Source organism: Bombina bombina, chromosome 1 (assembly GCF_027579735.1).
Source record: "Bombina bombina isolate aBomBom1 chromosome 1, aBomBom1.pri, whole genome shotgun sequence".
Lineage (NCBI taxonomy): Eukaryota > Metazoa > Chordata > Amphibia > Anura > Bombinatoridae > Bombina > Bombina bombina.
The window spans coordinates 1,564,365,515-1,564,437,603 of NC_069499.1; the positions used below are offsets into that span (position 1 = coordinate 1,564,365,515).

At 38.1% G+C, this 72,089-nt stretch overlaps 1 long non-coding RNA gene across 1 annotated transcript; it reads right to left on the bottom strand.

Moving 5' to 3' along the window:
- Window positions 1–39,528: 39,528 nt before the first annotated feature.
- LOC128644053 (uncharacterized) lies at window positions 39,529–49,417 on the bottom strand. Its single transcript, XR_008399916.1, has 3 exons — window positions 49,346–49,417; window positions 41,060–41,175; window positions 39,529–40,338 (listed from the first exon to the last, which is right to left on the bottom strand). It is a non-coding gene; the product is annotated as an uncharacterized LOC128644053 (long non-coding RNA).
- Between the last annotated feature and the right edge of the window lie 22,672 nt (window positions 49,418–72,089).

Here is a 72,089-nt window from a genome sequence, read left to right on the forward strand (position 1 = left end):
TTCTAAAAGCTGAAAAAAAAGAGTTAACTCTTTATGAAATGATACTGGTTACGGTTTTCTTGGAGCCCTTCTTAGGCGCTGGCTTGCTGGTTCAGGCATTGCTGCTGGGAAATAAGCTCTTCACAACAAAATAACTAATGCTTCTGTAACATTAATTATCAAAATGTGCTAATTTTATATGTACACATTCTGAGGCACTTAAATGCTTTTTGTGATTGACTGAGGATTGTCACATGATACAGACAGGGGAGAGGGCTACTACTTATTTGAAATACAAAGTAAGTGGCTTTGTATTTTTTATATTATGTATTTGTTGTTTATATAATTATACTGACCTAAACACACACACCTTTTTATAGCTCCTTTTGGTTATTCAATAGTGTGAGAAATATTTTATTTCCTTCATTTGATTAATATCTTGAGAACGCAATAGATAATATCAGATCTATTTGGTTTTGCTGATATGGTATTCTATAGCAAAACAACAAAAATGTCCTGCAATTACAACATCCCTTTACTGTTCCACTGTGTACGTGTCAAAGCTTCTCCCTCATTTAACTTCTCATAGCAAACTAATTCCCCCACTCACCATGGTGGCCATTTGGTCTGATCTTAGTCAACAGTTGTCAGGTTTCCACCTTTCCATGTCTCCTCCCTCTTCCTCTATAAATCCTGTCAATCAACATCAGACAGGTGCTTAGTATTTTGTTTCAGACGCTGGTTTGTTTTCCTGCTGTGAGGTTCTGACAGGCTGCTCTCTATCAGAAGTCACTCACAGTAATCCTACCTACTGGTGCCTATATACTCAGCTATACTTAATATTCCCAAAGACTCCTGGACTTTCTACAACTATACTTGTATACTAACAGACTGGAGATCTCCTTAAAGGAAAACGGACTAATACTTTCTCATCCGGATTCCATCTCACTAACTCCTTGTGAATCTCCTCTAAGTTTTGGGTCATTTCCACAAACCAGGCCCCTGCTCTCCCCAACTCCGGGACTTACTTTAACGGCTGTGTTTGCCACACGCTGTATCGGAAGCAATCCTTTTCCACGCCGTGAATCGGCATTAGGCCACGCCCCCTGTGATGTAACAGGCTCCGGGCTGTTCGGCTGCATTCGCTCCGCTCCTCTGAACTGTCTTCACACACAGAGCCTGCTGCACACTGCGGTAGGAACATTACCCAATTTAAACGAATGACTCAGTCTGCACAGAGTCAGAGATAACTGTGAAGCTTGAACCTGTCCTGTGAAGTAACAGGAGATTCAGTTCTAACTAGAGGGGAATTAAATTAGACAGCCTCCTGCTGTATGACAGCTTCAGTTAAGTTTGTAGAACAGTATTCTATATAATTGAAATTTGCTTTCCTCCTGTTATAATTATTGCTTACTTTTCAGCAATAATTATTATAATAACTCACTCATTTACCACTGCTGGTACTTTTCACTTTGTGGCAGCAAGGTACATTTGTGATACACACCTCCTATTTTCCCAAGTTCTGCTGCTGAGAATCCTGATAAAATACTATATCTTTGTGATTCCAAGCCAGACATCACATAATACTAAGCCGGAGAAATGCTCCTTCCATACTACAGAACTCTCCTATCTTGGATATTACATCAGTCCAAAAGGAATAAAAATGGAGGACACGAAAGTTCAAACTGTCAGGGATTGGGTCAGACCCAAGTCGAGAAAAGATTTACAACGTTTCCATAGGCTTTGCGAACTATTATAGGAAGTTCATTAAGAATTTCTCCCGTATTGCAAAGCCCCTCTCACGTCTCACAGCAACCACCATTCCTTTTCAATGGAATACCGAGGCTACTGACGCATTCAACAACTTAAAGCAAAGATTCATCACTGCCCCAATCCTTCGTTTCCCAGTTCCATCTCTACCCTATATCTTGGAAGTTGATTCCTCCGATTATGCCGTTGGAGCCGTTCTTTCCCAAAGACCCTCACCCTCAGAACCCATACATCCAGTTGCATACTTTTCCAAGATCATGAGTTCAGCTGAACGCAATTACCCTATTGGTGAGAAAGAGCTCCTAGCAATCAAACGATCTCTGGAACACTGGAGACATCTTCTCGAGGGGGCTGAACACCCTATAACCATCTACACCTATCACAAAAATCTGGAATACCTACAGTCGAATAAAACCCTCTCCTCCAGGCAGATTCGGTGGTATCTATTTTTCACACGCTTCAATTTCATTATAATCTATAAACCAGCTACTAAAAACCGAAAAGCGGATGCATTATCCCGTATGGACGATATCCCCTTCTCACCACCAGTTACAGGTCAGATCATCCCCAGTGAACGTTTCATTGGGCTGACAGATACTTTCACTAAGCTTCTAAGAGATTCCTTACAGTTTGATGATCAGCTTCACCAATTCAAGCTCACCAAAAGCCAAAATGGGTTGTATTACCATAGGGAAAAGCTTTATCTTCCACCTTCTCTACGTACCTCTATAATATCACATTTCCATGACCAACCTACTGCCGGACATCAGGGTATCAACAGAACTGCTGAAAAGATATCACGAGAATTCTGGTGGCCAAATCTAACAGAAACTGTCTCAGAGTACATTAATTCCTGTGTTGTCTGTGCTACAACGAAATTGGAAAAAAAATCCCCCTATGGGTTATTGATGCCCATCCAGGTACAAGACAAACCTTGGCAACATATCGGGTTAGACTTCATTGTCGAACTTCCTCTCTCTCAAAAACATAATACCATCTTGGTCGCTATAGATCTGTTCACCAAGATGGCACATTTCATCCCGTTTCACAAACTTCCTACTTCAGCCGAAACAGCTCAACTTTTCTTACAGCACATAGTCAAGTTACATGGTGTTCCACGTATAATAACTTCTGATCGTGGTACGCAGTTTACCTCCAGATTCTGGAGACAACTCTCTACCCTCTTAAAGATTGATCACCGTTACAGTACCTCATTCCATCCGCAGACTAATGGCCAGACGGAACGCGCCAATCAGTGGCTAGAACAGTATCTACGTGCATATTGTTCCCAACATCAAGACGATTGGGTTCAATTTCTTCCTATGACAGAATTTGCTTTTAACGACTCTCTCAACTCTACCACTAAAATGACTCCGTTTTATGCCAACTATGGCTTCCACCCCACTATTCAGTTTTCACCAGGAACAATCTCCAGTTCTCCTAAAGTTGATGAATTGTCCAATTCTTTATTGGAGACTTTCCAGAACCTACGTTCCAATATTCTACAAGCTCAAGCAACACAGAAACATCACTATGACCTCAGACATCGTACTCCCCCCGACTACTCAGTCGGTGATCTCGTTTGGTTGTCTACGAAGAACCTTAAGCTGCAGATACCCAGCAAGAAACAGGGTAAGCTTTTTATCGGACCTTTCTCCGTTCTTAAAGTGATAAACCCCAACGCTGTCACATTGGACCTTCCTACCTCGATGCGGATACACCCCAGTTTCCATGTCTCCCTGTTAAAACCCGCACATGGGATGAAGAACTCGAGTGTTGTGCTACCACCTCCTTCTCAGTTACCTACTTCTGAGGAATTCGAGGTCCAAACCTTGCTTGACTCCAGGTTCCGAAGGGGACAGTTGGAATATCTAGTTAGGTGGAAGGGCTTCTCAGTTGAGGAGGATTCCTGGGAGCCCTCTTCTTACCTCAACGCTCTCGCTTTGGTCTCCCTTTTCCATCGGAGGCATCCCGATCGGCCCCGACCACAAGCTCTGGGAGCGCTTCTTTGAGGAGGGGGTGATGTCAGGTTTCCACCTTTCCATGTCTCCTCCCTCTTCCTCTATAAATCCTGTCAATCAACATCAGACAGGTGCTTAGTATTTTGTTTCAGATGCTGGTTTGTTTTCCTGCTGTGAGGTGCTGACAGGCTGCTCTCTATCAGAAGTCACTCACAGTAATCCTACCTACTGGTGCCTATATACTCAGCTATACTTAATATTCCCAAAGACTCCTGGACTTTCTACAACTATACTTGTATACTAGCAGACTGGAGATCTCCTTAAAGGAAAACGGACTAATACTTTCTCATCCGGATTCCATCTCACTAACTCCTTGTGAATCTCCTCTAAGTTTTGGGTCATTTCCACAAACCAGGCCCCTGCTCTCCCCAACTCCGGGACTTACTTTAACGGCTGTGTTTTCCACACGCTGTATCGGAAGCAATCCTTTTCCACGCAGTGAATCGGCATTAGGCCACGCCCCCTGTGACGTAACAGGCTCCGGGCTGTTCGGCTGCATTCGCTCCGCTCCTCTGAACTGTCTTCACACACAGAGCCTGCTGCACACTGCGGTAGGAACATTACCCAATTTAAACGAATGACTCAGCCTGCACAGAGTCAGAGATAACTGTGAAGCTTGAACCTGTCCTGTGAAGTAACAGGAGATTCAGTTCTAACTAGAGGGGAATTAAATTAGACAGCCTCCTGCTGTATGACAGCTTCAGTTAAGTTTGTAGAACAGTATTCTATATAATTGAAATTTGCTTTCCTCCTGTTATAATTATTGCTTACTTTTCAGCAATAATTATTATAATAACTCACTCATTTACCACTGCTGGTACTTTTCACTTTGTGGCAGCAAGGTACATTTGTGATACACACCTCCTATTTTCCCAAGTTCTGCTGCTGAGAATCCTGATAAAATACTATATCTTTGTGATTCCAAGCCAGACATCACAACAGTGTTCTATCTCACATTTTACCAACTGCCCACATCCTCTTTTTGACCACAATTTTTATCAAGCAGCTTCACTAGATGTACTGCTCCCTCACCACCAATTACACACTCCAGAAAGTCTAAATTCTCCATAATCAAAACAATGTTCATACTCTCTATGGCAACTTCTCGCCACAATCTCATATCTTTCCTGCCCTGAGTAGTCCATCTCTATTATAAACTAGGGATGTGCATTTGGCAGTTTAGTTAGCTGCCGAATCCGTAAGAATGTGGCTACTTGCGGAATTCGACTCTTTTTAGAACCAGATTTCTTCTTGTAAAAGTGCAAAACACTTAAGATCTGTGAAAATCTGCAGAACTTTGTGTCCATAGCTTTTAGAATTTTGTGTTCCATAAAAATACATCTAGGGATACATGTGCAACACCTACCATGAGTTCAAACATGGTGACAACCCATGAAAATTAATAATATGGGTAATATAATTGTTTATTTCCAAGATGGAATCATACCTTATGTACATAGATTATGTATTTTTTATCTGAGGGAACTGAACAGGAACATTTTGATTAGTTTTACTTTTTTTTTAATAGTTAAATACCATGTAACATTTGCGATTCATTATAGTAAGTCTTAGTAAGTCTCAAAGTCCCACCAGTGTCTGTGTTCCACCTTTAATAGGTTTTCCAATGTATAAAATAAAGATGGCATGGATGGATCTAAACCATTCTCATTTGTTTCCATAGTATCAATATTAATATTGGTTTTTCTTCTATTTGATCTTTCTATAGCTGATAACATGATAAACAATTATAAGGTCTGCTACCCCTAGTGGCCAATAAAGTGAATCTCAAAGGATTCCACTTGTTGTAGAGCTGAAAGAATAGTAATAGGGGGCGCCCTATTACTATTGATGGTAAGACTTACTATAAGTAAGTTTACTATGGGAGAGAGTCTGGTGTTTTATGGCCGTTATATAGATGATCTTATCTTTCTTTTCAGAGGATCATTGGAGGAAGCCTCTACCTTTACGGAGTCACTTAATCTGAACCATTTTGGCTTGGAATTCACTAGTAATATTCAGTCTACAAAGATTGAATATCTTGATTTAACACTATACTTTTCACCTACAGGGACGGTTATGTCTGAAACTTTCTTTAAGAAAGTGGATTGCAATAGTTTTCTTGACTTCAATAGCAACCACTATTATAGTTGGAAAAAGAATGTGCCCTATGGGCAGTTCAGATGCATTAGACGCTATCGCAGTAACATAGAGAGCTATGAATTGCAGTCTAACATTTTGAAGGATAGATTTCTAGAGGAAGGTTATCCTTTGGAGCTGGTAAAAGGAGGCTATCTTAGAGCCCTACAAGAGGATAGAACCACCTATTTCACACTAGATAAAGATAAAAACAAACAAGATAAACTAGGAATTGACAACAAAACCCCATTGTTTATAACTGGATTTAGTAGTCAACATTGTGAAATAAAAAGAATTATCTCTAACCACTGGCCGATCATCTGTGATGACCCATACCTCAAAAATCATATCTTATCTCAACCCAAGATAGTGTTTAGGAAGGCTCCCACGCTAAATAAAAAAAATTAGCTCCTAAATAAAATAATTTTAGACAAATCAAATACCACTAATCAAAATGAAAATAGGAGGACCTTCTTGGGTAATTTCATACCCCCAATAGGAGTTTTCAAGTGCCATAAATCAAGATGTAACATGTGCAAAGCGGTGAAGAATGGTACAAAATCTTTCAATTCAAATGGAGAACAGTTTAAAATCAATAAACGTCTCACTTGTGAATCCACTTATGTGGTTTATTGGATCGAATGCTCATGTGGGGCACAATAGGTGGGGCACACGTGGCGTAAGAGCAGAAAACGTTGGAGTGAACATACTTATAATATAAAAAGAACGTTTTTTGAAACATAGTCTTTCTAGACATTTTATTTATGCCCACAAGGGTAGTCAGAAAACTGTGTCCATTATCTCCATTGAGCAAGTAACAAGAAATAGTCACAACCCCATGCTCAACCTTCGCCACGGAGAAACCTATTGGATTTACAAACTGCATACTTTGGCACCTGATGGGTTGAATAAATGTGTAGACCTTGCAGCATTCGATCTTTGATTGACATCAATACGATTTTTGCAATTACAAACTTCCTTTTCCTGATAGTCCATTAGGCATTATGATCAGGAGTATCTTAAATATCATAAACTTATTTAAATAAACTCAAATCTGCCGCTCCCTCCACCAATTCCCCACTCCTACAGGATATTCAGTTCACATAGATATATATAGAGTTCTTTATTGTTAATTTATCATTATCCCTCAGACTCTTTCCATCACATAATTCCTGTATACCCTATACACTTTTTTCTATTAGTACAAGAGCTGTTTTGAGTGGGCTTACATCTGTCTCATTTATTGTAATCCCACTCTAACATCGCTTTTCTCTCCCTCCACTCACACTTGATCACCACCACCACGCTTATAGTGATTTTATCACTATGAATTAGACCTTTATCATCAATTGGCATAGCACCTGTCACCCATTTATATAGGGACCTGTATAACATATTTTAAGTATTTTCCCATTTCATTATCCCCTTTCCCCTCACTGCTGCATCGTATCATGTCCGTCCGCACTTTAATAAATATACCCCTTACAGTGCATTAGACAAGACAAAAATAATATGGATAAACCAAATTTTACTAAAACACTTGTGGGGATGAGAAACCATTTTTATACAGAGAGCTTAGGATAAACTATAGCTGTAAGGTCAGATGTAGATGATTAAACATGAGCTACATTATACTATGTTTCAACTAAGCATGAGGGATTTTCACGTGTTTTGTTCATTTACAAAAATCATGTGTTGGAACAAGTTTTGAAGAACTGGCAACTGGTTAATTTTAAGATGTTTCTTTTCACAAGAATGCAATCAGCACTAGGGATGGGCGAATGTTTCTAAAATGTTCATTCGAAGCAAATTTCAAACGTTTATATCACATTCTAACATTCTATTTGCTAACTTTTATTCATCTTTATTACTGTAATTATTCAGGATCATATCTATTCTGCTTATGGATATATATGTTGTCATTTGTTTTGTAATGCTGACAAACACATACGGCTAGATTACGAGTCTTCCGTTAGCCTTAACAAGCAGCGTTGAGAGGTCCCAATGCTGCTTTTTTCCTACCTGGTATTACAAGTCTTGCAGGTACAGGTGTACCACTCACTTTTTTGGTCAGACTCGAAAATACCGCAAATCCACTCACGTCAATTGGTTATCCTATATTTTCAATGGGACTTGCATAACGCCGGTATTACAAGTCTTCCAAAAAGTGAGCGGTACAGCCTCTCCTGTCAAGCCTGGTACCACATTTAAAAGTCAGTAGTTAAGAGTTTTATGGGTTAACGCCGTAGCATAAAACTCTTAACTAAAGTGCTAAAAAGTACACTAACACTCATAAACTACCTATTAACCCCTAAACCGAGGCCCCCCCATCGCAAACACTAAAAACATTTTTTAACCCCTAATCTGCCGAACTGGACATCGTCGCCACTATAATAAATATATTAACCCCTAAACTGCCGCACTCCCGCATCGCAAACACTAGTTAAACATTATTAACCCCTAATCTGCCTGCCCTAACATCGCCGACACCTACCTACATTTATTAACCCCTAATCTGCCGCCCCCAACGTCGCCGCCACTATATTAAATGTATTAGTCTAACCCTAACCCTAACCCCCCTAACTGAAATATAATTTAATGAATCTAAATAAAATTAACTAAATTATTCCTATTTAAAACTAAATACCTATAAAAATAAACCCTAAGATAGCTACAATATAACTAATAATTACATTGTAGCTAGTTTTGGGTTTATTTTTATTTTACAGGCAACTTTGTATTTATTTTAACTAGGTACAATAGTTATTAAATAGTTATTAACTATTAACCTAGTTAAAATAAAGACAAATTTACCTGTAAAATAAACCTAACCTAAGTTACAATTACACCTAACACTACACTATAATTAAATTAATTACCTAAACTAAATACACTTAAATACAATTAAATACAATTATCTAAAGTACAAAAAAACAAACACTAAATTACAGAAAATAATAAAATAATTACAAGTTTTTTAAACTAATTACACCTAATCTAATCCCCCTAATAAAATAAAAAAGCCCCAAAGTAATCAACTCTTTTACCTGTAAAAAAAAGTACAATTACCCCCCCCCAACATTAAAACCCACCACCCACACACCCAACCCTACTCTAAAACCCACCCAATACCCCCTTAATAAAACCTAACACTAACCACTTGAAGATCACCCTACCTTGAGAAGTCTTCACCCAGCTGGGTCAAAGTCCTCAACGAAGCCAGGCGAAGTGGTCCTCCAGACGGCAGAAGTCTTCATCCAAGCCAGCCAGAAGACGTCCTCCAGACGGGCAGAAGTCTTCATCCAGGCGGCATCTTCTATCTTCATCATCCACTTTGGGGCAAAGCCCCGCAAAAGGCCCTTTTAAGGGCTATTTGTAATTTAGTATAGGGTAGGGCTTTTTATTATTTTGGGGGGCTTTTTTTATTTTATTAGGGGGATTAGATTAGGTGTAATTAGTTTTAAACTAGTTTTAAAAATGTTATTGTATTATTTTCTGTAATTTAGTGTTTTTTTCCCCGTGCTTTAGATAATTGTATTTAATTGTATTTAGTTTAGGGAATTAATTTAATTATAGTGTAGTGTTAGGTGTAATTGTAACATAGGTTAGGTTTTATTTTACAGGTAAATTTGTCTCTATTTTAACTAGGTAGCTATTAAATAGTTAATAACTATTTAATAACTATTCTACCTAGTTAAAATAAATACAAAGTTGCCTGTAAAATAAAAATAAATCCTAAGATAGCTACAATGTAACTATTAGTTATATTGTAGCTATCTTAGGGTTTATTTTATAGGTAAGTATTTAGTTTTAAATAGGAATAATTTAGTTAATTGTAGTTATTTTATTTAGATTTATTTAAATTATATTTAAGTTAGGGGGGTGTTAGGGTTAGACTTAGATTTAGGGGTTAATAACTTTAATATAGTGGCGGCGACGTTGGGGGCGGCAGATTAGGGGTTAATAAGTGTAGGTAGGTTGCAGCGACATTGGGGGTGGCAGATTAGGGGTTAATAAATATAATGTAGGTGTCGGCGATGTTGGGGGCAGCAGATTAGGGGTTAATACATATAATGTAGGTGGCGGCAGTGTCCGGAGTGGCAGATTAGGGGTTAATAATATAATGTAGGTGTCGGCGATGTTGGGGGCAGCAGATTAGGGGTTAATAAGTGTAAGATTAGGGGTGTTCGACTCAGGGTTCATGTTAGGTGTAGACATAAAATGTATTTCCCCATAGGAATCAATGGGGCTGTGTTAGGAGCATTACTCTGCTTTTTTTCAGGTGTTAGTTTTTTTTCAGCCGGCTGTACCCCATTGATTCCTATGGGGAAATCGTGCACAAGCACGTTTTACCAGCTCACCGCTACCGAAAGCAACTCTGGTATTGAGGTGAGATGTGGAGCAAAATTTTGCTCTCCGCTCACTTTTCTGCGGCTAACGCCGGGTTTCTAAAGACCCGTAATACCTGCGTTGTCTGTAGGTGAGTGGTGAGGGAAAACTGCTCATTATCACCGCACAGCATTACCGACAAAACTTGTAATCTAGGCGATATTCTTTATTGCTTATAATCTAAATACAATGTTCTGCTGACAAAGATATATATATATTGTGTACTGCTGACAATGAGATATTGTATATTGCTGACAAAATGTCTTAAGTCTAAAATGATAACCACATCTGGAAAGTCCAAATTCACTTCTTTTTGTTACATTATAAGCTTTTGTGCTACAGAAAATAAACTGTTACAACTATGGATAAGCTTAGGAATCTATTTACTGTTACAAATACGCCACTAACTAAACCAAATATTTATGCTTCCTGCATCAAGGTTGAAACTAATTGTAGACATCACGGTAGCCTTAGTGGTATAATGACCTGTGAAGAACCTACACATATTGATACAATCAAAACTGAGGTGATATCAGTTAATATTTCAGTAAATAACACTCTGTGTTTTAAAGTTAGGTATAATTTAACAAAAGGAATACCACGTATAACATTTGCAAACAATAAAAGTTTTTGTGGCTTACCTTTTCCTCCATAAAGGACACACAATATTGTAAGACACCTCTAGAACTGTTAACATACTATTTGGAAATCCTTATAACAGCTCCTGACACTTGTGATCCAGAACTCTTTAATACTATCTATTTGGATATGAATCCAACTCTGTTTACACCTTTAAGTAATCATAACAGAGCAAGAGTTTGCATTTCTGATGTGTATTATAATATATCCTTACAATTGTACAATCCACAATATCGGTTACCTATGTACTTCTTAGCCCCAAAGCTTTGTTATTTAAGTATTATTTTATAATCTATACACTTGCTGCTGTGGTCTACCACTCTGTGTGAATGCTACAATTTTTATCTGTTGGCTGCTGAAGATTGCCTATTGTCTAGTCTACTGGGCGACGGTTTGGTCCCAGTCTGCTGAGATTGCACCTGTTGGTGCCTGATATTCTGTGAGTATAATCATTTGGTTACACTTTCCCTTTTCCAAACGTTATTGGGCCATGTTGGTTTGCCAACTGTTTTTTACCTTTTCACGGAAGAAAACATTTGGGTTCAGTGTCCCTTTAAATTATGATTTACACTGTGCATATGTAATACAATGTATTCCTGTGTAAGTTACATACAAATTTTACGCTTTGATAAAGTACGATTTTTGGTGAACAATTTTGTTACCATTTTTGATGTATTTTCCCTGTGTATTTTTGTGTGAATAGTACAATTAATAGTTTTGTATGATTTTGAAATAACGATATTCACTGTGCACTTTTGTAATGTCTGCATCTCCTTTCCATAATGCAGTACACGCCCCATAGCGAGTCTCCCTGTATTTTTTAGGGTAAAAGGTAGTTTTATATAATTCCATCAGGGAAATAGGATTGGCGAGCATTCTTATAGATACATTCTGTATAAAATTAATGAATGAAAGAATTTAAGTAAAAATATGCAGTAAAAAAACGGTATTGTTACATTGCAATAAAAATTGTGATAAAATTGTTCTGCAAAAATTGTATTTCATGGATTTATTAAAAATGTTTTTTTTTATTTGTTGTATCCCCTGTAAAGGCCTGCAGAAAGTGGTGTGCAAAATAATAAAAATAATAATAATAATAATAAGATTAATATTAATTTTTCAAAAAACATTATTATAAATAAATAATATTTTCTATAGCCTGTAAACATTTGCCATTAACCCTTTCGTGACAGGGTTAAAGTGCCTACATCGGAACAACTGTTCCGATGTAGACAAATTGAAACTACGCGATCGTGCATACGATCGCGAGATTTCAATTATTGGATCGCATCTGGGGGGCGTCCCTACAATCCTAGGAACGCCCTCCAGACCGCGATTAAATCCCTGAAGCACAGAAGGCTTCAGGACAGCCGTTAGTTATGACGTTCCATTCCGTCATAACGGCTTTAAAGCCCAGTCTAATTATGACGGAATGGAACGGCATAACGGCTTTAAAAGGTTAAAGAGATATGAACCCAATTTTTGTTCTTTCATGAATCAGAGCAGCAATTTTAAGCAAATTCTAATTTACTCCTATTATCAAATTTTCTTTGTTCTTTTGGTATCTTTATTTTAAAACGCAGGAATGTAAAGCTTAGGAGCCAGCCCATTTTTGGGTCAGAACCCTGGGTAGTGCTTGTTAATTGGTGGATACATTTATCAAACAATAAGCAAGTGCTACCCATGTGCTGAACCAAAAATGTGCCAGCTCCCAAGCTTGCATTCCTAATTTTCAGATAAAGATACCAAGAGAACAAAGAGAATAAAGATAAATTGATAATAGGAGTAAATTAGAAAGTTGCTTAAAATTACTGCTCTATCTGAATCATGAAAGAAAAATCGGGTTTAGTGTCCCTTTAAAATAAATAAAACAGAATAAGGTAGATTACAAGTTATGCGTGTTAGAGGGTATTTAACGAACGCAACACAAGTTGTGTTATTTCACCCATTATAGCACTGCCATTACAAGTTTTGAAACAAACGACTTGTGCGTGCGATATGGTTGCATTAAGCTCCATACCTAGGGTGACCATATTGCCGCTTTAAACAAGGACACATATGAAAAATCCATATGTCAGGGTTCTTATACAAAACATTTCTTTAAACAGCCCTGAAAACAGTCCTGACATATGTATTTTTCATGTGTCCCTTTTTAAAGCGGCAATATGGTCACCCTATCCATACCGCACAAAATCCAAGCGCTGTTTTGTCATGCTCATGCACGCTTTCCCCATAGACATCAATGGGGAGAGCGGGTTAGAAAAAAAAACTAACACCTGCGATCGCGGAATGAAAAGCTCCGTAACGCAGCCCCATTGATGTCTATGGGGGGAAAAATAGTAACGTTTAAACCTAACACCCTAACATAAACCCCCACGTCTAAACACCCCTAATCTGCTGCCCCCGACATCGCCGACACCTACATAATGTTATTAACCCCTAATCTGCTGCTCCAGATATTGCCGCCACCGAAATAAAGTTATTAACCCCTTATGCTGCTCCCGATATTGCCACCACTATACTAAAGTTATTAACCCCTATTCCCCTGCACCCCAACATTGCCTACACTATAATAAATCTATTAACCCCTATTCTGCCTCTCCCTGACATTGCCACCACTAAATTAAGTTATTAACCCCTACACCTCTAGCCTACCAAATCACTACCACTAAATAAACCTATTAACCCCTAAACCGCCAGCCACCCACATCGCAACAACCTAAATTAAACTATATTAACCCCTAAACCTAACCCTAACCAAACACCCCCTAACTTTAACATAATTAAAATAGAGCTAAATTAAAGTTACAATTATTAACTACCTATTTAAAACTAAATACAAACTTACCAGTGAAATAAAACCTAAGCTAGCTACAATATAACTAATAGTTATATTGTAGCTAGCTTATGGCGAGATTACGAGTCTTGTGTTAGCCTTAAAAAACAGTGTTGAGAGGTCCCAACGCTGCTTTTTAACGCCCGCTGGTATTACGAGACTGGCAGGTACAGGTGTACCGCTCACTTTTCTTCCGCGACTCGAGCTTACCGCAAATCCCTTTATGTAAATTGCGTATCCTATCTTTTTAATGGGACTTGCCTAATGCCGGTATTACGAGTCTTGGAAGAAGTGAGCGGTATACCCTCTCCTGTCAAGACTCCTACCACATTTAAAAGTCGGTAGTTAAGAGATTTATGGGCTAACGCCGTAACATAAAACTCTTAACTAAAGTGCTAAAAAGTACACTAACACCCATAAACTACCTATTAACCCCTAAACCGAGGCCCTCCCCCTACATCGCAAACACTTAAATACATTTTGTACTAATCTGCCGACCGGACATCGCCGCCACTTTAATAAATATATTAACCCCTAAACCGCTGCACTCCTGCCTCGCAAACACTAGTTCAATTTTATTAACCCCTAATCTGCCGTCTCTAACATCGCCGCCACCTACCTACATTTATTAACCCCTGATCTGCCGCCCCCAACGTCGCTGCTACTATATTAAATGTATTAACCCCTAAACCTAAGTCTAACCCTAACCCCCCTAACTTAAATATAATTTAAATAAAGCGAAATAAAATTACTAAAATTAAATACATTTATCCTATTTAAAACTAAATACTTACCTATAAAATACATCCTAAGATAGCTACAATATAACTAATAGTTACATTTGTAGCTATTTTAGGATTTATTTTTATTTTACAGGCAACTTTGTATTTATTTTAACTAGGTACAATAGTTATTAAATAATTAACAAATTTACCTGTAAAATAATTCCTAACCTAAATTACAATTACACCTAACATTACACTATCATTAAATTAATTACCTAAACTAAATACAATTAAATACAATTAAATTAAATAAACTAAAGTACAAAAAAACACAAACACTAAATTACAGAAAATAAAAAAATAATTACAAGAATTTTAAACTAATTACACCTAATCTAATCCCCCTAATAAAATAAAAAAGCCCCCCAAAATAATAAAATTCCCTACCCTATACTAAATTACAAATAGCCCTTAAAAGGGCCTTTTGCGGGGCATTGCCCCAAAGTAATCAGCTCTTTTACCTGTAAAAAAAAAATACAATACCCCCCCAACATTAAAACCCACCACCCACACACCCAACCCTACTCTAAAACCCACTTAATCCCCCCTTAATAAAACCTAACACAACCCCCTTGAAGATCACCCTACCTTGAGCTGTCTTCACCCAGCTGGGCGAAGTGGTCCTCCAGACGGGCAGAAGTCTTCATCCAGGCGGCATCTTCTATCTTTATCCATCCAGAGCGGAGCGGGTCCATCTTGAAGCCAGCCGACGTGGAGCATCCTCTTCTTCTGACGACTCCCAACGAATGAAGGTTCCTTTAAATGACGTCATCCAAGATGGCGTCCCTTGAATTCCGATTGGCTGATAGGATTCTATCAGCCAATCGGAATAAGGTAGGAAAAATCCTATTGACTGATTGGATCAGCCAATAGGATTGAAGTTCAATCCTATTGGCTGATCCAATCAGCCAATAGGATTGAGCTCACATTCTATTGGCTGTTCCAATCAGCCAATAGAATTCAAGCTCAATTCTATTGACTGATTGCATCAGCCAATAGGATTTTTCCTACCTTAATTCCGATTGGCTGATGGAATCCTATCAGCCAATCGGAATTCAAGAGACGCCATCTTGGATGACGTCATTTAAAGGAACCTTCATTCGTCGGGAGTCGTCGGAAGAAGAGGATGCTCCACGTCTGCTGGCTTCAAGATGGACCCGCTCCGCTCCGGTTGGATGAAGATAGAAGATGCCGTCTGGATGAAGCCTTCTGCCCATCTGGAGGTCCTCTTCCACCCGGATCGGATGAAGACTTCTGCCCCTCTGGAGGACCACTTCTGCCTGGCTGGGTGAAGACGGATCAAGGTAGAGTGATCTTCAAGGGGGTAGTGCTAGGTTTTATTAAGGGGGGATTGGTGGGTTTTAGAGTAGGGTTGGGTGTGTAGGTGGTGGGTTTTAATGTTGGGGGTTATTGTCTTTTTTTTTTACAGCTAAAAGAGCTGATTACTTTGGGGCAATGCCCCGCAAAAAGCCCTTTTAAGGGCAATTTGTAATTTAGTATAGGGTAGGGAATTTTATTATTTTTTTTTATTATTATTTTATTAGGGGGATTAGATTAGGTGTAATTAGTTTAAAATTCTTGTAATTATTTTTTTATTTTCTGTAATTTAGTGGGGGTTTTTTTGTACTTTATTTTATTTAATTTAATTGTATTTAATTGTAGTTAGTTTAGGTAATTCATTTAATGATATTGTAGTGTTAGGTGTAATTGTAATTTAGGTTAGGATTTATTTTAAAGGTATATTTGTCTTTATTTTAACTAGTTAGTTATTAATTATATATATATATATATATATTATATATTATATATTATATTAGTTAATAACTATTGTACCTAGTTAAAATAAATACAAAGTTGCCTGTAAAATAAATATAAACCCTAAAATAGATACAAATGTAACTATTAGTTATATTGTAGCTAGCTTAGGGTTTATTTTACAGGTATTTAGTTTTAAATAGGATTAATTTATTTAATTTTAGTAATTTTTTTTCCGTTTTATTTAAATTATATTTTAGTTAGGGGGGTGTTAGACTTAGGTTTAGACTTAGGTTTAGGGGTTAATAAATTTAATATAGTAGCGGCGACGATGGGGGCGGCAGATTAGGGGTTAATAATTGTAGTTAGGTGGCGGCGACATTGGGGGCAGCAGATTAGGGGTTAATAAATATAATGTAGGGTTTGGCGATGTTGGGGGCAGCAGATTAGGGGTTCATAGGGATAATATAGGTGGCGGCGGTGTCCGGAGCGGCAGATTAGGGGTTAATAATATTATGCAGGTGTCGGCGATGTGGGGGGCGGCAGATTAGGGGTAAATAAGTGTAAGATTAGGGGTGTTTAGACTCTGGGTTCATGTTAGGGTGTTAAGTGTAGACATAACTTTTGTTTCCCCATAGGAATCAATGGGGCTGCGTTACAAGCGGAACGCTGCTTTTTTGCAGGTGTTAGGTTTTTTTTCAGTCGATTCCGCCCCATTGATTCCTATGGGGAAATCGTGCACGAGCACGTTTTACCTGCTCACCGCTACCGTAAGCAACACTGGTATCGAGGTGAGATGTGGAGCTAAATTTTGCTCTATGCTCACCTTTTTTGCGGATAATGCCGGGTTTAAAAAAACCTGTAATACCAGCGTTGTCTTAAGTGAGCGGTGAAAAAAACTTCTCGTCAGCAACGCACTCCTGTTACCGCAAAACTCGTAATCTCGGGGTTAGTTTTTATTTTTATTTCACAGGTAAGTTTGTATTTATTTTAACTTGGCAGGCTAGTTAGTAAATAGTTATTATCTATTTACTAACTACCTAGTTAAAATAAATACAGGTGGCCCCTGGTTTACGCCGGTTCAATTTGCGCCATTTCAGAATAACAACCTTTTTTTTCAGTCATGTGACTGCTATTGAAAAGTATTGAAAAGCAGTGCACTAATCAAAATAGCCAGTAGGTGGAGCTGTCCGCTTATATTGCAGCAAAGTTATGCAATCTTAGCAGACTGAAATTAATCTGTGTACACAGAACAGACCTTAGCTATCGAGCAGCTTGCAAAGCAAAAAGATCTATCTGCCACTTCCCTATTATCTTCCTGTCCAGCTGCTTGAGGTGAGGGTGCCTAACTGCTTAATCAGTCCAGATTGAAATGCATAGAATAGGTGCAAACCAAATATTATCTAACATGCTAACTGTAAGAATTGCGGTTGTGGAACACAACTGCAGATTTACCTGAGACTAATGTCTCTTTAAATAACAGGTTGTATCACAATTTGAGTAGATAAATACTATATGAAGTATATATCTTATAAAAGTGATTTGGTTAATATGTTGTCTCTCTGAATAAAGAATAAGGAATGAGCAAATACAAATGTTATATCTGCAATATAAGTATGATTCCTGCAGTAAAAGATAATATAATTTTCCATAAGATGATGAGTTGGAGTTATTATGAAAGCTGTTTCTCCAGTAGCATAGGGATATATCATATCACAATATAATCTATACTCTTGTACACCATGTAATAACGTAACAGTAATGCAAGGGTATTGTATTGTGGCACAGATACGTGGTAAGTTCAGGAACAGCGTGACATAATCATATATGCTTGGAAGCGAAGTAATAACAGTCTTTAGCCTACACTGTCCTGGCAAATGGTAAGTGTGTACAGACAGGTGCAGCCCAGTGAGGGAGGATCCGAGATCCGTATTACCAATACAGTTATAAACAACGGAACAGTATGAGCGCAACAGATGATAACGGAATAAGTAAGTATTCAGTATGACAGTCTAATAAAACACAAATACCTCGGTCTCCATGCAGGATTGTTGTTCTATGAAGCTGTGACTCAAAGTAGTTTTCAGCAGCGCTCTGCACAGACGAGGTGAAGTGAAGCAATCCGAAATTAGAATGAGTAAGCAGAATAACAACTATGGATACAGCTAAAAACTGTTGGAAACTGGAGAAGGATTCCTTGTAAGAAAAATCACATTAGAAAGGTTAACAAACAATTAAGTATTTGTAACCCAAGTGGATAGGAGCTCGGGAACAGAGAAGTGGTTCAGAGAACACTAATCAATACTAAGCACCTGGAAGTAGGTGCGTGCGTGAAGCATTTAAAGGAAAAGTAGGTGGGATTAGAGTCCGAACTCAGAGAAGCAGATTTTAAAGGGGAAGTAGGAGAAATTGATGAGTCCTGACAGGACCCCCCCTTTAGGCAAGCTGTTCCACAGCTTGAGGTTGCGGACGATCAGGATTCCTTCTGAAAGTCTTGAGATTAGATATTGGTTCCCAAGTGTCCTCATCTGAAGTATATCCTTTCCATCTAACTAAATACTGCAACTGCCCTCTGTAGTATTGTGAATCAATTATAGAGTCAACTTTAAATTCCTCAGAATCAATAACCGGTGAAGGTGGTAAAAATGTTTCTTTCTGCCTCATGGGTTTATAGGGTTTGAGTAGCGATACGTGAAAAGTGGGATGGATCTTTAAACTTGGAGGTAAAGTGAGAGTGACAGCATTGTCATTGACCACTCGAAGGATAGGGAAAGGTCCTATGAAAAGTTTTTTTCGATGGTATTTGAAGTCTCAGATTCTTAATACTTAGCCAGACTTTGAGGCCCATTTATCAAGCTCCGTATGGAGCTTGTGGGCCTGTGTTTCTGGTGAGTTGCTGGTGCAATGCTGAAACAGAGAGCGTATTGTTCTCCGCATTCAGAGAGGTCTTGCGGACCTGATCCGCACTGTCGGATCAGGTCCACAAGACCTTTGATAATTCGGCCTCTTTATCTCCTTGTCTGTAAGTAGGTGGGGCTCTAATGCGGAGATCATAATAATGTGTTTGAGAGTGTTGAGCCTCTTCAATATTCCGTTGTATCATTTGGAAATTGTCTAAAAGGGAATTATTTAGTTCATCTACTAAAGCAGAAACCAAGGTTGTAGAGGGTGTAAGATTAAAGGTTGGATGATACCCGTAGTTTGCGAAGAATGGTGTCATTTTGGTGGATGAATTTACTGAATTGTTGTATGCATATTCAGCCATGGGCAGGAACTGTATCCCGTTTTCTTGATGATATGAGCAGTAGCATCTTAGATACTTCTCTAACCATTGGTTGAGTCTCTCTGCTTGCCCGTTGGTTTGTGGGTGAAATGAGGTGGAAAAACAATGATTTATTTGAGTAACATTACATAAATTAGCCCAGAAACGTGAAGTGAACTGAGTTCCTCTATCAGTGGTCAGTATTGGAGGAATACCATGCAATAGTACAATATTGTTTAGGAAGAGTGTAGCTGTTTCATCTGATGTGGGCAGTTTGTGATAAGCTATGAAGTGAGCCAGCTTTGTAAATATATCTATTACTACAAGAATAGTATTATGATTTTTAGAATTTGGTAATTCAACTATAAAATCCATGGCTACATGTTGCCATGATTTATTTGGAATAGTTAAAGGCAGTAGTAATCCATAAGGAAGTGGTGCAGATGACACATGATTGTATATAATTTTGAATGGTGGTCTTCATCTTTGGCCACCAAAATTCTCTTGAAAGTTGTTTATACGTTCGTTGAATCCCTGGATGACCTGACATTGGGGAATCATGGTAATCTTTCAAACGGAAAAGCAGATAGAGCATCTGCTTTTCCGTTTTTTGAGGCTGGTCGGTATACAATATTGAAGTTAAACCTTGCAAAATATAAGCTCCACCGGACTTGACGGGAGGATAAGGTCTTGTTGGTTTGAAGATACTGGAGATTCCTGTGATCTGTGTAAATAATTGGTAGTTCAGTTCCCTCTAAAAGATGTCTCCGATGTTCAAGAGATTTTCTTATTGCTAAGAGCTCCTTTTCCCCTATTGGGTAGTTCTTCTCAGCTCTATTTATCATAGATGAAAAGTAAGCGACAGGATGGATGGTTTCAGTCAATGAAATCCTTTGTGAAAGAACAGCTCCTATTGCGTAGTCTGATGAGTTAACTTCTAAAATATACTGAAGTTTTGGGTCAGAAAATTTTAATATAGAAGCTGTAGTAAAACGTTTTTTTTTGCTCCTCAAAAGCATGCGTGACTTGAGGGGTCCAGTGATATGGGGTTGTAGTACTGGTTAGTTGTGTGACTAACTTCATTAGAGATTCTAATGTTTTAGGTAATTCAGTTCTAGCTAATTCGTCTTTAATATTTTCTGCTAGTCCCAGTCTAAATTGGTTTCTCAAGGCAATTGGGTTCCACTGGGAGTCAGTGGCATAGTGTTTGAATTCTGTTATGTACTCTTCCGCAATTCTTTTTCCCTGTTTTAAATTTCTCATGCTGGTTTCTGCAGTCATTTGATTTTTTGTGTCTAGGTATAAATCATCCATTGCGGAAAAGAAATCCTCTAGTGAACCTAATAAGGAATCTTGTGATTCATATAAACAGTCAGCCCATACCTTGGGTTCTCCTCAGGATATGGTTGTTAGCACCTTTACCCTTTCTGTTGGATAAGTTTTTGGTCTCAAGGTATATAAAAGCTGACATGAATTTTTGAATTGTCTGTAAAGTTTTCTGTTTCCAGAGAATGTCTCTGGTAGAGATATTTGTGGTTCAGGAGTAAACTCAGGTTGAGTGGATTTTAGGGCTATATATTCCTTAATTATATTCCTGAGTGTTTGGTTTTCAACCTGTAACTCTCTTAAACTTTGTCCTAATTGATCCACCTTTTGTGATTAATTGTGAACAACCTGTTGTAAATCTGCTGTTTTCATTTTAAGGCTTAGTATTATGTAAGGATTGTGGTTGTGGAACACAACTGCAGATTTACCTGAGACTGTTTCTTTAAATAACAGGTTGTATCACAATTTGAGTAGATAAATACTATATGAAGTATATATCTTATAAAAGTGATTTGGTTTAATATGTTGTCTCTCTGAATAAAGAATAAGGAATGAGCAAATACAAATGTTATATCTGCAATATAACCGCTAGATTTAGAGTTCTGCGGCCAAAGGGGTGCGCTAGCTATGCTTGCTTTTTTCCCCCCGCACCTTTTAAATACCGCTGGTATTGAGAGTTCACAGAAGGGCTGCGTTAGGCTCCAAAAAGGGAGCGTATAGCATATTTACCGCCACTGCAACTCTCAATACCAGCGGTGCTTACAGATGCGGCCAGCTTCAAAAACGTGCTCGTGCACGATTCCCCCATAGGAAACAATGGGGCCGTTTGAGCTGAAAAAAAAACCCTAATCTGCTGCCCCTAACACCGCCGACCCCTATATTATATTTATTAACCCCTAATCTGCCGCCCCCAACGTCACCGCTACCTACCTACACTTATTAACCCCTAATCCGCCTCACTCCCGCCTCAATAACCCTATAATAAATAGTATTAACCCCTAATCTGCCCTCCCTAACATCACGACACCTAACTTCAAGTATTAACCCCTAATCTGCCGACCGGACCTCACCGCTACTCTAATAAATTTATTAACCCCTAAAGCTAAGTCTAACCCTAACCCTAACACCCCCCTAAGTTAAATATAATTTAAATCTAACGAAATAAAATAAATCTTATTAAATAAATTATTCCTATTTAAAGCTAAATACTTACCTGTAAAATAAACCCTAATATAGCTACAATATAAATAATCATTATATTGTAGCTATTTTAGGATTTATATTTATTTTACAGGCAACTTTGTATTTATTTTAACCAGGTACAATAGCTATTAAATAGTTAATAACTATTTAATAGCTACCTAGTTAAAATAATTAGCAAATTACCTGTAAAATAAATCCTAACCTAAGTTACAATTAAACCTAAAACTACACTATCAATAAATTAATTAAAAAAATACCTACAATTATCTACAATTAAACCTAACACTACACTATCATTAAATTAATTAAATAAATTACCTACAAATACCTACAAATAAATACAATTTAATAAACTAACTAAAGTACAAAAAATAAAAAAAGCTAAGTTACAAAAAATAAAAAAATAATTTACAAACATAATAAAAATATTACAACAATTTTAAGCTAATTACACCTACTCTAAGCCCCCTAATAAAATAACAAAGCCCCCCAAAATAAAAAAATGCCCTACCCTATTCTAAAATTAAAATTGAAAAGCTCTTTTACCTTACCAGTCCTTAAAAGGGCTTTTTGCGGGGCATGCCCCAAAGAATTCTGCTCTTTTGCCTGGAAAAAAAAACATACAATACCCCCCCAACATTACAACCCACCACCCACATACCCCTAATCTAACCCAAACCCCCCTTAAATAAACCTAACACTAAGCCCCTGAAGATCTTCCTACCTTGTCTTCACCACGCCGGGTATCACCGATCGGTCCTCCAGAGGGTCCCGAAGTCTTCATCCTATCCGGCAAGAAGAAGTCCAGAAGAGGCTCCAAAGTCTTCATCCTATCCGGGCAGAAGAGGAGATCCGGACCGGCAAACATCTTCATCCAAGCGCCATCTTCTATCTTCATCCATCCAACGACGAGCTTCTCCATCTTCAAGACCTCCGGCGCGGATCCATCCTCTTCTTCCGACTTCCTAGGGTGTTAGGGTTAGGGTTAGACTTTAGGGGTTAATAAATTTATTAGAGTAGCGGTGAGGTCCGGTCGGCAGATTAGGGGTTAATACTTGAAGTTAGGTGTCGGTGATGTTAGGGAGGGCAGATTAGGGGTTAATACTATTTATTATAGGGTTATTGAGGCGGGAGTGAGGCGGATTAGGGGTTAATAAGTGTAGGTAGGTAGCGGTGACGTTGGGGGCGGCAGATTAGGGGTTAATAAATATAATATAGGGGTCGGCGGTGTTAGGGGCAGCAGATTAGGGGTACATAGGGATAACGTATGTGGTGGCGGTGTACGGAGCGGCAGATTAGGGGTTAAAAAAATATGCAGGGGTCAGTGATAGCGGGGGCGGCAGATTAGGGGTTAATAAGTGTAAGGTTAGGGGTGTTTAGACTCGGGGTTCACGTTAGGGTGTTAGGTGCAGACATAGGAAGTGTTTCCCCATAGGAAACAATGGGGCTGCGTTAGGAGCTGAACGCTGCTTTTTTGCAGGTGTTAGGTTTTTTTTCAGCTCAAACGGCCCCATTGTTTCCTATGGGGGAATCGTGCATGAGCACGTTTTTGAAGCTGGCCGCATCTGTAAGCACCGCTGGTATTGAGAGTTGCAGTGGCGGTAAATATGCTATACGCTCCCTTTTTTGAGCCTAACGCAGCCCTTCTGTGAACTCTCAATACCAGCGGTATTTAAAAGGTGCGGGGGGAAAAAAGCACGCGTAGCTAACGCATCATCAGCCAATCAGATTTTTCCTACCTTAATTCTGATTGGCTGATAGAATCCTATCAGCCAATCGGAATTCGAGGGACGCCATCTTGGATGACGTCCCTTAAAGGAACCTTCATTCTTTTTTTATTTTTTGTACTTTAGTTAGTTTATTAAATTGTATTTATTTGTAGGTATTTGTAGGTAATTTATTTAATTAATTTAATGATAGTGTAGTGTTAGGTTTAATTGTAGATAATTGTAGGTATTAGGTATTATTCCTTTAAGGGACGTCATCCAAGATGGCGTTCCTCGAATTCCGATTGGCTGATAGGATTCTATCAGCCAATCGGAATTAAGGTAGGAAAAATCTGATTGGCTGATGGAATCCGCCAATCAGATTCAAGTTCAATCCGATTGGCTGTTCCAATCAGCCAATCAGATTGAGCTCACATTCTATTGGCTGATCGGAACAGCCAATAGAATGCGAGCTCAATCTGATTGGCTGATTAAATCAGCCAATCAGATTTTTCCTACCTTAATTCCGATTGGCTGATAGAATCCTATCAGCCAATCGGAATTCGAGGGACGCCATCTTGGATGACGTCCCTTAAAGGAACCTTCATTCTGTGTTAGGACGTCGGAAGAAGAGGATGGATCCGCGCCGGAGGTCTTGAAGATGGAGCCGCTCGTCGTCGGATGGATGAAGATAGAAGATGCCGCTTGGATAAAGATGTTTGCCGGTCTGGATCTCCTCTTCTGCCCGGATAGGATGAAGACTTTGGAGCCTCTTCTGGACTTCTTCTTGCCGGATAGGATGAAGACTTCGGGACCCTCTGGAGGACCGATCGGTTATACCCGGTGTGGTGAAGACAAGGTAGGAAGATCTTAAGGGGCTTAGTGTTAGGTTTATTTAAGGGGGGTTTGGGTTAGATTAGGGGTATGTGGGTGGTTGGTTGTAATGTTGGGGGGGTATTGTATGTTTTTTTTCCAGGCAAAAGAGCAGAATTCTTTGGGGCATGCCCCGCAAAAAGCCCTTTTAAGGGCTGGTAAGGTAAAAGAGCTTTTCAATTTTAATTTTAGAATAGGGTAGGGCATTTTTTTTATTTTGGGGGGCTTTGTTATTTTATTAGGGGGCTTAGAGTAGGTGTAATTAGCTTAAAATTGTTGTAATATTTTTATTATGTTTGTAAATTATTTTTTTATTTTTTGTAACTTAGCTTTTTTTATTTTTTGTACTTTAGTTAGTTTATTTAATTGTATTTATTTGTAGGTATTTGTAGGTAATTTATTTAATTAATTTAATGATAGTGTAGTGTTAGGTTTAATTGTAGATAATTGTAGGTATTTTATTTAATTAATTTATTGATAGTGTAGTGTTAGGTTTAATTGTAACTTAGCTTAAATCAATTGTTTACATGATTGTACCGATTTCCATAATAAGCCCACAATATCCATTTCATGTTCTATCGTAATTTACTTTAAACACTGACAGCTGCCATTAGCTCATGACCCTGGACACTGGCTATTTAAGCTAGCTGTTCCGGGTCATGAGTATGTCTATGAGTAAGGCTTACTGAGCCGAAACGCGTAAGACACGTTTGTCTGGGAGCTGTCAGGCTCTGTTGATTCAAGATTTTTAAAGTTTCCAAATAAAGTTTCTTTTTGATTTGAATTAAAGTGCCTCGAGTCCCACCTGGTTTACTGCTTGATTTTGATGACGATTCCTTACCAGGGTTGGGACTCGGCACTCCGGATCACTAGCAGCGTATGGGGCTGGCTGACTGAATGAGGAGGACCTATCAGCAGCTTACTTCGACTTGGACGCAAACTGGGAGTGAGGCGGCACGGACCCACGGAGGTTCGTTGTGACTCAGAGCTTGGAGTGTTGTCGAGTTACGGCAAAGCGCTGGAGACATCAACAGGTTACCGAATGAGACCCGGGTGTACATCATGGTAAGATACAACCCTTAATAAGAGGTCCGCTTGATTCTAAGCCTCTCTAGTCACACGCCACTCCAACTGTTTACAATAAATGCTCTGTACTTTAGCCTGAACTGGTTTTCTCACTTTTCTTATCATACCGTATATCTATTTAAACACGGTTATTTAACGGACTGCCCCACGCCTTGAGCCTTCATTTTGGAGATTTCCTCTGATTATTGTGGGTACACATTACTATATTTCTCCTGAGGGCTCGGCGTCTACATATATACGCTTGCAGTGTTTACCGGCATCTGTCTGTTTCTCACTTAGTGGGATTACACATATATCTTAGTGATATTACACTGCTTTATAATGGAAACGACTGACCTATTTTCACTAAGGACATTACAAGACATGGATATTGAGAGGCTTTCTTTGCAGGATACCTTCACTAAACAGATAGAGACTCTTTCAATAAGTGAGATATTTTTACAAATGGAAAAGACTTTACTTAAAGAATATAAAGCTTGGTGGGACAAACGTGCATTAGAGAAGTACCTGCTAATGGACTTAATACCTAGGGGCTTAAGGTTGAATAAATATCCAACGTTTCAAGTTGAAGACCAAGATTTTATCAAAGAATGGAATATGATTCTAAGTGACTGTTCTCAGAGACTTATGCGCCTTATTATTAAATTTAAGGAAACTTAACTGGTTAAAGTGAGGGAAGAAATGGTGAACATACAGGCCAGTTTAAATGCTTATATTGAACATCCAAAATATACAGAATTTGATAAAATCCTGCAAGCTACAGTTAAGAAGTTCAGGACAGAGCTAGACAACGATAAGCTCAGAAAGTATAACAGAGATCTCACAGATTATACCAATAATAGGGTTTATACCTGGCATAATCGCTCTAACTCTTTAGACAATAGACATAGGAGGTCTAGGTCGAGATCAAGGGTAGTAAATACTAATTCAAGTGACAAACATGACAGGAGAGTTACATTTTCAGACCCTGAAGTATCAGATGAGGAGAGACACATTTTAGTAGATAGTGATGCATGTGATAACCAATTTACAGCAGACACACAGGTTGTTATATCTACAACTCCTATAACTATCAGGCCGGAGCCAGTTGTCACCAGAAACTCCTTAAAAAATAAGGAGCATACTCAGATGTCCATTTCTAATGATCAAAGGGACGCGGAGTTTCTGGGTGGCAATGACTCAGACCTGATACCCCCTACTCTCACTACTAATTCCCAAAATAGACAAGAAATACATCAGGGTTTTCAGAGTGCCCTAAGATCAACAGAAGGGGGAGGAAACGTAGAAAGAGGTGCAAGAGGCAGGTGGGGATCAAGAGGAGGCAGAGGCAGAGGAAGGAGGAACAAATACACTCTTTAAAGATAATCAATCTTTCCTCTACAACTTTAACTGAATCAGAAACACAAGTTTTGGGTTTTGGCTTGGGTTATGTTCCAATGAGTGATTTTAATTTATTTGATACCATAGTGGACGTTAATAAAATGATAAGAGATTTAACTCTCAGAAAATTCTTTTGGAACAGATCCACACCCAATACAACCCAAGATGGTAATGATCTTGTTACTAACACTGACACAACATCTGTCAACACCCTTTTCAATCAGGAGATTACTGACCTGGTTTCTTTTCAAGAAACCTGTGATGTGGTAAATTTACAGGATCTATACATAGAACCCTCAATAGATACACAGAATCTAAAAATCTCACATGGAGGTTTCAAACCACGGTCAGTATTCTATCCTACAAAGGAGAGGGGTCCTTTTTTGGAAGCCTTCCACAAAAGGATAGAGGAAGACTTGATACACCTTTCACTAAATCATAAAAGAACCTATCCTAATCTCACTATTTCACAGAGAGAGGCTCTGAAAGATTTAGGTGCTAGACAAGACATAGTCATCAAAGACTCTGATAAGGGTGGCAGTATTGTCATCCTAGACAGAGCAGATTACGTTTCAGAGGCACACAGGCAATTGTATGATGAAAGTGTTTACCAAAAATTGAGCAGTGATCCGACTGAAGCCTACAAAAAACAGCTTTGGGACCTGCTGGATGATGGACTGGAGGAGGGTACTCTTGATGCAGATACAGCAGAGTACCTATATGTCTCCCGTCCGGTGATGTCGGTCTTCCATCATCTACCGAAAGTACATAAATCTGTGGTAGCGGTGAAGGGAAGACCGATAGTCTCTGGGATTGGGTCTCTTTTTGAGCGACTTTCCAGTTGGGTCGAGTCCCTCCTCCAGCCTCTTGTCCTCCAGATCCCGTCCTACCTTAAAGATTCTAAACATCTTCTAAACTATCTACAACAGGTTAATTGGGATAGCAACTGCTCGTGGCTCACCATAGATGTGGTGGGCCTATACTCGGCCATACCCCACCAGGAGGGCCTACAGGCAGTGGATTTTTTTCTCAAAAATCAGAGTAATTATGACCCCTCACTAATAGGGTATGTTATGAGGGTTCTGGATTTTCTCCTGAGTCATAATTATTTCAAATTTGAGGGGGAATTCTTTCTGCAGAGGCGTGGGACCGCCATGGGGGCTAAGTTCGCCCCATCATACGCCAATATTTTTATGGCGTGGTGGGAGCGGTCCCACGTCTATGCAGACAGTAACCCCTTCATGGATTGTATTAAAACGTACAAAAGGTACATAGACGACCTTTTAATTGTATGGACAGGTACTGGACAACAGATGAGAGATTTTGTCCAGTACATTAATCAAAACGATCTCAACCTGCAGTTCACCTTCCAACATGAAGTAGAACAGATTCCATACTTGGATCTTACTCTCATTGGCAACATTGAACTTGGACAAGTGACAACCAGTCTCTATAGGAAGCCGATAACTTCCAACACATTGCTACATGCACGTAGCAATCATCCTAAGCACACAGGCTTTGGAGTGGCCAAAGGGCAATTTATGCGTATTAAACGCAATTGCACTAATGAAGCAGACTTTTGGAAAGAAAGTGAGATTTTGAAGTCTCAACTCTTTGAGAGAGGCTACTCAGTAAAAACTGTTAATAGGGCCCTTACAGAGGTAACTAGAATGGACAGAAGTAGCATGCTAGTCCAAAATACCAGCAAACAACATATCACAAATTTTGATAGGTTGCAACCACTTTTTGTTACAACATACAGTTCACAATATAAACAAATTTGTGACATAATAAACAAACATCTGCCTATCTTGACAGCAGAAGATAGTCTTAAAGATTTTGTTAGTAGAGGTTGCAAATTTTCAGCACGAAGGGGCTGCACACTGGCTAATATGCTGTCCCCTAGTTTGCTGAGGAAACCCACAGCTACCGGGAGTAGTTGGCTTAGTGTGAAGGGCCACTACAAATGTCACTTTTCTAAGTGCATTGCTTGCGGCCACACGAGAGTCACCAAACATTTCCAATCTAAAGTCACTCAAAGAGTGTATAATCTATCCAATTGCACCAATTGTCGTTCTTCAAACGTGGTCTACCTGGTGGATTGCACCCAGTGCAATAGACAATATGTAGGGTGCTCCACCAGAGAGGCCCGGACACGCATCAGAGAACACCTCAATAACATTGATAATGGTGCAGAGGTGTCTGATTTGGCGAGACACTTTATTAATGTACATGGGAAAAATGTAAACAATTTTTCCTGGCAAATTATTGAACAAGTCAGGACTCCAGAGCGAGGAGGAGATATTACAAGTAGACTCCTGTACCGGGAGGCCTTCTGGATTTTCCAACTGAAAACCAGAAGGCCCCTTGGTTTTAACATTGATGGTGACATAATTAACTTTTGGCAGCGAGAAAAATAAAGGCCCAGATTACATCATTGCCCTATCTCTTACATTTAACAGTTCAAGATCTCAGGTTACCATATAGGCAATAGACACAGGACATTCACACTTATCTTTACTATTCTCTTTTTATATACTAATAAGCACCTATAGTATATTCTGTATATACACTTATACTTATTTTCTATAGTGCAGAACTCGTGACATTTCATATTTAATAAGAATTTAGTCTTAATAGGTAAGCATGTTCTGATTTCTTTCTTTTGTCTACTTCTTAAATGTCTGAATATGTCTTGATAATGTTATTTTCAATGGATTTGTTTGTAAAGTTTACTCATAAAGGGAATTTTTGTTAATGGTTATTGTGGTTTATATTTTAATATTAGACAGTTTGCCACTTACTTTATAGAACAAATTCCCATATCTGTTATATTCACTGCTTTACTCATTATCAACATTTTAATTTTAATTTCAGCATATGTTTGATTCAAAACCCTAAATGGTACCATACCGATTTACAGAACGTTAAAATAGGACAACCAATTGTAACCAAGCCACTACTTAATTGCACCCATCTTTGTAAAAATACAGGTTAGTGAATACATTAGGGAATGTTACTTTTCCACACTCTCCTTTGGTCACTATTAATTAATTATCTCTGACTGTGTCTGGCTTAAATCAATTGTTTACATGATTGTACCGATTTCCATAATAAGCCCACAATATCCATTTCATGTTCTATCGTAATTTACTTTAAACACTGACAGCTGCCCAATGGGTGAGGATGGACGGTCAGATTCTACAACTCCATAATGTAGGCACCCTAGCCTGGGTCCCCATATCTAAACGTCCCGACACGCTTCATAGATATCATCTAACATCAGAAACGCTGCATGAGTGGGATAGACTTTTGGCCACTAGCACACACGTATCCTCCCGCGTTTCTCCGTTGATATCAATCATAGAACACCCTGAACTGCCTTATTCAGCGCTAAGTAAGCGTATTTGTGTCCCATACAGCCTGAGAACAGGCACTTTACACTTTGCCCTAGAGAACGGCAGATTATGCACGCAACAGACTTTGACAGATCGGCATGGCGCTCTTTTCTCATCCTGGCTAAGATACCACCAGTTGGTACACTTCCTGTCACATCATGTACAAAGAAGTAATTTTATTAGGGACCTTACCCCATTTGAGATATTGTGTTCTAGCATGCAACCCCCTAAAAAGCTAATATCTAAATTATACAAATTGCTTCTGCTCCCCCCTGATGTTCCATTGCCCTCTTACACCAGGGCTTGGAACAAAGAACTTAACCATATGATAGATGAGGATAGTTGGCTCAAGTCTTTCAGATTGATAAAACGTTCCTCAGTCTCTGCTAGAGTGCAGGAGATACAATTAAAATTACAGACCAGGTGGTATTACACCCCAGCAAGATTACATCTCTTCTTTCGCTCAGCCAGCGCAAGTTGCTGGAGAGGATGTGGAGAAGAAGGAACTCTCTTGCACATTTGGTGGACTTGCCCGAAGCTGACCGTCTATTGGACGACAGTTTTAGCAGAAATATCGAGCAGATTGGATCTGCACATCCCAAACGCACCTGAAACAATTTTGTTTGTACACCTTCCAGACACTAAACTAGACCACATACGTGCCCTTCTTTTAATTATGCTTACAGGTGCTAAAATGCCTATCCCTAAAAAATGGAAAGCTTCTGATCCCCCAACGGTTGGCGACTGGCATTCCTCTGTTGAGGAGCTGTTGGCACTAGAAAGATTGCACTACCTTAAAAGCAACCGGCTAGCGCTATATGATATGATGATGACTACCTGGAAAGCTGACACTGTCTGCCCCTCTGCTGTTCACGACAACCACTCATGAACATTACATGCATTTTAAACATTTTTTATTTTTTTTTTATTTTTTTTTTCTCCCCCGCACCACTCCTCCCCCTCCCTATTTGTCTCTCTTATTTCCTTCACTTACTCTTCCTCTGTCATAAGTCCCTCTTCCGGTACACTTGGGCTTCCAAAATTTAATGGTTAAAATGTGAAGTAATTTCAAAAACAAAAATTTAAAATTACAAGCCTAATATTTATATTTACATGTTGAAGGCTGCAGGAGATCATTACTTTGTATATACATAATTACTAGACACTGTTAAACTCCAATTGTCTTGATCGTGACAGGTCAATATTTTATTTTTATTTTATTTTTATCTCTTTTCTCCATTTGTATGCTTGATTCCATGTAACTTGCTGATTTTTGTCTAATAAATCTTTTTTAAAAAAAAAAAAAAAAAAAAAAAAAAAAACACTGACAGCTGCCATTAGCTCATGACCCTGGACACTGGCTATTTAAGCTAGCTGTTCCGGGTCATGAGTATGTCTATGAGTAAGGCTTACTGAGCCGAAACGCGTAAGACACGTTTGTCTGGGAGCTGTCAGGCTCTGTTGATTCAAGATTTTTAAAGTTTCCAAATAAAGTTTCTTTTTGATTTGAATTAAAGTGCCTCGAGTCCTACCTGGTTTACTGCTTGATTTTGATGATACAGTCTGTTGTGTGATTATTTAATTAGGTTTATAATGCTGTTTAGCATTTAAAGTCTTCATTTCAAAGCTTTAAAAATAATGTATTAGGTGTTACTTATGTCAATTTTGAGAGGGCCTGGAACCTAACTCCCTCACTTCCCATTGACTTACATTATAAACTGGGTTTCAATTTACCACGGTTTCGATTTACAACCATTCCTTCTGGAACCTAACCTCGGCGTAAACTAAGGGCTACCTGTACAAACTTACCTGTGAAATAAAACCTAAGCTGCTTTACACTCAAACCTACCATTACAAAAATAAAAAACTACCATTAAAAAAAATAAAAAACACTAAAATTACAAAAAATAGAAAATCTACCATTAGAAAAAAATAACAAACGAAATTATCTAAAACAATAAAAATTATTCCTGTTCTAATACCCTTTTAAAAAAATAAAATAAACCCCACCCCAAAATAAAAAACCCTAATCTATAATAAACTACCAAGGGCCCTTAAAAGGGCCTTTTGTGGGCCCTTAAAAGGGTCTTTTGTAGGGCATTGCCCTAAAGAAATCAGCTCTTTTTCTACAAAAGAAAAACAAACACCCCCTAACAGTATATAAACCCCACCCCCAAACCCACAAAATAAAAATAAAGTAAAACCTAATCTACCCATTGCCCTGAAAAGGGCATTTTGCTGCCCATTAAAAAAAATGCCTATTCTAAAAAGAAAAACCCACCCACAAAATGAAAAAAAAAAACATTACACAAAATAACAAACGAATTATCCAAAATAATAACAATTATTCCTATTCTAATACCCATTTTAAAAAAAACACACCCCAAAATAAAAGAAACCTAATCTATAATAAACTACCAATAGCCCTTAAAAGGGCATTTTGTAGGGCATTGCCCTAAAGAAATCAGCTCTTTTTCAAAACAAAAATACAAAGACCCATTGCCTTGAAAAGGGCATTTGCGTGGGTATTGCCATTGAAATGGCATTTAGCTCTTTTTCTTGCCCTTAAGAGGGCATTTAGCTCTTTTAAGAAATGCCCAACCCCTAATCTAAAAAAAAAAACACCCAAAAAACCTTAAAAAAACCTAAAACTAACCCCTCTTTAGGTACTCACAGTGGCTGAAGTCCAGCTTGAAGGATCTTTATGCCGACAGCTCCATCTTCATCAAGGGAGCTCCATCTTCATCCAGGCGGCATCTTCTATCTTCATCCCGGCGGCATCTTCTATCTTCATCCCAGCGCTGTTTTCTATTTTCATCCCGGCGGCGGGGCGGGTCCACCCTGAAGACACTCTGCGCGGAGCATCCTCTTTATACGGTCGCCGCCGTATACTGAATCTTCAATGCAAGGGAGCCTTTTCAAAATGGTGTCCCTTGCATTCCTATAGTCTGATTTAATTTTGGGAATTCAAATCAGCCAATAGGATGAGAGCTACTGAAATTCTATTGACTGTTCAAATCAGCCAATATAATTTCAGTAGCTCTCATCCTACTGTGAGTACCTAGAGGGGTCAGTGTTAGGTTTTTGTAAGGTTTTTTTAGTGGGTTTATTTTTTAGATTAGGGGTTGGGCATTTCTTAAAAGAGCTAAATGTCCTTTTCAGCGCAAGAAAAAGAGCTAAATGCCCTTTTAAGGGCAATGCCCATACAAACGCCATTTTCAGGGCAATGGATAGCTTAGGTTTTTGTTAGAGTTAGGTTTTTTTATTTTGGGGGGTTGGTTGGGTGGTGGGTTTTACTGCTGTGGGGGTCTTTGTATTTTTTTTTTACAGGTAAAGAAGCTGTTTAACTTAGAGCAATGTAGGCTAGTTTTTTTTTATTTTGGGTGGACTTTTTTTATTTTTATAGGGCTATTAGATTAGGTGTAATTCTTTTTAATTTTTGATCATTTTGTTTGTTATTTTTTATAATTTAGTGTTTGTTGTTTCTTGTAATTTAGTATTTTTTGTTGTTTAGGGGTCAATAGGTTTATTATAGTGGCAGCGGTGTCGGGGAGTGGCGAAATAGGGGTTAATAACAGTATAGTGGGGGGGATGTGTGCGGACGGCAGATTAGGGGTTAATAATATTTAAATAGTGTTAGCGATGCAAGAGGGCAGTGGTTTAGGGGTGAATAACTTTATTATAGTGTTGACAATGTCGGGGAGCGGCGGAATAGGGGTTTATACATTTTATTACTGGCAGCGATGTCTGGAGCGTTGCTGTTTTAATGCTGAAATTACCATTTTTTCAGTGTTAAAAGATGAATGCAGAACTCGTAATCTACCTGATTGTAATTAATTTTACCTCTGATTATTATTATTATTATTATTATCACTTATTTGTATAGCGCCGCTAAATCCTGTAGCACTGGGTACAATGATAGGGGTATACAATGACAAAGATTTGTGATAAAATACAAAACATAAGAAAACTAAATAAATTTAGTACAGGAGGAAGAGGGCCCTGCTCCGGAAAGCTCACAGTCAACAGGTTTAGGGTGCAGAGACATAAGGTTTGGGTAGCTTGTCACATCGGTTGTAGTTGCAGCAGTGAGTCAGGTAGTTCATGTATTAGTTTGGTTAGGATGAGAGATGGAGTAGAGATGGTACGTCTCTCTGAATAGGTGAGTTTTCAAGGAGCATCTGAAACTATACAAGGTTAGAGACAAACTTATGGAACAGGGTAGAGAGTTCCAGAGGACAGGAGCAGCATGTGCGAAGTCTTGGAGACGTGAGTGGAACGTAGTGATAACAGGAATGGAGAGACAAAGGTCAGAGGTTGACCGAAGAGCACGGGATGGACAATATTTCACAATGAGAGAGTAAATATAGTTGGGAGTTAGACTTTTGAGTGCTTTGTAAGTTAGGGTTAATACTTGTAATTGTATTCTGGAGTGTATGGGGAGCCAGTGTACAGACTGGCAGAGCGGATCGGCGACTTAGGTGGATGAGTCTAGCAGAAGCATTCATAATAGATTGGATGGAGGAGAGGTGGTGTTTCGGAAGGCCATTTAGAAGTATATTGCAATAATCAATTTGTGACAAAATGAGGGAATGAATAAGTATTTTTGTAATTTTTTGAGTAAGAAAGGGACAAATTCTGGAAATGTTGCGTAGGTGTGAACAGCAGGATTTGGTAAGTGCTTGTATATGTGGGTTGAATGTGAGTTCTGAGTCAAGTGTAACCTCAAGACAGCGGACCTGGGGTGAGGTGTTGAGAATAGCGTCCCCAACCGTCAGAGAAATGGTAGGTGTTGGATGTCTCAAAGAGGGGGGAATTAGAAGCTGCTCAGTTTTGGACAGATTGAGTTGGAGGTAGTGTGAAGACATCAAAGAGGAAATTGCAGAGCGGCAGTTGGAAATCTGGTTGAGTAAAGAGGGAGAGATATCAGGAGAGGAAAGATAGATTTGGGTATCATCAGCATATAAGTGGTACTGGAATCCAAAGGAGGCTATACGTTTTCCAAGAGTGACTATATAGAGAGAGAAAAGCAATGGACCCAAGACAGATCCTTGCGGTACTCCAACTGAGAGAGGCATAGGATCAGAAGATATGTTGTTAAAGGAAACTGAAAATGAGCGTTTTGAGATATATGAGGCAAACCCGGAGAGGGCTGTGTCTCAGATGCCAAATGAATGTAGTATTTTTAAGAGGAGAGGATGGTCAACTGTGTCAAAGGCAGCGGACAGGTCAAGAAGAATTAGTAAGGAGTAATGGCCTTTTGCTTTAGCTGATAGCTAATTTGTTACTTCAGTAAGAGTGGTTTCTGTTGAGTGTTTAGGGTGGAAGCCAAATTGTAGTGGATCAAGTAAGGAGTTATTTGTGAGAAATTGAGTTAGCTGATTATAGTCCAGTCTTTCCAATAATTTTGAAGCAAAGGGAAGTAAGGAGACCGGTCGATAGTTAGAAGAGGTGGAGGGGTCAAGTAAAGGCTATTAGAGATTGGTTAAAAAGATGAGATAGGGTAGGGGTTAGTAAATCAGAGAGAGAGGGAAGAAGTCATGAAGGAATAGCGTTAAGTGGGCAGGTTGTGAGATGAGCCAAGGATAGGAGTACAGAGACTTCTTCCTCTGTTACAGGAGGGTAGCATAAAGTAGCATAGAGTTTTGTTAATAGAAGGGGTGGGTAGGATTGCTGGGTTTGAGGGGTGTGAGGTGCAGATATCTTTTCTAATGGTGTCAATTTTATTTTTGAAGTGATCAGCAATAATCTAAACGGTGAGGTTGGTAGTGGATGTATGTATTGTTTTTGTAAGCTATAAAAAATACAATTACATAAACAACTTTATATTAATATATATATATTTATTTTATTTTTGCAAAATGTCAAGATACATCACATTAACTATATAAAAATAAACTGTACATTCCCAAAAAAAAAATGACTGACAGGTTAATATTTACATCTGTGATGCCACTGGCTGAAAGGTCTGATACCTGTAGAGTAAGTCATTTGGATTTCACTTTTGCTACAGACATTGTCAACACAAAATAAGTATCACCTTTATCAGGTAATGATTAGCTGCCAATAAAGATAGAAACCCTTTGTTACATCCAAGTTTAAATAAAAGGGACCAAGTACAAAGTAAGTGATTAGCCAGGCAGTTAACCGTATGTATTGACGGGTCCCTGGCAGCTGCCTATTTCCTTTATGTTAAAGCGACAGTCAAGTCAAAATTAAACTTTCATGATTCAGATAGGGCATGTAATTTTAAACAACTTTCCAATTTACTTTTATCATCAAATTTGTTTTGTTCTCTTGGTATTCTTTAATGAAAGCTAAGCCTAGGTTGACTTATATTTCAGAGCATGTGTGTTTCCCAGTTACACAGTGCTAGTTCATGTGTGCCATATAGATAACATTGTGCTCACTCTCGTTGAGTTATTTATGAGTCAGCACTGGCTGGCTAGAATACAAATCTGTCAAAAGAACTGAGATAAGGGGACAGTCTGCAGAGGCTTAGATACAAGGTAATCACAGAGATAAGAAATGTATTAATATAACAGTGTTGATTATGCAAAACAGGGGAATGGGTAATAAAGGGATTAGCTATCTTTTTAAACAATACCATTTTTTAAGTAGACTGTCCCTTTAAAAATGATCTTGGTTAAACCAAAACAAAAAGTCTTTGTATGAATATCTAGTTTTAGATTTGGGCATTACATTCAAAAAACGTATGTAGTTGCCTTTATTAAACATTTTAAATATAGATATACTTTACATTCAAAAGGTGAGATCTTTGTATTTGTATTCTGAACAGAACAGAGCAGAACTGGTACAGGAACTCACTGGATTATAAGGTACACTTCCAAAATTCTATTGGTGGATTTTATTTCTTTTAAAAAAGCTTACTATGTACAAACACATTCCATAAAAATTGACTTCTCACTCCATGGGCGAGATTACATATGCGACGCAAGCTTCAGCGCAACTGCTGAAACCCACGCTGCCCATAATTTCACCTTGCACATCAGGGAATCCATTAAACCCCGCCGGAAGTTCATAAAGTGCTGTAAGTCGGATAAACTAGCGATGTCCAGAAATGTGCGTAAATACAAATTTCTGGAGTCGCCAGAAATCTCTTGTAAAAGTCTAACCCAGCTCCCAAAAATAAAGCCGACACTTCAAAACCCCTATATCCGGCATCACCCCCATATCGAAACTAATAATAAAAGTATTAACCCCTAAACCGCCAACCCCCACAATGCAATATGGCTAATTAAACTATTAACCCCTAATCCGCCAAACCCCCACATCGCAATAAACCTAACCTAGAACCCCCTAAATTAACCCCAAATTACATAAAATAATAAAATACTAAATTACAATTAAAATAAAAAAATCCTAACAGTACTTAAAAAAACAACTAAAATTAAATTAAAATAATCTAAAATTACAAAAAATAAAAAAGTCTAACATTACAGAAAATAATAAACCAAATGATCAAAATGAAAAAATGAAACCTAATCCCTATGAAAATAAAAAGCCCCCCCCCCCAATAAAAACACCCCCTAATTTAATGCTAAACTACAAATAGCCCTTAAAAGGGCTTTTCGTAGGGCATTGCCCTAAGTTAAACAGCTCTTTTGCATTAAAAAACAAACAAAAATTCCAACAGTAAACCCCCTAACACACCAAACCCCCCAAACTAGCTACCTATTGCCCCTAAAGGGGCATTTGTATGGGCATTCGGCTCCTTTACAAGCCCATTAAAATCCTTATTCTAATCCCCCCTCCAATAAAAAAAAAAAAATCCTAACTCTAACCCCCAAATAGATACTCACCGTTCCTGAAGTCCGGTGGAGAAAGTTTTCTTCAAGGTGGAGATATCTTCTTCCATCACGACAACGTCTTCTATCTTAATCCAGGAGCATGCCGACGTGGAGCGGAGATGAGATGAGCGCGGAACAGAAGACTGGCGACCGCGGAGCCATTGACCATGGAGATCCTCTTCGTATAATCACTGCTGCACACTGAGGATTGAATTCAAGGTACGGGTTTAAATATGGGGTACCTTGCATTCTTATTGGTTGATTTGATTCTTCAAATTCAAATCAGCCAATAGGATGAGAGCTACTGAAATCCTATTGGCTGTTCAAATCAACCAATAGGATTTCAGTATCTCTCATTCTATTGGCTGATTTGAATTTGAAGAATCAAATCAGTCAATAGGAATGCAAGGTACCCCATATTTAAACACGTACCTTGAATTCAATCTTTAGTGTGCGGCAGTGATCGTACAAAGAAGATCTCCATGCTCGATGGCTCCGCGGTCACCGGTCTTATGTTCCGTGCTCATCTCGTCTTCTCGTCGACTTGGTCCTGGATGAAGATAGAAGGAAGATGATATTGCCGCTTGGAAGAAGACCTCACCACTTGGAAGAAGACTTTCTCTGTCAGACTTCAGGAAAGGTGAGTAACTATTTGGGGGTTAGAGTTAGGAATTTTTTTTTTGGGGGGAGGGTTTTTTTTTTTTTTTTTTTAGAATAGGGATTTTGGGCACTGAAAAGAGATGAATGCCCTTTTAAGGGCAATGCCCATACAAATGCTCCTTGGGGGCAATAGGTAGTTTAGGATTTTTTAGTGTTAGTTTTTTTTATTTTGGGGGGGTTTGGTGGGTGGGGGGTTTTACTGCTAGAGGAGGGACTTAGTATTTTTTAAGGTAAAAGAGCTGTTTAACTTAGGGCAATGCCATACAAAAGGCCATTTTAAGGGCTATTGGTAGTGTAGTTTAGATTAGGGTGTGTTTTTATTTTGGGGGGCTTTTTATTTTCATAGGGATTAGGTTTAATTTTTTTAATTTTTGATAATTTGGTTTATTATTTTCTGTAATGTTAGACTATTTTATTTTTTTTAATTTAAGATTAAATTGTTTTTTTAATTTTTTAAGTAAAGTTAGGTTTTTAATTGTAACTTAGTATTTTTTAATTTAGGTAATTGGGGTTAATTTAGGGGGTGTTAGGTTAGGGGGCTTAGTAATTAGTTATTTGCTTTGTGGGTGGTTGGCAGTTTAGGGGTTAATAGATTTATTAGGTTTATTGCGATGTGGGTGAATGGCGGATTAGGGGTTAATACATTTATTAGGTTTATTGTGATGTGGGTTAATGGCGGATTAGGGGTTAATAGTTTTATTGGTTATTGCAGTGGGGGTTGGCGGTTGACAAGTAGATAGATATTGCGCATGCATTAGGTGTTTTCAGGGAGTTACGGTGTTCACATTTTCAGCGTAAGGCTTGCTGCGCCTACTTATGTGTGGCAAGGTGAAAATGGAGTAAAATTTCTCCATTTATGCTGCGTAAGTCCTTGCGCTGAATACCGATTTGCGACGCAGTTCTATGTTAGCTTTTGGTAGTAAAATTAGCGTGCGACGGGTGAAATATACACGCCGCATTTATATGCGGCGCCGTATATGTGATAGCAAAACTGGACCGGTGTCACAGGCTTTTGCTATTGACGCTGCATATGTAATCTTGCCCCATGTTGTCAAACTGTGGCCTGGCTATAAGGAGTGAATAGAATTGTCCGTTAGATGATTCCAGTCTATTGGTTAAATGGTTGCTCCCCAGAATAGCCATCCTGTAGAGAAGCTGGTGAATCATATCTGAGGAAGTTACCATTCTGGGTTAGATGTATTTCTCTCATGTGTTTCTATAGCAGTTTGTGTTTCCCATAGTATTCCTGCGCAACGTCTGTGTCATATCCTCATACACAATGTTTATAGGACGGCTTAGCTCACTATGGGATTGTCTCCACTTCTATGCAATTTAAAGAGAAAAAAAGTGTGTAAGATTTTAATTCCAAATACGCTATATGCTCAAAAGTGACAACATCACAAATCACAAACCGTTTCTGGCAGTAAATGGGTTAATATTTTAATTCAAGATAAAATCCCTCACCCCTTATGAAGGATAAAGATAACTGAAATCAAAAGGCATTTGGTATAAAAAATATTCTTACCTAGTTCCCTATTTTGTACATTGATTTTTGCTTTATTTATTTAAAGGGACATGAACGTCATATGGACACTTTGTTCTCTGTGTATCTTTTGTTGAAAAGCATACCTATGCAGGCTCAGGGGCAGCTACTGTGAGCTAGCTGTCGATTGGTGGCTATACACATATGCCTTTTGTCATTTGCTCACTGGATGTGCTCAGCTAGCTCCCAGTAGTACATTGCTGCTCTGAAGCTGAGTTTAACAATATATTAACCCATTGTTCTGTCCTCTCATCCCTCCCTTGCCATAATCCTATGTTCTCTCTCATCCCTCCTTGGTATCAGCTCTCTCTAATGCCCTCTTCTCTCCCTCCTCATATTACTCTCTATTCTCCATCCTCTCTCCTCTTCCACTCCCTAATCTTCTCTACCCAATCCTCCCCCCCTTCCCTTTTGCCCTCTCTGCTCCCTGCTCCTTTGCCTTCCCCATCTCTCTCTTCCTCAGTTGAGTCACTGCTCATCTACACAGAATAAAATACTCACCAGAAGTCTCCACAGGAAATAAATCATGTTGCTCACAACTAAGACAAATACAGAAACCATGATAATGGACAGCATATGGAGAGGCAGCCAGGATGTCTTTTCTACACATGAGATCTCTAAAAATGAAAGGAGAATGCAATGATCACTCAGTAATAAACTCATGGATACCAATTCTGTGTACATCACAAAATAGTAGGATACAATGAAAAAGTATATACAGATATATGCTGCTGCCTAATGGTCCTTTCACACAGACACCTGCCTGATTGGTTAAATGACAGAAATTGATAATGAATTATCAGTTGTCTTAAAGAGACACTAAACATATTTCATGCACCTCTCTCTAATCATAGATGTTAGCAGTGTATAGCTACATTAATTATACAGTGCATCATGTTTAGTAGTGTATAAATGTATTATCATATAGTGCAGTGCTGTGTTTATTAGTGTATAAATCACAGCTTTCCAAACTTTTCATGTTGGTGACACACTTTTTAGACCTACATCATTTCCCGACACAGTAATTCAGTTGTACTAGCAAAAAGGAGGTTAAACTAACTTGTTTTAAGAGATACGGACACATACATGAATTATATATTAATGAAATGTATTTACAAGTAACAGTAAGTATGTGCAAGAATTAAAAAAAAGTTTAATAACACCAATAGCTACTTGATATTTTAATGGGATGTATGAGTTTGATGGGATGAAAACAATTTCTGAATATTTGGTGGAATATTAGATAAAGACACTTGCATTTCATCATCAAGCATTTCTTAAGCTTCCACTTCCTATCCATATATCAAGAGCAGGAGCAGCAATGCACTACTGGGAGCTAGCTGCAAAAAAAACCCCACTGACTTCAGCTCAGCATTTAAGCTGTAGCCCTCAGAGCTCGGTGAGTCTGATTGACTACTGCCCGCGCTGCAAACACACTGCTCTCCCACTCCCTGACTACACATGCAGTCACGAGCCAATTAAGGAGACTACACGTGCAGTCAGGAGCCAATGTGCCGCCAATGGGAATAGTTTCAGTTTCCACTGAGCTGAGCCAATAGGTTAAGATGATCTGTGTCCCCTAGGTATCAATCACATGTCAATGTGATATGCGTAGCAGGCAGGTGGAAAGTCAGAAACCAAAAAAAAAAATTTAAAAAAATTTGTGCTGAAGCAGGGACACACCTACACACTGCTGCTGACACACTAGTGTGTCCCGACACACAGTTTGGAAAGCACTGGTATAAATGTATTATCATATAGTGCAGAGTGTTATGTTTATTAGTGTATAGATGCTTTGTATTATCATATAGTGCAGAGTGCTGTGTTTATTAGTGTATAGATGCTTTGTATTATCATATAGTGCAGAGTGCTGTGTTTATTAGTGTATAGATGCCTTGTATTATCATATAGTGCAGAGTGATGTGTTTATTAGTGTATAGATGCCTTGTATTATCATATAGTGCAGAGTGCTGTGTTTATTAGTGTATAGATGCCTTGTATTACCATATAGTGCAGAGTGTTGTGTTTATTAGTGTATAGATGCCTTGTATTATCATATAGTGCAGAGTGTTGTGTTTATTAGTGTATAGATGCCTTGTATTATCATATAGTGCAGTGATGTGTTTATTAGTGTATAGATGCCTTGTATTATCATATAGTGCAGAGTGCTGTGTTTATTAGTGTATAGATGCCTTGTATTATCATATAGTGCAGTGATGTGTTTATTAGTGTATAGATGTCTTGTATTATCATATAGTACAGAGTCTTGTGTTTATTAGTGTATAGATGCCTTGTATTATCATATAGTGCAGAGTGCTGTGTTTATTAGTGTATAGATGCCTTGTATTATCATATAGTACAGAGTCTTGTGTTTATTAGTGTATAGATGCCTTGTATTATCATATAGTGCAGAGTGTTGTGTTTATTAGTGTATAGATGCCTTGTATTATCATATAGTGCAGAGTGCTGTGTTTATTAGTGTATAGATGCCGTGTATTATCATATAGTGCAGAGTGTTGTGTTTATTAGTGTATAGATGCCTTGTATTATCATATAGTGCAGAGTGCTGTGTTTATTAGTGTATAGATGCCTTGTATTATCATATAGTGCAGAGTGTTGTGTTTATTAGTGTATAGATGCCTTGTATTATCATATAGTGCAGTGTGTTGTGTTTATTAGTGTATAGATGCCTTGTATTATCATATAGTGCAGAGTGTTGTGTGTATTAGTGTATAGATGCCTTGTATTATCATATAGTGCAGAGTGCTGTGTTTATTAGTGTATAGATGCCTTGTATTATCATACAGTGCAGAGTGATGTGTTTATTAGTGTATAGATGCCTTGTATTATCATATAGTGCAGAGTGCTGTGTTTATTAGTGTATAGATGCCTTGTATTATCATACAGTGCAGAGTGATGTGTTTATTAGTGTATAGATACCATGTATTATCATATAGTGCAGAGTGCTTTGTTTATTAGTGTATAGATGCCTTGTAGTATCATATAGTGCAGTGTTATGTTTATTAGTGTATAGATGCCCTGTATTATCACATAGTGCAGAGTGTTGTGTTTATTAGTGTATAGATGCCTTGTATTATCATATAGTACACAGTGTTGTGTTTATTAGTGTATAGATGCCTTGTATTATCATATAGTGCAGAGTGCTGTGTTTATTAGTTTATAGATGCCTTGTATTATCATATAGTGCAGAGTGATGTGCTTATAAGTGTATAGATGCCTTGTATTATCATATAGTGCAGAGTGATGTGCTTATAAGTGTATAGATGCCTTGTATTATCATATAGTGCAGAGTGATATGCTTATAAGTGTATAGATGCCTTGTATTTTCATATAGTGCAGAGTGCTGTGTTCTGCACTAGCGGCTCATTTTATAACACAGCATAATGAAAATGTGCAAACTTTTAGGTGGCAAGTTATAGAAAAAGTGAGTCTAAAAGAAAGAGAGGGGAATCTTGATGTGTTGTTATCCAAACGAGAGGCATTTTGGATATTTTCCCTGCAAACTCGTTTGCCATCAGGTTTTAATACTGAGGCAGTTCTTATAAATGTATGGAAGTAAGGAGTTCCCCATACGATATAACTTTAATCCCTCAACTAACAGTTCATATTATTGAGTATTGCTTTAAAAAAACTTCTAAGTATTTTACTAAAAGCTAATGGTTTCAAAAAAAGAAACAAAGTATAAGCTAATGATTGGTATACATTAATTCTTAGAAAGATATATATATACTCAACAAGAATGAATACACTAGTGCTGGAGGGGTTAAATTTAGGGAATTAGTCTGCAAAAGGTTAAAATCTGTGTACAATTATCTAGTGATGTAATTCACCTGTTATCCAATCAGTAAAGAGTTTAGCTTTTAAAAGGAAACATGGTGGATAATGGAGTTAAGGCTTCTGATGACGGCGTAAGCCGAAACGCGTCAAGCTCTTATTTCACACTTGCAAGTGTTTTGTTTTATCATACCATGCTGTGAAATTGACCAATAAAGTGTCTCTGGACTTTTTATCTATATCCCGTAGCACCGCTTTTTTTGTTCTTCAAGCCTATCAGTGTATAGATGCCTTGTATTATCATATAGTGCAGTGATATGTTTATTAGTGTATAGATGCCTTGTATTATCATATAGTGCAGGGTGTTGTGTTTATTAGTGTATAGATGCCTTGTATTATCATATAGTGCAGTGTTATGTTTATTAGTGTATAGATGCCTTGTATTATCATATAGTGCAGAGTGTTGTGTTTATTAGTGTATAGATGCCTTGTATTGTCATATAGTGTAGTGTGCTGTGTTTATTAGTGTATAGATGCCTTGTATTACCATATAGTGCAGAGTGTTTATTAGTGTACAGGCGCCTTGTATTATAATATAGTGCAGTGTTGTGTTTACCAGTGTATAGATGCCTTGTATTATCATATAGTGCAGAGTGTTGTGTTTATTAGTGTATAGATGCCTTGTATTATCATATAGTGCAGAGTGATGTTTTATTAGTGTATAGATGCCTTGTATTATCATATAGTGCAGAGTGTTGCGTTTATTAGTGTATAGATGCCTTGTATTATCATATAGTGCAGAGTGATGTTTTATTAGTGTATAGATACCTTGTATTATCATATAGCGCAGTGTTGTATTTATTAGATTATAGATGCCCTGTATTATCATATAGCGCAGTGTTGTATTTATTAGTGTATAGATGCCTTATTATATTATAGTGCAGAGTGTTGTGTTTATTAGTGTATAGATGCCTTGTATTTTCATATAGTGCAGAGTGTTGCGTTTATTAGTGTATAGATGCCTTGTATTACCATATAGTGCAGAGTGTTTATTAGTGTACAGGTGCCTTGTATTATAATATAGTGCAGTGTTGTGTTTACTAGTGTATAGATGCCTTGTATTATCATATAGTGCAGAGTGTTGCGTTTATTAGTGTATAGATACCTTGTATTATCATATAGTGCAGAGTGATGTTTTATTAGTGTATAGATACCTTGTATTATCATATAGTGCAGAGTGTTGCGTTTATTAGTGTATAGATGCCTTGCATTATCATATAGTGCAGAGTGATGTTTTATTAGTGTATAGATACCTTGTATTATCATATAGCGCAGTGTTGTATTTATTAGATTATAGATGCCCTGTATTATCATATAGCGCAGTGTTGTATTTATTAGTGTATAGATGCCTTGTATTATCATATAGTGCAGAGTGTTGTGTTTATTAGTGTATAGATGCCTTGTATTATCATATAGTGCAGAGTGTTGCGTTTATTAGTGTATAGATGCCTTGTATTATCATATACTGCAGAGTGATGTTTTATTAGTGTATAGATGCCTTGTATTATCATATAGTGCAGAGTGTTGCGTTTATTAGTGTATACATACCTTGTATTATCCTATAGTGCAGAGTGTTGTGTTTATTAGTGTATAGATGCCTTGTATTATCATATATTGCAGAGTGCTGTGTTTATTAGTGTATAGATACCGTGTATTATCATATAGTGCAGAGTGATGTGCTTATTAGTGTAAAGATGACTTGTATTATCATTTAGTGCAGAGTGTTGTGTTTATTAGTGTATAGATGCCTTGTATTATCATATAGTGCAGAGTGTTATGTTTATTAGTGCAGTGTTTTTCAACCAGTGTGCCGTGGCACACTAGCGTGCCGTGAGAGATCCTCAGGTGTGCCGCGGAAACTGACAACAATGTGACTTATTTTTAAAAGTTTGCTTGTTTTTTTATTCTGGGCCGTTTTTCTTTTTGAGCGAGATGATGACTGATGGGGGGGAGGGGACTTTTGCCAGTTGCGGGGGGGGGGGGTCCCTCTTTCAAATTTTGAAATATTGGGAGGTATGTGACAGGCTCATCAGGCATCATTATTATTGTTTGTGAATGAATGTCAATATGTCATGTATAGTTTTTAGGAGGCATGGCATGACAGCACAGTACAGTGTGTGTGTATGTATGTATGTTTGTATATATATATATATATATATATATATATATATATACACTGTATTAAGCTACAATGTGTTATTTTGTAAAATTTTGGGATGATGGTGTGTTTATGTAAAAAAGTGTGCCACGGCAAAAGAAAGGTTGAAAATCACTGTATTAGTGTATAGATGCCTTGTATTATCATATAGTGCAGAGTGATGTGCTTATAAGTGTATAGATGACTAGCATTATCATTTAGTGCAGAGGTTTATGTTTATTAGTGTATAGATGCCTTGTATTATAATATAGTGCAGAGTATTGTGTTTATTAGTGTATAGATGCCTCGTATTATCATATAGTGCAGTGATGTGTGTATTAGTGTATAGATGTGTTGTATTATCATATAGTGCAGAGTGCTTTGTTTATTAGTGTACAGGTGCCTTGTATTATCATATAGTGCAGTGATGTGTGTATTAGTGTATAGATGCCTTGTATTATCATATAGTGCAGTGATGTGTGTATTAGTGTATAGATGCCTTGTATTATCATATAGTGCAGTGATGTGTGTATTAGTGTATAGATGCCTTGTATTATCATATAGTGCAGAGTGCTGTGTTTATTAGTGTATAGATGCCTTGTATTATCATATAGTGCAGAGTGATGTGTTTATTAGTGTATAGATGCCTTGTATTATCATATAGTGCAGAGTGTTGTGTTTATTAGTGTATCAATGCCTTGTATTATCATATAGTGCAGTGATGTGTGTATTAGTGTATAGATGCCTTGTATTATCATATAGTGCATTGATGTGTTTATTAGTGTTTAGATGCCTTGTATTTTCATATAGTACAGAGTGATGTGTTTATTAGTGTATAGATGCCTTGTATTATCATATAGTGCAGAGTGTTGTGTTTATTAGTTTTAAGGGATATTGCATATTGAGGGCCTGATTACAAGTGGAGCGCTGTATATCCCTTGCGTGCAAGCAATATTATCTCTCCACTTTGTAATACCAGTGCACGATAATGTGCTTTGGTATTACAAGTTAATCATAACTGGAACGAGAACTCGTGTTCGCATTGCTAGGAACCATTGCGCTCACGAGAGCACGCTTCCATAGGCTCTTTAAAGATTTCATCAGAAACTCGCGCAGCAAAGGAGTTAAGTAGCGCATCGATGGGCAGCATATTTTAATATACAGTATATGAATATACACACATTAACACATAAATATATATGTATATAAGCATATACATATATATTTACTGGGAACACACAGTCCCCATAGAACAAAGTGTAAAGGCATTTTTCAGTGCCGTTTTTTTTTAACACCCCACTCCCACCAACTTTAAAGCCCCCAAACTGCCAAGTGCAGCTATTTTTTATTAAAAAAAAGCTAGATTTTTTTAAAATAAAAAGCTACATTGCCCTGTATTTTGAGGGCATTTGGGGCACTTTTAGAAAATGAACAAGAGATTAGATCTTTGGAGCGCTAATTGCTATTGCGAGGTTGCGGAAGAAATAACCAGCCACTTGTAATGTAATGCACAATGTTATCTATAAGGCTCACATGAACTAGCACTCCGCTGTTGTGAAAAGCTAATAAAAAAGCATAGGATCATGGGGCTGTCTTTAGTGACTTAGAAACAGACATAAATTTAGAGGTTTAAAGGTTATAAAGTATATCAATATAACCATGTTGTTTGTGAAAAGCTGAGGAATGAGTAGTAAAGGCATTATCTACCTTTTTAAACAATAACAATTTTTGTGTTGACTGTCCCTTTAATTATCAAGCTAGATAATTTAGCGCTCCACTTGTAATCTAGCTCTTAATTTGCATATCTTTCACAGAGATTCCTGGTACATTGGTAACAATGTATACAGGGTACTTCTGGGGTAAACAAGCAGGGATACTTGCCTAAATCTGCCAAGTTTCTATTCAATAATTCTATGAGGCCTATTTAACAACGGTCTTGCGGACCTGATCCGACAGTGCAGATCAGGTCCGACAGACATCACTGAATGCGGAGAGCAATACGCTCTCTGTATTCAGCATTGTACCAGCAGCTCACAAGAGCTGCTGGTGCAACGCCGCCCCCTGCAGACTCGCGGCCAATGGGCCGCCAGCAGGGGGGTGTCAATCAACCCGATCGTACTCGATCTGGTTGAATTGTTGCGATTCCTGTCCGCCTGCTCAGAGCAGACGGACAGGGTTATGGAGCAGCGGTTTTTAGACCGCTGCTCCATAACTGCTGTTTCTGGCGAGTCTGAAGAAACGCCAGAAACACGGGCCCACAAGTTCCATACGGAGCTTGATAAATGGGCCTCTATATGTCTTAATAAATCCGAATAAGATTTTGATGTGATATCATTATAGACAAAATAGTTCTCTATAGATGCTTAACATATCACTAGAACATTTTGTTAAGAAACAGTAATGGTAGGATATATAGTTTTTTTCCGGGAGGGAAGCAAAATGTGTGTAATCCTATCATATGTCGGGCGGACATCGCTGAATCCCGACAGCATACGCTGTTGGCATTTAGCCTTGCACAAGCAGTTCTGGTGAACTGCTTGTGCAATGCCTCCCCCTTCAGATTCACGGCCAATCGGCCACTAGCAGGGAGTGTCAATCAGCCCGATCATATTTTATCGGACTGATTGCTGTTCGTCGCTTCAGAGGTGGCGAAACAGTTAAGGAGCAGCGGTCTTAAGCCCGCTGCTTCTTAACTGCTGTTTGTGGCTGAAACAGCTGCATTGGGGCCGATGGAGCACTTGGTAAATTAGCCCCTAAGTGTTCACTTGCTGCATATTATATATAACTTTACTTACGTGTATTAGATGCGGTCACTGCTACCGAGCTTCCAGTACCATATTTGTCTAAGTTTCCTCCTTTTATCCCTGGACATAAATACAGATCAGTATCACTCTCCTTGAAATACTTCAGTGTTACCGTGAAATTGTTAACATAACGTGCTCATCATAGCCCGGTTCTGGAGTACAGTAACCATCTTTATATATCTAAAATATGTTTATAAGTGTATAGATGCCTTGTATTATCATATAGTGCAGAGTGCTGTGTTTATTAGTGTATAGATGCCTTGTATTATCATATAGTGCAGAGTGCTGTGTTTATTAGTGTATAGATGCCTTGTATTATCATATAGTGCAGAGTGCTGTGTTTATTAGTGTATAGATGCCTGGTATTATCATATAGAGCAGAGTGATGTGCTTATAAGTGTATAGATGCCTTGTATTATCATATAGTGCAGTGATGTGTTTATTAGTGTATAGATGCCTTGTATTATCATATAGTGCAGAGTGCTGTGTTTATTAGTGTATAGATACCTTGTATTATCATATAGTGCAGAGTGATGTGCTTATTAGTGTATAGATGCCTTGTATTATCATATAGTGCATAGTGTTGTGTTTATTAGTGTATAGATGCCTTGTATTATCATATAGTGAAGTGATGTGTTTATTAGTGTATAGATGCCTTGTATTATCATATAGTGAAGTGATGTGTTTATTAGTGTATAGATGCCTTGTATTATCATATAGTGCAGAGTGTTGTGTTTATTAGTGTATAGATGCCTTGTATTATCATATAGTGAAGTGATGTGTTTATTAGTGTATAGATGCCTTGTATTATCATATAGTGAAGTGATGTGTTTATTAGTGTATAGATGCCTTGTATTATCATATAGTGAAGTGATGTGTTTATTAGTGTATAGATGCCTTGTATTATCATATAGTGCAGAGTGCTGTGTTTATTAGTGTATAGATACCTTGTATTATCATATAGTGCAGAGTGTTGTGTTTATTAGTGTATAGATGCCTTGTATTATCATACAGTGCAGAGTGCTGTGTTTATTAGTGTATAGATACCTTGGTATTATCATATAGTGCAGAGTGTTGTGTTTATTAGTGTATAGATGCCTTGTATTATCATACAGTGCAGAGTGCTGTGTTTATTAGTGTATAGATACCTTGTATTATCATATAGTGCAGAGTGTTGTGTTTATTAGTGTATAGATGCCTTGTATTATCATATAATGCAGAGTGTTGTGTTTATTAGTGTATAGATGCCTTGTATTATCATATAGTGCAGAGTGCTGTGTTTATTAGTGTATAGATACCTTGTATTATCATATAGTGCAGAGTGATGTGCTTATAAGTGTATAGATGCCTTGTATTATCATATAGTGCAGAGTGTTGTGTTTATTAGTGTATAGATGCCTTGTATTATCAAATAGTGCAGAGTGTTGTGTTTATTAGTGTATAGATGCCTTGTATTATCAAATAGTGCAGAGTGATGTGTTTATTAGTGTATAGATGCCTTGTATTATCATATAGTGCAGAGTGTTGTGTTTATTAGTGTATAGATGCCTTGTATTATCATATAGTGCAGAGTGTTGTGTTTATTAGTGTATAGATGCCTTGTATTATCATATAGTGCAGAGTGCTTTGTTTATTAGTGTATAGATGCCTTGTATTATCATATTGTGCAGAGTGTTGTGTTTATTAGTGTATAGATGCCTTGTATTATCATATAGTGCAGAGTGTTGTGTTTATTAGTGTACAGATGCCCTGTATTATCATATAGTGCAGAGTGTTGTGTTTATTAGTTTATAGGTGCCTTGTATTATCATATAGTGCAGAGTGCTGTGTTTATTAGTGTATTGATACCTTGTATTATCATATAATGCAGAGTGTTGTGTTTATTAGTGTATAGATGCCTTGTATTATCATATAGTGCAGAGTGCTGTGTTTATTAGTGTATAGATACCTTGTATTATCATATAGTGCAGAGTGATGTGCTTATAAGTGTATAAATTCCTTGTATTATCATATAGTGCAGAGTGTTGTGTTTATTAGTGTATAGATGCCTTGTATTATCATATAGTGCAGAGTGATGTGTTTATTAGTGTATAGATGCCTTGTATTATCATATAGTACAGAGAGAGGGGATTTACTGTTAGGGGGTCTTAGTATGTTTAATTCTTAAAAGAACTGTTAAACTTAGGGCAATGTCCTACAGAAGGCCCTTTTAAGGGCTATTGGTAGTTTATTCTTAGATTAGGGGATGTTTTTATTTAGGGGGTCTTTTTTATTTTCATAGGGATTAGGTTTAATTTTTTAAACTTTGGTAATTTGCGGCTAGATTACGAGTTTTGCGTTATGAGGGGTGCGGTGCTAACTTGCAAGTTATTGTCACCGCTCACTTCCCTACAGCGCTGGTATTACAGGTTTACAAAAACCCGCCGTTATCAGGCAAGAAGTGAGCATAGAGCAAAATTGAGCTCCATACCGTACTCCAATACCAGCGCTGCTGAAAGCACGATTTCCCCATAGACATCATCAATAGGGAGAGCCGGCTGAAAAAAAGTCTAGCACCTGCAAAAAAGCAGCATAAAGCTCCGTAACGCAGCCCCATTCCTATGGGGAAACTAAATTTATGTTTACACCTAACACCCTAACATGAACCCCGAGTCTAAACACCCCTAATCTGCTGCCACCGACATCGCAACACCTACATTATACTTATTAACCCCTAATCTGCCACCCCCGACATCGCTGCCACCTACATTACACTTATTAACCCCTAATCTGCCGCTCTGGACATCGCCGCCACCTACATTACACTTATTAACCCCTAAACCACTACAATCCCACATCACAAACACTAGTTAAATATTATTAACCCCTAATCTGCCACCCCTAACATCGCCGCCACCTACCTACATTTGTTAACCCCTAATCTGCCGCCCCCAACGTCGCCGCCACGATACTAAATTTATTAACCTCTAAACCTGTCTAACCCTAACCCTAAAACCCCCTAACTTAAATATAATTAAAATAAATCTAAATAAAACCTATTATACCTAAATAATTCCGATTTAAAACTAAATACTTACCTGTAAAATATTGGAACAGCCAATAGAATGCGAGCTCAGTCCTATTGGCTGATTGGATCAGCCAATAGGATTCAAGCTCAATCCTATTGGCTGATTGCATCAGCCAATAGGATTTTTTCACCTTTAATTCCGATTGGCTGATAGAATTCTATCAGCCAATCGGAATTCAAGGGACGCCATCTTGGATGACGTCACTTAAAGGAACCTTCAGTCTTCGTTAGACATCAAGAGAAGAGGATGCTCGGCGCTGGATGTCTTGAATATGGACCCGCTCCACGCAGGATGGATGAAGATAGAAGATGCCGTCTGGATGAAGATTTCTGCCCTTCTGGAGGACCACTTCTGCCGGCTTTGATGAAGACTTCTCCCGGCTTCGTTGAGGACTTCTTGCCGCTTGGATGAAGACTTCTCCCGGCTTCGTTGAGGATGGATGTCCGGTCTTCAAAACTGTAAGTTGATCTTCGGGAGTTAGTGTTAGGTTTTTTTAAGGAATTATTGGGTGGGTTTTATTTTTAGATTAGGGTTTGGGCACTTGAAAAAGAGCTAAATGCCTTTTAAGGAATGCCCATCCAAATGCCCTTTTCAGAGCAATGGGGAGCATAGGTTTCTTTTAGTTAGCATTTTATTTGGGGGGTTGGTTGTGTGGGTGGTGGGTGTTACTATTGGGGGGTTGTTTGTATTTTTTTTTTTTACAGGTAAAAGAGATGATTTCTTTGGGGCAATGCCCCGCAAAAGGCCATTTTGCTATTGGTAGTTTAGTTTAGGCTAGGGTTTTTTTTTATTCTTTGGGGGGCTTTATTTTGATAGGGCTATTAGATTAGGTGCAATTAGTTTAAATAGCTGATAATTTCTTTTTTTATTTTGTGTAATTTAGTGTTAATTAATGTAATTTATTTAATTATAGTGTAAGGTTAGGTGTTAGTGTAAGACAGGTTAGGTTTTATTTCAAAGGTATATTTGTATTTATTTTAGCTAGGTAGTTAGTAAATAGTAAATAACTATTTACTAACTAGTCTACCTAGCTAAAATAAATACAAACTTGCCTGCGAAATAAAAAATAAAACCTAAGATAGATACAATGTAACTATTAGTTATACTGTAGCTAGCTTAGGGTTTATTTTATAGGTAAGTATTTAGATTTAAATAGGAATTATTTACTTATTAATAGTATTTTTTATTTAGATTTATTTTAATTATTTTAATGTTAGGGGGTGTTAGGGTTAGATTTTGGGTTAGGTTTAGGGGTTAATATGTTTATTATAGTGGCGGCGATGTCCGGAGCGGCAGATTAGGGGTTAATAAATGTAGGTAGGTGGCGGCGATGTTAGGGGCGGCAGATTAGGGGTTAATAATATTTAACTAGTGTTTGCCATGCGGGAGTGCGGCGGTTTATGGGTTAATAAGTTTATTATAGTGGCGGCGATGTCGGGAGCGGCAGATTGGGGTTAATGATTTTATTTTAGTGTTTGCGATGCGGGAGGGCCTTGGTTTAGGGGTTGATATGTATTTTATGGGTGTTAGTGTACTTTTTATCACTTTAGTTATGAGTTTTATGCTACAGCTTTGTAGCGTAAAACTCATAACTACTGACTTTAGATTGCGTTACGAATCTTGTGGTATAGGCTGTACCGCTCACTTTTTGACCTGCCAGAAAAAGCTTGTAATATCGGCGCTATGGAAGTCCCATTGAAAAAAAAAAAATTGCGTTACGGCCAATAAAGTGTGCTGTACAGCTTTTGCGACAAGACTCGTAATATCAGCGGTAGTGAAAAAGCAGCGTTATAACCCATAACGCTGCTTTTTCACTCATAACGCAAAACTCGTAATCTAGCCATTGGTTTTTAATTTTTTGTAATCAGAGGTTTTTTTTGTAAACTTTTTTTAAATAATGTAGTTGCTTTTTATTTTAAGTAATAAGGGATTAATTTAGGGGTTTTTAGGTTAGGGGGTTTAATATTTAAGTTATTTATTTGTGGGGTTGGCGGTGTAGGAGTTAATAGTTAAATTAGGCTGCAGGCTCGCCAGAAACACGGGGCATCAAGCTCCATTCGGAGCTTGATAGATAGCCCCCCTTGTATTATCATTAGGGATGGGCGAATGTTTCGCAACATTCGAAAAAACGGCACAAATTTTAACACATTCGTTTGTTCGAATCGAATTCGAATGTTTACATAACATTCTAACATTCGATTTTCGAATGTTCGGTTTCTAATTTTACGATTACATTTGAAAATATTCTTTTCGAAAAATTCGAATTTAGATTGTAATAGTATTTCTAATGCTTTTTCTTCAAATGTAATATTCGAATTATGCAATATTCGAATTCGAAAAATTCGAATTTAGATTGTAATAGTATTTCTAATGCTTTTTTCTTTAAATGTAATATTCGAATTATGCAATACGTTTATTCGAATTCGAAAAAATTCGAATTTAGATTGTAATAGTATTTCTAATGCTTTTTCTTTAAATGTTATATTCGAATTATGCAATATTCAAATTCGAAAAATTCGAATTTATATTAGAATTCGAAAAATTCGAATTTATATGTTTGTAATAGTATTTCTAATGCTTTCTTTAAATGTAATATTCGAATTATGCAATATTCTATATGGAAACATTTGAAATTATATATTTGTATCTATTTATGTATCAATTTACTAGATTCCCGCCCTACCACATGCACTATTGAACTTCGAATGTGGACATTCGATATAATTATAAACATTCGAATTCGAAAGTGACATTTGAAAACTGTAAATAACATTCGATTTTCGAATTTTTAAGAATATTCGTTCTTATCGACATTCGGATTTAGAATTCGAATTTCGGTAATAACATTCGTGCTGAAAGCACGATTTCCCCATAGACATCATCAATAGGGAGAGCCGGCTGAAAAAAAGTCTAGCACCTGCAAAAAAGCAGCGTAAAGCTCCGTAACACAGCCCCATTGATTCCTATGGGGAAACTAAATTTATGTTTACACCTAACACCCTAACATGAACCCCGAGTCTAAACACCCCTAATCTGCTGCCACCGACATCGCGACACCTACATTATACTTATTAACCCCTAATCTGCCACCCCCGACATCGCTGCCACCTACATTACACTTATTAACCCCTAATCTGCCGCTCTGGACATCGCCGCCACCTACATTACACTTATTAACCCCTAAACCACTACAATCCCACATCACAAACACTAGTTAAATATTATTAACCCCTAATCTGCCACCCCTAACATCGCCGCCACCTACCTACATTTGTTAACCCCTAATCTGCCGCCCCCAACGTCGCCGCCACTATACTAAATTTATTAACCTCTAAACCTGTCTAACCCTAACCCTAAAACCCCCTAACTTAAATATAATTAAAATAAATCTAAATAAAACCTATTATACCTAAATAATTCCGATTTAAAACTAAATACTTACCTGTAAAATATTGGAACAGCCAATAGAATGCGAGCTCAGTCCTATTGGCTGATTGGATCAGCCAATAGGATTCAAGCTCAATCCTATTGGCTGATTGCATCAGCCAATAGGATTTTTTCACCTTTAATTCCGATTGGCTGATAGAATTCTATCAGCCAATCGGAATTCAAGGGACGCCATCTTGGATGATGTCACTTAAAGGAACCTTCAGTCTTCGTTAGACATCAAGAGAAGAGGATGCTCGGCGCCGGATGTCTTGAATATGGACCCGCTCCACGCAGGATGGATGAAGATAGAAGATGCCGTCTGGATGAAGATTTCTGCCCGTCTGGAGGACCCCTTCTGCCGGCTTTGATGAAGACTTCTCCCGGCTTTGTTGAGGGCTTCTTGCCGCTTGGATGAAGACTTCTCCCGGCTTCGTTGAGGATGGATGTCCGGTCTTCAAAACTGTAAGTTGATCTTCGGGAGTTAGTGTTAGGTTTTTTAAGGAATTATTGGGTGGGTTTTATTTTTAGATTAGGGTTTGGGCACTTGAAAAAGAGCTAAATGCCTTTTAAGGAATGCCCATCCAAATGTCCTTTTCAGAGCAATGGGGAGCATAGGTTTCTTTTAGTTAGCATTTTATTTGGGGGGTTGGTTGTGTGGGTGGTGGGTTTTACTATTGGGGGGTTGTTTGTATTTTTTTTTACAGGTAAAAGAGATGATTTCTTTGAGGCAATGCCCCGCAAAAGGCCCTATTGAGTGCTATTGGTAGTTTAGTTTAGGCTAGGGTTTTTTTTTATTCTTTGGGGGGCTTTATTTTGATAGGGCTATTAGATTAGGTGCAATTAGTTTAAATAGCTGATAATTTCTTTTTTTATTTTGTGTAATTTAGTGTTAATTAATGTAATTTATTTAATTATATTGTAAGGTTAGGTGTTAGTGTAAGACAGGTTAGGTTTTATTTCACAGGTATATTTGTATTTATTTTAGCTAGGTAGTTAGTAAATAGTAAATAACTATTTACTAACTAGTCTACCTAGCTAAAATAAATACAAACTTGCCTGCGAAATAAAAAATAAAACCTAAGATAGATACAATGTAACTATTAGTTATACTGTTGCTAGCTTAGGGTTTATTTTATAGGTAAGTATTTAGTTTTAAATAGGAATTATTAAGTTATTAATAGTATTTTTTATTTAGATTTATTTTAATTATATTAAAGTTAGGGGATGTTAGGGTTAGATTTTGGGTTAGGTTTAGGGGTTAATATGTTTATTATAGTGGCGGCGATGTCCGGAGCGGCAGATTAGGGGTTAATAAATGTAGGTAGGTGGCGGCGATGTTAGGGGTGGCAGATTAGGGGTTAATAATATTTAACTAGTGTTTGCCATGCAGGAGTGCGGCGGTTTATGGGTTAATACGTTTATTATAGTGGTGGCGATGTTGGGAGCGGCAGATTGGGGTTAATGATTTTATTTTAGTGTTTGCGATGCAGGAGGGCCTCGGTTTAGGGGTTGATAGGTATTTTATGGGTGTTAGTGTACTTTTTAGCACTTTAGTTATGAGTTTTATGCTACAGCTTTGTAGCGTAAAACTCATAACTACTGACTTTAGATTGCGTTACGAATCTTGTGGTATAGGCTGTACCGCTCACTTTTTGACCTGCCAGAAAAAGCTTGTAATATCGGCGCTATGGAAGTCCCATTGAAAAAAGACTTTATGCAAATTGCGTAAGTTAATTTGCGTTACGGCCAATAAAGTGTGCGGTAACAGCTTTTGCGACAAGACTCGTAATATCAGCGGTAGTGAAAAAGCAGCGTTATAACCCATAACGCTGCTTTTTCACTCATAACGCAAAACTCGTAATCTAGCCGTTGGTTTTTAATTTTTTGTAATCAGAGTTTTTTTTTGTAAACTTTTTTTAAATAATGTAGTTGCTTTTTATTTTAAGTAATTAAGGGATTAATTTAGGGGTTTTTAGGTTAGGGTGTTTAATATTTAAGTTATTTATTTGCGTTGTGGGGTTAGCGGTGTAGGAGTTAATAGTTAAATTAGGCTGCAGGCTCGCCAGAAACACGGGGCATCAAGCTCCATTCGGAGCTTGATAGATAGCCCCCCTTGTATTATCATTAGGGATGGGCGAATGTTTCGCAACATTCGAAAAAACTGCACGAATTTTAACACATTCGTTTGTTCGAATCGAATTTCGACTGTTTACATAACATTCTAACATTCGATTTTCGAATGTTCGGTTTCTAATTTTACGATTACATTTGAAAATATTCTTTTCGAAAAATTCGAATTTAGATTGTAATAGTATTTCTAATGCTTTTTCTTCAAATGTAATATTCGAATTATGCAATATTCGAATTCGAAAAATTCGAATTTAGATTGTAATAGTATTTCTAATGCTTTTTCTTTAAATGTAATATTCGAATTATGCAATACGTGTATTCTAATTCGAAAAATTCGAATTTAGATTGTAATAGTATTTCTAATGCTTTTTCTTTAAATGTAATATTCGAATTATGCAATATTCGAATTCGAAAAATTTGAATTTAGATTGTAATAGTATTTCTAATGCTTTTTCTTTAAATGTAATATTCGAATTATGCAATACGTGTATTCAAATTCGAAAAATTCGAATTTAGATTTTAATAGTATTTCTAATGCTTTTTCTTTAAATGTAATATTCGAATTATGCAATATTCAAATTCGAAAAATTCGAATTTATATTAGAATTCGAAAAATTCGAATTTATATGTTTGTAATAGTATTTCTAATGCTTTCTTTAAATGTAATATTCGAATTATGCAATATTCTATATGGAAACATTCGAAATGATATATTTGTATCTATTTATGTATCAATTTACTAGATTCCCGCCCTACCACATGAACTATTGAACTTCTGAATAGTATTTGTTAAATAGAATTTTAAATTCGAAATTTCGAATGTGGACATTCAATATAATTATAAACATTCGAATTCGAAAGTGACATTCGAAAACTGTAAATAACATTCGATTTTCGAATTTTTAAGAATATTCTTTCTTATCGACATTCGGATTTAGAATTCGAATTTCGGTAATAACATTCGTTCTACATTCGAAATTCGAAAATTTACACATTCGCCCATCCCTAATTATCATACAGTGCAGTGTTGTGTTTATTAGTGTACAGACGCCTTGTATTATCATATAGTGCAGTGATGTGTTTATTAGTGCATAAATGCATTATCATATAGTGCAGTGATGTTTTTATTATTGTATAGATGCCTTGCATTATCATATAGTGTAGTTTGTTGTGTTTATTAGTGTATAGATGCCTTGTATTATCATATAGTGCAGTGATGTGTTTATCTTTATTAGTGTATAGATGACTTGTATGTACATATAGTGCAGAGTGATGTGTTTATTAGTGTATAGATGTCTTGCATTATCATATAGTGCAGTGATGTGTTTATTAGTGTATAGATGCCTTGCATTATCATATAGTGCAGTGATGTGTTTATTAGTGTATAGATGCCTTGTATTATCATATAGTGCAGTGATGTGTTTATTAGTGTATGGATGCCTTGTATTATCATATAGTGCAGTGGTGTGTTTATTAGTGTATAGATGCCTTGTATTATCATATAGTGCAGAGTGCTGTGTTTATTAGTGTATGGATGCCTTGTATTATCATATAGTGCAGTGATGTGTTTATTAGTGTATAGATGCCTTGTATTATCATATAGTGCAGTGATGTGTTTATTAGTGTATGGATGCCTTGCATTATCATACAGTGTAGTTTGCTGTGTTTATTAGTGTATAGATGCCTTGTATTATCATATAGTGCAGTGATGTGTTTATTAGTGTATAGATGCCTTGTATTATCATATAGTGCAGTGATGTGTTTATTAGTGCATAAATGTATTATCATATAGTGCAGTGATGTGTTTATTAGTGTATAGATGCATTGTATTATTATATACTGTAGTGCAGTGTGTTGTGTTTATTAGTGTACAGATGCCTTGTATTATTATACAGTGCAGTTTTGTGTTTATTAGTGTATAGATGCCTTGTATTATCATATAGTGCAGTGATGTGTTTATTAGTGTATGGATGCCTTGTATTATCATATAGTGCAGTATGTGTTTATTAGTGTATAGATGCATTGTATTATTATATACTGTAGTGCAGTGTGTTGTGTTTATTAGTGTACAGATGCCTTGTATTATTATACAGTGCAGTGTTGTGTTTATTAGTGTATAGATGCCTTGTATTATCATATAGTGCAGTGATGTGTTTATTAGTGTATGGATGCCTTGTATTATCATATAGTGCAGTATGTGTTTATTAGTGTATGGATGCATTGTATTATTATATACTGTAGTGCAGTGTGTTGTGTTTATTAGTGTACAGATGCCTTGTATTATCATATAATGCAGTGATGTGCTTATTAGTGCATAAATGTATTATCATATCGTGCAGTGATGTGCTTATTAGTGCATAAATGTATTATCATATCATGCAGTGATGTGTTTAGTGCATAAATGTATTATCATATAGTGCAGTGATGTGTTTATTAGTGCATAAATGTATTATCATATAGTGCAGTGATGTGTTTATTAGTGCATAAATGTATTATCATATAGTGCAGTGATGTGCTTATTAGTGCATAAATGTATTATCATATAGTGCAGTGATGTGCTTATTAGTGCATAAATGTATTATCATATAGTGCAGTGATGTGTTTATTAGCGTATAAATGTTTAGTAACATCATTAAACAGTAACACTTGTCGAAATGTGTGTTGTCTTAGACCCCTGGGAAAATCTTGCCTGTAATCAGCTACAAGTTAATGTGATCTATTGAAGGGCTTGAAAAATGTATCAAGATGCATTCACAGCTTCTGAGAACTTGCAGTTCAGCCTTGCAAGAGTGAGTCTGGAACCAAACATTTGAAAAGCAGTTTCTTCTTGTTATGCTAGGTGGTAGAGATAAATCACCTTTGACAGGCCCTGCTCTCATGCAATTGGTTGCCCAATTGAACAATAGAGCTCTTCTACAGTGTTAAATGTTGCCAAGTTGGGATTGCAGGTGAACAGGTTCCCCGCTTAAGATCTTGTCTGTGTGAAGCTTGATAAATGTCCCTGTTAGACAAGCTAGTATCAGTCTAGGTATAAGGGTGAAAAAGAAAAGAGGTAATCTTGACTCCAGGTTTGTGTGTTTTATATATTGTCACTACTGTTTGATTCATTATGCAGAACTTCCACTTAGGTACCTCATGTCATGCAGATATTAACCATTATAGCTATTATAGGTATAATATATGAGAATAAACAATACTCATATGAGTTATTTTGGAAAAAAACCATTAGATTAAGATCCTCTATTACATAAAAGTAAGAGATCAAGGGGCCTATCTATCAAGCTCCGAATGGAGCTTGATGCCCCGTGTTTCTGGCGAGCCTGCAGGCTCACCAGAAAAGAGCAGTTATGAAGCAGCGGTCACAAAGACCGCTGCTCCATAACCTGTCCGCCTGACATCGCCGGAAATCAACCCGATCGAGTACGATCGGGTTGATTGACACCCCCTGCTGGCGGCCCATTGGCCGCGAGTCTGCAGGGGGGCGGCGTTGCACCAGCAGCTCTTGTGAGCTGCTGGTGCAATGCTGAATACGGCGAGCGTATTGCTCGCCGTATTCAGCGAGGTCTGGCGGACCTGATCCGACACTGCGGATCAGGTCCGCCAGACTTTGATAAATTGGGGCCATAGAGGCATATTTAAGAAATGTCTTGCGGACCTGATCCGACAGTGCGGATCAGATCTGCAAGACATCGCTGAATGTGGAGAGCAATACGCTCTCCGCATTTAACATTGCACCAGCAGCTCACAAGAGCTGCTGATGCAACGCCGTCCCCTGCAGACTTGCGGCCAATGGGCCACCAGCAGGGAGCTGTCATCAACCCGATCGTACTTGATCGGGTTGAATTGTTCCGATTACTGTCCGCCTGCTCAGAGCAGATGGACAGGGTTATGGATCAGCGGTCTTTGTGACCGCTGCTTCATAACTGCTGTTTCTGGCGAGTCTGAAGACTCGCCAGAAACACGGGCCGTCAAGCTCCTTTCGGAGCTTGATAGATAGGCCCCATAGAATTATCGAATAGAAAATGAGCACATCTAGCAGTATCCCCACTTGCTTACCCCTAGAAACCAGTGACGTGCAGTCATAGGAGGCAGGTGAGGCAGCGCCTCACCTGTCCTATGTGTGTAATTGCACTTTTTTTTGTAATAATTTGTAAAAAAAAATATATATATATTTTTTTATTTATTTTTTATTATTTTTTTATTTTTTTGTTTGTATACCCTACCCCCCAACCCCCCGCCACCACTTCAAAGCTGCACTCAAATGCAAAGAAAGTAATTTTTTTTACTCCATACTCATCCATATTGCGCAAGGAAGGAGAGGCGGTGAGACGTTCAGCTGCCCTCCCTTTGCGCAATATGGATGTCTGAGGAAATTTTTCTTATGGGACCCGCAGAGACTGCCACCCAGTGGTTAAGTCTCTTAGTGTGCGGCCCATATTGCTCCCTAGAGGCTTCTCTCTAAATGCCTCTCGGGAGCCCAGCCAATTATGAGTGACGTTAGGTCTGGACGTCGGGCCGGAAGTCAGAGACAAGAAGAGACTGAGGCAGCGGCGTGTTGTGTCGTGTGTGGTGCCGGTGAGTCCCTGTCTCTGGCAGCTGCTGCCCTCGCCGTAGGCTAGCCCTTAACCACATAAGCCCATGCACTGTTGGACGGACCACTACCTTGGCTTGGAGGCTCATTATTACTAGTACTACAGTGCTACTTGCGTCGTTGCCAGCCAGGCTACTGATTATACCGGACCGGCATTGTGCACTGCAGCGCAGCAGTTGATCTGACTGCTGATCTCATCTTCTTGGCAAGTTGGCAAGGTAGTTTTGGTGTTTTGTATGGTACTATGGTTAGCGACTGTCACTGTGCTGCCTTAGTTCATTCCACCCTGTGCTGTCGGACACACACTGTCAGTCACACTGTCGGCAGTCTGCGAACTCGTTGGAAGAGGACGGAGTGAACAGTGAAGTTCTATGTATTTCAGAGCTCACTAAAATGCTCCTTTGTATTATAAAACCATAATCTAGGCTATAATTGCCTAAAATTATAGAAATCCTATTTCCTGTATTTGTTTGAAAAAAAAAAAAAAATCATATTCTTAGACACATTCCATACTTTTAAAACTAATGCAGCAATCTATGCAGGCACATGGCAAATTGTATTACCTAAAAAGTGCTGTGTTGCTATGTGCCTGCATAGATTGCTGCATTAGTTTTAAAAGTATGGCATGTGTCTAAAAAAAAAAAAAAATCATATTCTTAGACACATGCCATACTTTTAAAACTAATGCAGCAATCTATGCAGGCACATAGCAACACAGCACTTTTTAGGTAATACAATTTGCCATGTGCCTGCATAGATTGCTGCATTAGTTTTAAAAGTATGGCATGTGTCTAAGAATATGATTATTTTTTTTTAAACAAATACAGGAAATAGGATTTCTATAATTTTAGGCAATTATAGCCTAGATTATGGCTTTATAATACAAAGGAGATCTTTTAACCACACTATTCACTAAACAAAGACTGCAAGGAAAACCCCTTTCCCAAATGCTTATTCCTACCCTACACACACACACTATGTTTATTTAAAGAGAAAGGCAGAGGCATATTTTTTTCTTTGGTAATGGTAACTAATGCAGGGACATGGCACATTTTATTACCTAAAAAGTGCTGTGTTGCTATGTGCCTGCATTAGTTACCAAAGAAAAAAATATGCCTCTGCCTTTCTCTTTAAATAAACATATAGTGTGTGTGTGTGTGTGTGTGTGTGTATGTAGGGTAGGAATGTTTAAAATAAGCATTTGGAAAAGGGGTTTTCCTTGCAGTCTTTGTTTAGTGAATATTGTGGTTCAACATCTCCTTTGTATTATAAAGCCATAATCTAGGCTATAATTGCCTTAAATGATATAAACCCTATTTCCTGTATTTGTTTAAGAATATGATTTATTTATTTTTTTAGACACATGCCATACTTTTAAAACTAATGCAGCAATCTATGCAGTCACATAGCAACACGGCACTTTTTAGGTAATAAAATATACATTAGTTACCAAAGAAAAAAATATGCCACTGCCTTTCTCTTTAAATAAACACATAGTGTATGTATGTATGTATGTGTATATATATATATATATATATATATATATATATATATATATATATATGTATGATGTATGTGCATATATATATCTATGTGTGTGTGTATGTATGTATGTATGTGTGTGTGTGTATGTATATCTATCTATCTATTGATGTATGTATGTATGTATGTATGTATGTATATTGTTACAAGGGAGAGCACTCTCACTCAGTATAACAACTGCCAGGGTGCTAGTACAATTAAATACAGCTGAACACAAAACTTGCACACCGGAGACCAGAGAGTGCAAGTTTTGTGTTCAGATATATATATATATATATATATATATATATATATATATATATATATATATATATATATATACACATATACACATACACATACACACACACGTTTGTTTCTTGGGCATATCAAAGCCAGTGCCTCACCAGCCTCTGACCTCACTGCACGTCACTGCTAGAAACAGCAAGTTAAACCTACCTTCTGCTAATGAGAGTCAAATAACTTGAAACGGCTGTTTAGAAGGGGTTTTTCTTGCTGTATCCTACACCATGAAGGAGATTGCTTTATTTAATACAGTACTTGGAAACTGTGAGATATTGAATATTTAATTTGCATATCTTAAGCAGAGTTCCCTGGTACATTGGCAACAATGTATTCAGGGAACTTAAAGGGTAAGCAAGCAGGGATACTTGCCTAGATCTGCTATTCAATAATTCTATATCTCTTAATAAATCTGAATACGATTTTGATGTGATATCATTATAGATAAAATAGTTATCTATAGATGCTTAACATATCACTAGAACATTTTAAGAAACAGTAATGGTAGGGTATATAGTTCTTTCGGGGGAGTTAGGCAAAATGTGTCTTCTCCTGTGTAGCCAAAAATCCTAGCACCGACCCTGGCGCTAAGTATTCACTTGCTGCGTATTATATAAAACTTTACTTACCTGTATTAGATGCAGTCACCACTACCAAGGATCCAGTACCGTATATGTCTAAGTCTCCATCTTTTATTCCTTGACATAAATACAGATCAGTGTCACTCTCCTTCAAATCCTTCAGTGTTACTGTGAAATTGTTAACATGACCATTTACAATAACGTGGTTTTCATATTCCCGTTCTGGAGTGACGTAACCATCTTTATATATATAAAAAACTTTTTGGGAGAATGTCATTTGATGGGATTTAATTAGATGGATTCCTATTACTTTAGTTTTTGTCTCCACAGAGCAAGTAATGTTCACTGATTCTCCAGGATGAGCCAAGACGTATTTTGGAGATTGTCTGATTTCCAAGTTTATATCTAAGAATGATTTACAAGACATCAGCTATTAGTTTAAAATTACAAGATAAGGCATCAGGCATTTATTTATTAAAGGGCTGTAAAACACATCAGCCAAGCAGGATTTTTTTGTTTGCTGCAATTGTTTTTCAAAGGTTAAAACAGCACCCCCCACCACCATTTGCCATATTTAGCGGATTCCATCGGGACTTATTACTTTAGTACTGATGGCTTGCAACTGCCATTTTGTTAGCCATGCTTTTTTTGTGCTATGTAATGTTATATTATCACCTCTGCTGAGACCACTTAGGAACATATATAAATGAGCTACTATAGTGATCAGACAGGGGATATGCAGACTGCAGCAGTCTACAGTATACACTTCCAATACTCAAAACTGGAAAACCCACAATTTTTTAAATTAAATTACAGGATAGTGGCCAAAATAAATTGCATTTTTTAGTACAGATAATTAAAGGGACATGACACATTTTTTTTTATTTTTTTTCATGATTCAGCTATAACATACACTTTTAAACAACTTTCCAATTTACTTCTCTTGTCAAATTTGCATCATTCTCTTGCGTTACTGGGAGCTAGCTGAACACATGACTGTGCCAAGGTGAAGAGACATGTATGTGCAACCACCAATCAGCAGCTGGCTCCCAGTAGGGCTTTGCTGCTCTTTAGTGTACCTAGATATGCTTTGAAAAAATGGATACCAACAGAATGATGCAGAGATAAAATGTAAGTAAATGTTGTTTAAGATTTCATGCTCTGTCTAAATCTTGAAAGTTTACTGTTTACATTACTGTCCCTTTAAACATGTTATATCAAAATTGGACATACCCCTTTAACCACTGATTTTTTTCTAAAACATATAAAAAGGCCAAAAACATCCTAGATGCACAAGCATTTTCTTTTATGTTCCTTTATTTACATCCCTTACCCAGCACAAATCTAAAGCAAATATTGTGGCTCTATCCAAATAAGACACATAGGAACTGGCAGTGCAGAATGGGGTCCATGACAAGTTCAGTGACAACAGTGCAACAGGATACCCGGCTGACCAGCTTTCACTGCTATTTTCTCAGGGCTCATTTCCATTGAGCCGCAATTGGGTTTTCGTGAGGTCACAAAACGAAAAAAAATGACTTTACGCTTATCAACAGTTTCCAATGGTGCATTTACCATCATTACCATAGAAAGTAATAGAAGTCGAAAAGCGCACATTTTCCCCAGGTTTCTAATGAAAGCATAACCAGTTTAAACAATGGCCTAGTTTCCATTCTGGTGCTAACATGTGGAAACTGGTGGTAACCTAAAAATTATCCATAGACTTTAATGGAGATGAATGTTTTTTTACTACCAATGTCCACGCTTTACCAAATCAATGGAAACTAGGCCATTGTCGGAAGCTGTCAATAAGGTCTCAGACATTACGGCATACTGAACTCTGTGTAAAAGAGGAAACATAAGCATTTTGAGGCCTCTTTTTAATTTACATATTAAAGTTTACAAACAATACAAGCACCACCTAACAGGTGTTATTCTATGATTATGGTCAATACGACCGAAACCGGTCAGATTTTGCTTTGTCTTAAAGCTTAACCCCATGTTCCTGTATGTTCCATACTTTTAAATTGGAATAAAGTATAACAAAGTTTTCTTACAAACGGCTTCGTCTTTTGGAACTCTTTATTATATTTACTTAGTGGATGGTTGGGCATTCACTCCATTTACCATGAAGCCTTTTTAGCCTGTTGGGCTTGGACATTATCATTTCCTAATTGGCCACACAGTCGTCTATTTGGAGCAGCAGGAACTTCATTTTGCTCTCTTGTATAGAGAGCTTGAAATCACAGGATTTGCAAGGATTTGCAGCGATTGGGAATATTGGCATACACAGCCTGTCTAAATAAAGCTGTCCCTGACGTCTACCAGGTTGAAGCCCGTTTGTCTTCTGATTGGTTGATTGGAGCCACGTGGAACGCCATACGCCAGCGATGTAGAGGAGAAGGAGCAACCGCCTCTGTTACTCATGCTGAATTCTGGCAGGACGCCCATGAAAATTGGCAACACTCTAACGCTCCGTTTCAACTACCAGACGCCCAGTGAGTGCAGAGCTGCTTGCTCCAGTGTTATATTTGTATCTTGACTGGCAGTCTGGGACAAAAAGGCGATACACTAATGCCTATATTGGATCATGTTATATGCCATACAGGACTTTAGTTTACTTTAACAGTGATACGCTTAGTCTGGCCCCTCCCTCTTTTAACGGGTTACTTCCTGCAAGTTTCTGGACATTTACATGCACAATGGAAACGATCCCTTTGGCCTAGTTTCAATTGAGGTGGTAAAGGCTGGAAACTTGTGGTAAAAACATTTATCTTCATTAAAGGCCTAGTTTCCATTAAGGTGGTAAATTGTTAAAACTGGTGATACAAACATTTATCTCTATTAAAGTCAGTGGAGATTTTTTAAGTTACCACCAGTTTACACACTTTACCAACTCAATGGAGACTAGGCCAAAGTCTAAGGAGATTGTTTTGGGCTAGTTTCCATTGAGGTGGTAGAGTGTGGAAACTGGTAGTAACATAAAACTTCTCCATAGAGTTTAATAGAAATAAATGTTTTATCAGCCCTTTATGCTACCACCAGTTTTCAAAGTTTACCACTTCAATGGAAACCAGACCAAAGTCTTTCAACTAACCCTCTGTACCACAATCCTCATATGTTTGTGTCCATCACAATAAGATAACTATAAAATCAAAGGGAAATTCATGAAGATGAGAGGTGTAGTCTTGAAGGAAGGCTGCTGGCACCACTTTAATTAGCCTAGTTTCCATTGAGGTGGTAGTTTGTTAATAAATAACTCCATGGGAGTGAGCACAATGTTGCCTATATGACACACCTGAACTAGCACTGTCTAGCTGTGAAAAACAGTCAAAATGCACTAATATAAGAGGCAAGTTGTTTATAATGACATGCCCTATCTAAATCACGAAAGTTTAATTTTGACTTGACTGTCCCTTCAACATAAGTGTTTGTTTTCTTGTGTCTCTGACCGTACTTGCTAACGCCTTTACTTGGCAGTAATGATATATCTGTTCTGCACATGTGATGATGACACAAAAATGTATTGACTGAAGAAGAAGGATTAATAAACTATAGAGACAATAGCTTATCCATTAACTAATTAATGAATTCATTAAAGATAAAAAACATTGCACTGTACACTGATTGTTTTTCTTGCTTTTGCTGTAAATATTGTGCTTGTGCCTCTCTCTCTAGACAGACTGCAGCTCTGATTCAGTACTATGGGCCAGATTACAAGTGGAGCGTAAATTAACACTCCTGCTTGAGTGTTAATTGCACTAGAAGTAAGATTTTTGCACTGGTTGGGTTGCGCTCGTATTATAACTTGAAAGTAACATGTTTTTGCTCTAGCGGTAGCCCGACAAGTGCAAAAATCCAAAGTTAGAATATCGTGTGCACGTTCACGTATTCCCCCATAGAAGACAATGGAGAAAAAAGTTGAAAAAAAACTAAAACCCCACTCCCGTGCAAACGTGATCACATATTCTTATTTACACTAAACCAACATAAATATAAAAAAATGTGATTCATGAGAGAGCTTGTTTTCACAAACGTAATCAGCGTGTGGGAGAATCTGTGGAGTCATTTGTGCGCAGCCTGTATGAACTAGCTGAATTCTGTGAGTTTGGTGTTGCTAAAGAAGAGCAAATCAGAGACAGAATAGTTATTGGAATTGCAGATGCTGAAGTCTCACTGAAGCTGCAGTTAGAGCCTGATTTAACATTAGATGAGGCTATTAGGATGGCCCGCCAGAGTGAACTGGTGAAAAAGCAAAGTGCTGATCTGAGGTCTGAGAGTATTGTGGATGAAGTGCAACAGTTCAGGAAAACTGCCAGTGAAAGGCACAGTGTGAGCGGTAGATCTAAAATAATGGATAGACCTAGAAGTGGATGGGCGCAGCATGCCCGATGCACACGGTGCAACCGTGCCCATGATCAGAGTGCTATATGCCCGGCCAGAGATAAAAGATGCAGAAAATGTAACAGAATGGGCCATTTTGAAGTGGTGTGTAAAACTGAATACATTAAGGAGATGCAGGTGGACAGTGACCAGGAGGGTCAGGAAGTGTCTTTTGTGGGGCCCGTTGTGGAACGGCCAAGCTCAGAGGAAGATTGGAAAGTTACTTTTACTGTAATGGGAGCCAAAGTTGATTTTAAGATTGACACAGGAGCAGATATCACTGTAATGTCTTTTGCTGCATTTATGAAACTGCCTCGACAGCCCAAGCTGGCGAAGGTTACTACAAATGTCCATAGTCGAGGTGGCCGCATTGATTGTGCGGGGAAATTTCTTGCCAGCTGTGAGTACAAGCAAAGGAAATTCACTATGTGGGTGCATGTGATTCGAGGTCAGTGTGTTAGCAATTTATTGAGCAGAAAAGCAGCCTGTGACTTGGGCCTCGTGGCCAGAGTGAATGAAATCTCTGAAGATATGTTTGGCGAATTAGGCCTACTGAATTGCAAGCCAGTCCGTATAGCACTTAAAAGTGATGCAGTCCCATACAGTATTTCTACTCCCTGTAGAATTCCGTTCCCGCTCATGCCTCAAGTGGAGAAGGAGCTTATGCGCATGAAGTCTATGGGGGTTATTGAAGAGGTTGTTGAAGCAACTGATTGGTGTGCCCCCATTGTTCCTGTTGCAAAGAAAAACGGAAAGGTGCGCATCTGTGTGGACCTGAAAAGGTTGAATGAGATCCAAAGTGCCACAAACTGACTACCTTTATCACACAGGTAGGTCGGTTTTGCTTCTGCAGACTCCCCTTTGGGATATCCTCTGCTCCTGAAATCTTTCAAAGGGAAATGAGTTCTCTCCTGAGTGACCACGTGGGCACGGCAGTGGTCATGGACGACATTCTAGTGTATGGGTCTACAGTGGAGGAGCATGATCAGCATTTAAGTTGTGTGCTGCAGGCTATCAAAGAGTCTGGGCTGAAGTTAAATAAAGAGAAATGTCATTTTAGGAAAACTGAATTATGTTACTTTGGGCATATTATCAATGGGGATGGCATCAAACCAGACCCCGAGAAAATTCGTGCTATTGAACAGATGAAAAGTCCTTCTGATGTACATGAGCTGAGACAGATATTGGGCCTTGTAAATTATGTGGGCAAGTTTCCAGATTTGTCAACAGTTCTACACCCTATCACAGAGTTGCTAAAGAAAGACGTTGCCTGGGTCTGGGGACCTTCACAAGAAAAGTCTTTTATGCAGGCCAAGTCCCTGCTGGGGTCTGCCCCAGTGCTGGGGTTCTACGACCCTTCCAAAAAGACTGTGGTTAGTGCTGATGCAAGCAGTTATGGGTTGGGGGCTGCTCTCCTGCAGTTAAATGAAAATAAACTACAGCCCATCGCCTACTGTTCCCGCACACTGACGGCTGCTAAGTCAAAATACACTCAAATTGAGAAAGAGTGCCTGGCTGCAGTTTGGGCCTGTGAGCGCTTTCAGCGTTATCTAGTGGGTTTAGAGAAATTTAGTCTGGAGACTGACCATAAACCGCTAGTCCCTCTAATCAACTCTTATGATATCGACAAAACACCCTTAAGATGCCAGAGACTTTTAATGAGACTACTCAGGTTCAATGTTCAGGCAGTGCATGTGCCAGGGAAACAACTGGTTGTGGCAGATACACTATCCAGGCTCCCGCTGGCTGCTGCTGAAGAATCCTCAACCAAATCTGATTTGAAAGTGTATGTTGATTCGGTTCTGGCCTCAAAGTCCATTTCTTCAAAGAAACTGGAAGAAATAAAGAAAGAGACATATTTGGACACAGAACTGCAAGAGGTTATAAAGTACATAAAAGAAGGCTGGCCCGAGAGCCGGGCAGCCTGGTTGTCTTTAAGTTCTTACCAGTCAGAGAGGTCGCAGCTCACAGAGCTGGAGGGGTTGGTGCTGTTCCAAGACCGCATCGTTATTCCTGTCAGCATGAGGAAGGAGATGTTAAACAGGATTCATGATGGCCACTTAGGCATTACAAAGTGCAGAGAAAGGGCAGCTACAGTTGTGTGGTGGCCTGGGATCAGCTCTGACATTGCAAATCACGTGTCTAAATGTGCCTTTTGCCGGGAACGCCGGCCTACTCAGAGAAGGGAGCCCTTGATTTCTACTCAGCTGCCTGCGGGGCCGTGGCAGAAAATAGCTGCTGATTTGTGTGAACTACACGGGAAAAAGTTCCTTGTTGTGATCGACTACTATTTCAGGTATTTGGAAATTGCACCTTTGAATGATATCACAAGTCAAGCCGTTATCATTCGTCTGAAGAGCTTGTTCACCCGGTGGGGCATTCCGATGGAGCTGGTGAGTGATAATGGCATGCAGTTCGCTTCTACAGAGTTCAGGGCTTTCAGCAGGGAATATGACTTTGTACATTCCACGTCAAGTCCACATTACCCGCAGGCCAACGGAATGGCTGAAAGGGCAGATCAAACAACAAAGTTCATTTTAAAGCAATCTGAGCTGTACCTAGCCCTCTTGTCATACAGGGCGATGCCCATTCAAGCCACCGGGTTTAGCCCAGCACAGCTGATGCTAGGACGCCAGATTCACACCACTTTACCCTCAGTGGGTGTCTTCAAGCCGACTGGCTCTGTTCCTCGGGACGAAGTCCTTAGGAGGGATGAAGAGGCCAAAAAG